The sequence below is a fragment of the Pinus tabuliformis genome, chromosome 9, assembly GCF_031772625.1.
Source record: "Pinus tabuliformis cultivar Carrire ecotype Pingquan chromosome 9, CPIR1, whole genome shotgun sequence".
NCBI classification, from domain to species: Eukaryota; Viridiplantae; Streptophyta; class Pinopsida; order Pinales; family Pinaceae; genus Pinus; species Pinus tabuliformis.
Window position 1 is genome coordinate 442,655,989 of NC_142307.1, and position 72,089 is coordinate 442,728,077.

Here is a 72,089-nt window from a genome sequence, read left to right on the forward strand (position 1 = left end):
GATGACCATTGACAGTAAAGGAGTGGCCTTCTCCATCAACAGTAATGAGCTTGACTGATCCATTTTCATAAACTTGAATGATTTCGTATGGGCCCATCCAATGTGTGGTAAAATTGGCTTTATGATCTCTGAGTTTAGAATCAAAGAGTAAAGCCGAGTCTCCTTCTTTGAACTGCTTCTTCTTGATATGTGCATCATGCCACTACTTCCTTTGTTTTTGCATGAGGAGTGTTGTCTCCTCTGCTTGCTGCCTCATTTCATCCAGCTGGTTCAATTGCTGAATTCTTTCTTGTTGTGCTTCATTAAGATCAATTCCCAAATCTACAACCATCTTAAAAGTATGTATTTGAAACTCAATAGGAATCATTACCTCTTTGCCATACACCAACTGATATGGTGTAAATCCTGTAGTATTCTTCAATGTGATTCTATAAGCCCAGAGTGCATCTTTGAGCTTCTCTTCCCAATTCTTTATGTTCATTGCCACAGTCTTAGTGATAATTCCTTCCAAAGTTTTATTTGTGGATTCCACCTGGCCATTGGCCTGTGGATGGTAAGGTGTACTTATTTTGTGCTTGATTTGATATTTTTCTGTGATTTCCTTAACTCTTTGAAGTAAACTGAGCACCTTTGTCAGTCACTATCTTCCTTGGTACTCGATACCTTACAAAAATCTCTTCAAAAAGGAAGTTTACCACTGTTTGTTCAGTTGCTCGAACTAGTGCTTTTGCTTCAACCCATTTTGTTACGTAATCAGTACATACTAAGATGTGCTTTTTACCTTTGGAAGTTGGATTAATGGGTCCTATGAAATCTAGAGCCCATTTTTCAAATGGCTCTAGGTGTACTTGGGGCTGAAGTGGCATCTCATCTATAGCTGTTGGCCTACCCATTCGTTGACAACTATCACAACTCTTCATGTACTTCTTGGAATCCTTAAAAATAGATGGCCAATAGTATCCAAGATTAAGAATCTTGAATGTTTTTCGTTTAGCTACAAAATTCCCACCACACGGTTCATCATGGCAAGATTTTAAAATATCAATTATCTCATCATTTCTTACACATCATCTAATAATCATATCATAACCAGTGTAAAATAAATTGCCATTAATCCATGAGTATTGAGCACTTTGTTTGACTAGCCTCTTCTTTTCCTTTGGAGTAAAGTATGGAGGTGTTCTTCCTGTAGACAAATAATTGGCCAAGTCAGCATACCAAGGATTGACTATTGAAATTGCAAATAGATTTTCATCCAAAAAAGAATCTTCAACCGGAACAACCCCACCTTGATTTTGCAGTCTAGAAAGAAAATCTGCCACCTGATTCTCCTTACCTGGTCTATCTAACATTGTGATGTTAAATTCCTGTAACAATAATAACCATCTGGTAACTCTGCCACTATTTACTGGTATATTCATTAAATGCTTAATGGTAGAATGATCAATATTTACAAAAACCTCATAACCAGTTATCTAATGTTGAAATTTATTCACAGCATGTATGATGGCAAGCATTTCTTTTTCTGTGACTGTGTAATTTAATTATGTAGGTGTTAGATTTTTGCTAATGAAATAGATGGCATAATGACAAGACTCCTCTTCCTCCCCTAATGAGGCACCTGCTGCAGTATCAGATGCATCTGTAAAGATGTGAAATGGTAGGTTCCAGTTAGATCCTTGTAAGACTGGTGTGGTTGACATCTTGTTTTTGAGTGTTTCAAATGCTTAATGACAATGCTCATTCCAGTTTAAAGGTGTATCTTTTGATAGAAGTCTAAACAGAGGTGAAGCTATTTTACTAAAATTTTCAATAGACCTTCTGTAATAGCTCGCATACCCAAGGAAACTTCTTACCTCTTTTTGAGACTTCGGAATTGGAAAATTGACAATGATCTGGATTTTCGATGGATCAACTTTACTGCCTTGAAAAGAAATATAGCGGCCTAATACTATCCCCTCATTTAACATCATAAAACACTTTTCATTGCTCAGGGACAGATTAGCTTCAATACATCTCTTCAAAACTTTTTCAGGATTCTCTAATGCATGCTCAAATGAATCACCATACACTGAAAAATCATCCATGTAAACTTCAACATAATCATGAACTAAATCAGCAAAAATAGCTAATATAGCTCTTTGAAATGTAGCTGGAGCATTAAAAATGTCCAAATGGAAAAAAATTATAATCATAAGTGCCCTAGGGACAAGTAAAAGTGGTTTTGTCCTGGTCCTCTAAGGCTATCCTGATCTGATTGTAGCCACTTAAACCATCAAGAAAAGAGAATGATGATTTTCGAGCTAGTGTGTCTAGCACTTGGTCAACAAATGGTAGTGGGAAATAATCTTTGAGCGATGCTTTGTTCAATTTTCGGTAATCAACACAAATCCGCCACTTATCATTTTTCTTGGGCACTACTACCAATGGGATACCCACTGACTGCCAGAGATAGGATAGATAAAATTGACCTTCAACCGTTTTTGTAATTCCTCCATAACAATATCCTGGAGCATGGGGTTCATTCGTCTTTGCAGTTGCCTCACTGGTTTGATACTACTATCGATATAAATATGGTGAGTCCATGTTTCAGGGTGAATCCCGTGCATATCGGTGTAGTCCCAAGCAAATGTTTTCTGGTATTTTCTCAATAATTGAGTCAATTTCTCTTCCTGAGATGAGTCTAGGTGAGTGCCAATATTCAAAGTTTTTCCTGGACTAATCTCTATGGTCTTACTCTGTGTGTTTGTGATAGATTGAATGGGAAAAATGTTGTGAAATGTTGTTTGCAAAGATTGAATGGTGCATGTTTCCTGAAAATTTTGTGCTAAAAGTTCATCTGCAGCATGATATTGTTCATTTCTCAAATTTTCGGAAACATCAGGCTCAGAAAGGAACAATTCTACGAAATCATCATTATTATGTTCTTGAAAATCATAGATTTGGTTGATGCTGAAAACATATTGAAATTCTTCTTTGTCATTGTAATTATCGGCAAGCCGTAAATTGTGTGCTACTGCTGGTGATTGTGCTGATGGGTAAAGAGTGAGTTATTTTCTTTCAATTCCTCGTGAAATGATCATATTACCCGATCGACATCCTATGAATGCATCAACAGTTTCTAACCATGGTCTACCAAGAATGATAGGGTGTCCTCCTAAATTGGATTTTGGTTGAAGAACTAAAAAGTCCATTGGATACTCCCAAGAGTCCAGTGAAACAATTATGTCCTCCAAAATCCCTTCAGGAATCACATTAGACCTATCAGCGAGTTCTAGAACAATTGTTGTGTGTTGCAAATTTGTGAGCTAGAGTGTTTTTATGGTTTCAAGAGTCATGAAATTTATTGCGGCCCCAAGATCAATTAAGGTGTTTGGAATATGTATGTTGTTAATGATTGTGGTGACTATGGGAATACCAGGATCAACATAATTTTCCATTGAGATGGTGTTTGTCATAAGGCCAGCTAAGTGTCCAATAACATGAATGGTTTGTGGATCAACTCTTTTCCTAGTGGGCTTCTTAAGGCACAGTTCTTTGATGGCTTTAGTATATATGGGAATGTCTTTTATGGCTTGTAGTAGTGGAATTTTTATATAGACATTCTTTAGCTCATCTAACACATCAAACTGTGGTATAGACATTGGAAGTTTTGTTTGGACCAATTGGTCTGGAAAAGGTGGTGGATGCAATGGTTGCATTTGTTTAATTTTGGTGTCATCGTTTTGTTTTCTTTGAATTGAAGTTTCATTTTCATTTTCTTCGTTTTCTTCTTGTTTATTCGTTGTTGGAGATTCTTTGTGAAGTACCTTACCAGACCTCAAATTGATATTTTGCAAGGGTAATGTGGGATATGAGGTTCCCTCATCTACATTATAGGCTGGTCTCTCTACTCTGTTATTTGGATTTGGTACAGGTTGAGCAGGGATTTGAGTAGGTCCGAGAGGTTCTGAGTTATATGCAAGTTGTAGTTGTGGTGGATTTATTGGTGGAGGAGCAGGCAATGCTTTTTGGGTGGGTTGAGGTTGATGTGGGTAAACAACTTTCTGTTGAGGATATTGTTGATATAATTGAGGATATGGCGAGTATGGCTGATGATATTGTTGATATGGTTGTGAATATGGTTGGTATGGTTGAGGATATGAATGATATTTTTGAGAGTATTGCTGAGATGGTCTCCATTGTTGTTGTGGGTAATTGTGGTGCTGCCATGGCATGGGTACATTCCATGAATTCTGAGCATACATCTAATCATGTACAGGAAATTGCAAATTCTGGTTTGGGAACATACCTTGAGGTGTTGGTTTTGGCTGCCATGGTCTCTTTGCGCCCATGTAATACACATTTTCCATATCTGCATTAACTGCCACATTACAATTCTTCAAAACCTTGACTTTAGAGAAATGAAATATATCATGATTTTCAGTACAAAAAGGACAAACTTGAATGTTTTCTAATGGGTAGTCTTTTAAGGCATGTTTCTTCCGACATTTTGGGCAAAAGATAGACATCATCTGACCTTCCTCTTCTTGTCTCTTCTTAGCTTTTAGAGTGTCTATTTGGGTTCCTGAGGTACTTAACAGATTTTTTTTGAATTCCTCTAACAGGTTCCCTATTTCAGCCCTTGTGACACTTGCTGAAGCAGATTTTGTGGCTTTGGAAGATATGGTTATTATTCCAATTTTGGCTTTGCTCCTAGAATACTTTTCACATAACTCAGCAGTTTCTTCAAAAGGTAAAGTAGAAATATCACCTTTGCCCATCAAATTAAGATCATCTAAGTATTCCTCTCGAATGGCTTTCAAGAATATTGTTTGAATCAAATCAAGGGGTATGGTTCGGTGTTTTGATTTTTGTAAATTGTAAACAAATCGCTCTAAGTAATACTCTAAATTTTCATCCTCTTGTTGGTTCATCCTAAATATATCATCTTTGGAATATTTCGATCTACAATAAGGTTGGTATTTCTTTAGTAATATTCTTCTCATGCCATCCCAATCAGTTATCACATGTTCACCAAGCCCCATGAACCATCTTAATGCTGATGCTTTTAATGTTGCTAGGAAGAGTCTAAGCCTATGGGCATCATCCGTGTAACCATATGTTCGACATACAATTTCAAACTCAAACAAGAATGAATCTATGTCTTCTGAGGCCATGCCATAAAAATTTGGTAGCACAGATGGAGGTATGTTTTTCATTTTTATTTCATCATCTTCTTGTGGTTCTTGAATAGGAAATTGAAAGGTTGACTCTTCCTTGTCTCTTCGACCTTGATTTGGTACTGATCCATCTCCTTCCTCAGCCATTTTGATAGGTTCCTCTGTTGATTTAATTTCTTGTTCAGTGTCACTTGTTTCAAAGAGAAGATTAAAGAAAGATTGTTGAGTTACTGTGGTGCTTTCTCCTTTTATATAGGATTCAGGGAAATGTTTCTTCTCTGATTCGTGTGCTAATAGAATTTGCCTCTCAATGAGTGTGATTCTTTTCCCTGATTTCTGTTTATCCTATAATTTTTGTATGGTGACTTCCTCAGCTGGTGTTGTGTGTTCAATGTTTCCTAAAGCGTCTGCTCCTGATGGTGGGTTAGTTTTTGGATGGGGGGTTCTTATGAATCTACCTTTATTATCTCCAGATCTAGGCATAAGTAAACATGACTTCTAAATCTATGTTTTTGCTTGTTTTTGTTTATTTTTTTTTTATATTTTAATTTTTTTCAAAATCCTCTAACTACGCCTCCCCAACAACGGCGCCAAAATGTAGTGGCCAATCTAGGGTGCTAGATTAGACTCGATTTATTATCAACCAAGGTCAGTAAACTTCGAGGCATGCGTCTACAGTCTATAGACATAAAGGATTCCTAATGAAGTGTTTATTGTGATGGGTCACAATAATTCTTTATAGAAGGCTAACATATGTTTCCTCTCACCTTAACACTCAGATCATCTAGCTTGTCTAACTGTCCTAAGGATACAATGTATCACTAGATAGAGGTTTTGATCCCCTTACAACGATGCTATGCACAAAAACTCTGTCTAGTTAACACTTGAGCATTCATGACAAATTAAAAGCACACTGAAATCAAAAGCACACTAAAATTTAAATGCATGGAAAACAGAGTCTATGGAGATGCTTCAAAATACATCAACAGATCAAATCTCTCATAAGATATGGTTCAATGATCTTAACGATGAAATCTTCAAGCTATCACCATAAATACCATTTGTGAGAATTTCAAATCAAATCGACAAAATCATAAGCATGAAAATAACATCAAACACTGTGCGTTCTATTCAAATTCACAAACTACTAAGGAAATGAAAATGACAGTATACAAGCTCCATGCAGGGCCCGTCCGCATTTCAATGGTACACTGAAGTAAACTCAAGCAACAAGAGATCTAACACATAAACAATTTTGGAGTAAAGTCATGACTATATTCAAGTGTTGTAGATTGCAATTACATGCCAATGTTCTCAAACAATATACAGAGATAGTAATCGTAATTGTAATGTTAATAGAATAATACACAGTCTTATCCGCCTGTCCCTATCGGGATCGAATGTACATTCATTGAGTAGTTGTTTCCACTTTTACAAAGGAATGATTTTTGATCATTTCTAATCTAAACCGATTTCCAAAACGAAACAAAACGAAACCAGTTTTGGGAAACTATGGCTTTTACTGCCTTTGTAACCAAAACGCCGAGGTTTGACCAGTGTGGACCGCGTAACTAGGAGCTTTTGATTTGCTGTAGAATCGATTTTTCACCATGCTTGTACATTCCAGTTTCGTCCCTATCCATTGCTTTGGCTTTCTTGTCATGTCACGTGTCAGATGATAAACCATTTACAAGATTTTGTGACTTCCTATAACCTTTTTATTGAAAATTCCTAATTTCTAACATAAAAACTCATAAATTAACTTTAATGCAAACTAAAAACTATAATGCTATTAATTAATCAGTTTCAAGCAATATAAAGGATCTATTGAGGAAAAAGGTAGACAAATGATGATGTTTTTAGAAGAAAAAGATGGTAAAAGGAATGGTACCAACAGTTTCCACATTGGAATCATCTATTTCTCCAGTTCTCTAGAAAGTCTTGGACAATCATTCCAAGGTATTTGAGACTCCAAAGGTCTCCCACTTATTCATGATCATGATCATGCTATTCATCTGATTCCAACAAGTGTTCCTCCAAACATTAGGCCGTACAGATATCCCTATGCCCAAAAGAGTGAAATTGAACGTATGGTTGCAAAAATGCTAGAGGCTAGTATAATTCAACCGAGTCAAAGTTCTTTCTCTACTCTAGTAGTATTAGTGCACAGGAAGGATGGATCATGGCACATGTGCCCGAATTATAGGGAGCTCAACAAGCTCACTATTAAAGATAAGTTTCTGATTCTATCATTGATGAATTACTAGAAGAATTGCATGGATCAATTTACTTCACCAAGTTGGATCTTTGTTCAGGATATCATCAAATCAGAATGAAGACTGAAGACACTCTGAAAACAACATTTAGAACTCATGAGGGTCATTATGAATTTTTGGTCATGCCTTTTGGCCTTACCAATGCACCTTCAACATTTCAAGGTTTGATGAATTCCATTTTCAAACCATTCTTTAGAAAATTTGTGTTAGTATTTTTTGATGATATACTAATCTACAGCAAGTCATGGAAGGATCATGTTGAACATGTTGACAAGGTGCTAAAACTACTAGAGGAGAAACAATTATGTGCAAAATTATCCAAATGTTTCTTTCGAGTACAAGAGGTGGAATATCTGGGCCATATTGTATCTCATGAAGGAGTTAAGGTAGACCCTAGCAAAATTAAAGACATTAAGGAATGGGAAATCGCCACATCCATAAAGCATCTGTGAGGATTTCTTGGGTTGACAGCGTATTATCACAAGTTTGTTAAGAATTATAGGAGAATAGTAGCACCTCTAACAACATTATTGAAGAAAGATGCATTTTCATGGATCGAGAAGCAACAAAGTGTTGGAAATAATACTGAGAGGGGGGGGGGGGTGAATCAGTATTATCAGATCAGATAAAAAAGATTTCAATTTAATACTCAGATTCATACGCACATCTTCAGTTAAGGATATCAGCGTATATACGCGACTTCGTCAAGGGCAACTAGCGTACATGCAGTAATCTTAAGATTTAGTTAGCTTATCTTCAGTAAATGCATCAGAACGTTATTAACCATATTAACAGTAAACAGGTGCAGTATAACAGAACAGATCATCACACATAAGGCACACACATGAACACCATGATATAAGGTGGAAACCCAATGTGGGTGAAAACCACCTGCTGCAATTTTGTTTCTATCTTCCCTTAATAAGAAACTTCTTTTACAATGTACTGGTGCAGTCCTTTACCAGCACGCAGGCTACAACCTGCAGAGGGCTACAACCCTCTTAGCTCTTGTACTAGCTGATCCATTTACTTGTACGTAGGTGCCTGCCTACAGAATGCTCCAACCTTTACTCATTCTCCAGCTGCTCCTGGAAGGGAGCTACAACCCCCTCGCTCTTATACTAGCTGATATGTTTACCAGTACGTAGGCACTAGCCTACTGAACTCTACGATCTTCCCGGGACCACGTTTCATACATTTTCATACTGGATCCATAAAACAACCTGCATCATCAATCTCTGAATCACCCAATACTGAATCACTGAAATCCTGTCAACAACATAGACAACATAACAGTAACCAGGTCCAACTTCATCTTCAAATATCATACATCACATTATATACGCTACTTGGACAAACCCAACCTACGTGTATACGCTCTTTTGCCAAAGACAACCTGCGTACAGATCTGCAAATCCTAACTTATAATTCCGTAGCAATACCAGACATCAAAACATACCCAGATCATAACAATAAACATGCGTCAATAGATCTAGTCTATACACAGTCAAACCATATGAAGATAATCATTCCAGGCCTTGAGATCCCGTTCCATAGTTCATCATCCTCCACATGAGTGAAACCATGGTTTAGATCACCAACCCATAACCAGCATTTGGATCTCACACTTCATCAGATATTCATTACACACTCACCCTTTGGCCTAATGATCTTCTCCTTATATAGGTTTAGGCCTTTCATAATACCACGGTCCAAAACCATAGTAAAACAATACCATCAAATCAATACTAGGGATCAACACGTCTGTCGAGATACTTTGGTCCAAAAACATAGGCTCAAGTACCGAGGACTAACTACCATGGACCAAAAGTAAGCTTTCCGACACATATGCTCTTTTCCATTCATGAACCTGCTTGTATACCCTACTTGGTATATAGCGAACCTGCGTATACGCGACTTGGTATATAGCGAACCTGAGTGTATACGCGACTTGGGCTTAATGAACCTGCATATATGAATTTTCTCTTCTTCTTATAGTCTGATCATCAATTCCTTGCTGCTGACCTTCTGCACTATGATTTGTCATCAGTGTGGTTTGCCATCAAGGACAACACTTGTCTCATAATGCCAACAATCTACCCCTTTGGACTTGATGGCAAAGCTAACTTGTCACACTTAGAACTTGATATTCTTGTTCCTTTGAGTTGTCCTACATCCCATGCATTTAGTCACATATGTAGATTGATCTAGTTATATGTAATTGAGATGTTCTTCTAATGAGAGGGTTGCCATCAAGTACAATGCATGCATCATAATGCCAACAATCTCCCCCTTTGGACTTGATGGCAACAACACCAAATCACTTTCACCCTTTGACATCAAGGGCAAAGAGTGGACCAAGGTATTTTCTTTCCTTGATAAACATTCTGCTGTCCATACTCCCCCTGAGTACCTGCTGAAATCTCCAAATGTGCTCCCCCTTTGTATATGCCAAAGTATACCAATCTTTCCACGCCAAGTCTCTGTACTGCTGAAGTGTGCTGTTCATGTTCTTCCTCACTGTAGGCAAGATGTGCAAAAGATGTTCTTCAAGAAGAACATGACTCTATACATCATAAAAGACCTTCCTATCACCAAAGACTCATACATACATCCATCTCTCAACTAAGTGAGGATATACAAAAAAATGACTCATCTACCCAACCAAGTGGGGATACATCAAAAGTTTACATATGACAACCAATCACATTGCATCAATCATCCCAGGCATAGTGGGGAAACCAAAATAGGCTGTTACATGACCTTGACACCATGAAAGAGATACCACAAAAGAGATATATGACATAGAGATGAAATATCAAGACTTATGACCAATAACTACTATCAGCAGCATCTGACAATCACTGTACATATCAGCAAACAAGAGATCCTTTTGTTCTCCTTTTGCCTTTGTTCCACCTGAAACCAACAACAAATGTGAACTAGAACCAAAAGCTTCTAAGATAATGCCAACAATGCATCATTGGAAGATTATTTTCTCCCCCTGAACCTGTGCCAGATGGTCTCTGTCAGACCCATATCAGACTCTCTGCAACCAACATCTGTCCCTATTGATTTCCTTCAAAACTCCATATACGCTTCTGCATCCACATAAACAAGCGTATATACGCGGATAGGCCTTATGAAACTTGCGTACAACCATTTCCATATCAGCAACCTGTAAATGTCCTACAACAAGGTATGTCTGGACATAGATGTCAACTCCTTCTTTTTAAACATCATCCTATCATCATATAGATAAGAACTCATCGCCATGTCTCCAACAAAGCAACTTTGAGTAGTCATCCATGTATCAGCATTATGTATCTTGAGCTCAAGCTCATTTGACAAAACTTCTTGATATCATCAACAACAACAATCCTTATCCACAAGAGTGCCTGCATAATAACTGTATGATCTTTATGCATATGACGACAGCAGCATATGAGTGACTCATCATCAAGTGAGGAAGATGTGTATTCAAGCTTTATACTTCTCCTTATCCTTATGAAGATCACCATGTAAGCACCATATATGCATCATCAAAGAATCAACCATAAATCTGATCTGAACATCAACTAAGAATCATACGAGATTTTATCATGGACAACTCATAACCTCATCATAGCAAGATATATCATTTAGCCATATAAGCATCATCACCAAGGACTAATAACCATAATGCCAACAATGAATTATTAAAGGCATATGCTCCCCCTCAACCTGTGCCATCTGTTTGCTGTTAGATCTGAACATGCATACATCAGTAGTAAGCATCAAGACATCATCATCATCAAGTTAGGATTAAAACACTTCTAGCATCTTACAAGTATCAAGTCATTTCTAGACATTCTCAGCAGACTGTAACTGTTAACCAATAGAGTAGATACTGGATTGAATCATATCAGACCCCTTTTCTGAGCCTGTCCCCACTGCTTTTCCACAGACTGACATATACGCGAATTTGCAATGTATAACTCGCGTATATACACGATTTCAATTTATGAAACTTGCGTATGAGTTTCAGGACACTGAAGTTTTACACCTTCAGCTCCCTCTGAGTTTATTATGTCTGTGTTGTGCTGAACCTGAGTATTTTGTGTTGTGCCACATCTTTTTGGCTGAACTTCCTTCTTCTTCCATATCTTCAAGTGTGATGATGTTTTCTCCTTTTGGTGTGATGTCCGTCCTTTGTTCCTGCATTCCTTTGCTATATGTCCAAGATTGTTACATGCATAACATCTTACATGTTTCATATTCCTCCTATAGCAATCAACAGCTTTGTGACCAAACTTATTGCAAGTAAAGCAATATCCATTAAAGTACCCTGAATGTGATGATCTTTCCGCATGATGGTCTTGAACTCTTCTTATTCCACATCTGGCTGCAACATGTCCAAGATTATGACATACATAACATTCAACATTATTCATAGGAGAAGTAAAAGATTTTCTTTGAAGAATCTCTTTCCTTGGTTGATGATGAGATGGATCTTTCATTTCTTCATTGATCACTTTAGATTTCTCTTTAGGGTTCCTTGCCTCACCTTGTGAACTAGATTCACCTTCAATAGATTCATGAAACCAAGACCAGTCTTTATAGTAGGAGATCTTTGACTACTAAGAATATCATCCAAGACCTTAGAGCTATCTTGAAATCGTAAAAGCTTATCCTTTTCTTCTATTTTACCTTTCAAGATATTTACCTCATCCTGAAGCTGTTCTTCTTTTTCAAGAGATTGCTTTTTCAAATCTTCTTTAGCTTTTCTTCCTTCTTCCATTTGTTCCCTTAGTTTTAGAATCTCCTTTTCTTGTTCTTCATTCAGATCCTGCTGCATTTGACGAACTTGAAAGGCACATTCCAGCTCGGATTTTAAGTTGATGACTTCATTGTCTTGTTTTTCAATTGCTTGATGTAGATCTTCATTCTGCTTCCTTGATTCTTCAAGATCTCCCTTTAGTGAGAGGATTGTAGCTTCAAGATTTTCATAGTAGCTAGATCTATCTTTGAGTTTCTTGATGGTTGTGCTTCTTTCGTCGACTTCTTTTCTTAATGATGTCACTTCATGTTGCATTTTTTGACATTGGGCTTCCTTGTCCTTGAGTAGTTTTCTTACCTTGTTTCCTTCTTCAAGTTGGGCCTTTAGTTTGGTAGCTTCTTCTTTGAAGTCACATTCCCTTTTGTTCAATAGATCTTGTTGATCTCTAATTTTTTCTATAAGCCTTCTAAATACTGCCTCTATCTGATATCTTTCTTGTTCACCCATAAGAGCAAGTTCAGTAGTTTCTCTATCACTTTCATCTCTTTCACAAGGAAATATAGCTGGAACATCAGAGGATAACACATTCATACCTGATAATGATTCTGAATCTGATTCTGAATCTGAAGAGCTTCTTATACCTAATCCCCAATCGATTCTCCCACTGTCATAGTCCTTCTGAGATTTTTTCTTCTTCTTATGAGCTTTCTTCTTAAGCTTCTTTCCCATTGTTCCACGGATCTCCTTCAAGCAATCAAGCTTCTATCAAAGGACCCGCTCTGATACCAATTGTTGGAAATAATACTGAGAGGGGGGGGGGTGAATCAGTATTATTAGATCAGATAAAACTTTTTCAATTTCATACTCAGATTCATACACGCAGCTTGAGTTAAGGATATCAGCGTATATATGCGACTTCGTCAAGGGCAACTAGCGTACATGCAGTAATCTTAAGATTCAGTTAGCTTATCTTCAGTAAATGCATCAGAACGTTATTAACCATATTAACAGTAAACAAGTGCAGTATAACAGAACAGATCATCACACATAAGGCAAACACATGAACGCCATGATATAAGGTGGAAACCCAATGTGGGTGAAAACCACCTGCTATAATTTTGTTTCTATCTTCCTTTAATAAGAAACTTCTTTTACAATGTACTGGTGCAGTCCTTTACCAGCACGCAGGCTACAACCTGCAGAGGGCTACAACCCTCTTAGCTCTTGTACTAGCCGATCCATTTACTTGTACGTAGGTGCCTGCCTACAGAATGCTCCAACCTTTACTCGTTCTCCAGCTGCTCCTGGAAGGGAGCTACAACCCCCTGGCTCTTATACTGGCTGATATGTTTACCAGTACGTAGGCACTAGCCTACTGAACTCTACGATCTTCCCGGGACCACGTTTCATACATTTTCATACTGGATCCATAAAACAACCTGCATCATCAATCTCTAAATCACCCAATACTGAATCACTGAAATCCTGTCAACAACATAGACAACATAACAGTAACCAGGTCCAACTTCATCTTCAAATATCATACATCACATTGTATATGCTACTTGGAAAAACCCAACCTGCGTGTATACGGTCTTTTGCCAAAGACAACCTGCGTACAGATCTGCAAATCCTAAATTATAATTCCGCAGCTATACCAGACATCAAAACATACCCAGATCATAACAATAAACATGCGTCAATAGATCTAGTCTATACACAGTCAAACCATATGAAGATAATCATTCCAAGCCTTGAGATCCCGTTCCATAGTTCATCATCCTCCACATGAGTGAAACCATGGTTTAGATCACCAACCCATAACCAGCATTTGGATCTCACACTTCATCAGATATTCATTACAGACTCACCCTTTGGCCTAATGATCTTCTCCTTATATAGGTTTAGGCCTTTCATAATACCACGGTCCAAAACCATAGTAAAACAATACCATCAACTCAATACTAGGGATCAACATGTCTGTCGAGATACTTTGGTCCAAAAAAATAGGCTCAAGTACCGAGGACTAACTACCATGGACCAAAAGTAAGCTTTCCGACACATACGCTCTTTTCCATTCATGAACCTGCTTGTATACCCTACTTGGTATATAGCGAACCTGCGTATACGCGACTTGGTATATAGCGAACCTGAGTGTATACCTGACTTGGGCTTAATGAACCTGCGTATATGAATTTTCTCTTCTTCTTATAGTCTGATCATCAATTCCTTGCTGCTGACCTTCTGCACTATGATTTGTCATCAGTGTGGTTTGCCATCAAGGACAACACTTGTGTCATAATGCCAACACAAAGGCCTTCGAACATCTTAAAGAGGAAATGTTCCAAGCACTGGTCTTAGCTACACCAGACTTCACAAAAACCTTTATTGTGGAATGTGATGCTTCAAGAAATGGAATTGGTGTTGTTTTAATGCAAGATGAAAGACCCATTACTTTTGAAAGTCGTCTAATCAAGGGAAAGTTTTTACACAAAGTTATTTATGAGAAGGAAATGTTGGCAATACTCCGTGCACTTAAGAAATGGCAACCCTACCTAATGGGAAGACACTTGAAGGTAAAAACAGATCATGATAGCCTTAAATACCTTTTAGAACAAAGATTATCCTCTGAAGAGCAACAAAAGTGGGTCACAAAGATGTTGGGTTATGACTTTGAAATCATCTACAAAAAAGGGAAGCAAAATGTGGTGGCAGATGCACTCTCAAGAAAGGATGAGGACGTGGAAGCATTGTTGCGTGCCATTTCTATTATCCAACCAAATTGGATAAACAAAGCAAGGGAGGAATGGAAGAATGATGAAGAAGTGTGGGCACTTATTCGGAATTTACAACAAGGTTCCCGTACATCTGATACATTTAGCTGGAAAAATGATTCTTTATGGTACAAATATCACTTATACCTCTGTAAGGATTCCCAACTAAAACAAAAGATTCTTATGGAATTGCACACTTCTCCCTTAAGAGGGCACTCAAAATTTTTAAAAACTTACCACAGGGTTAAGAAGGATTTTTTTTGGGATGGCCTTAAATCGAATATTCAAAAGTTTGTGGCAAAATTTTTGGTTTTCCAACAAAATAAAGTTGAAACAATTAAGACCCCGGGTCTATTACAATCTTTATCCATTCCAAGCCAACGTTGGGAGGAGGTTTCAATGGATTTTATCACAGGTTTACCCAAGTTTGAGGGAAAGAGTGTCATCATGGTGGTAATTGAAAGAATTACCAAGTATGCACACTTTTGTGCATTATCACATCCATTTAAAGTCAGTAAAATATCTACTGCATTTATGGAAACAGTTCAAAAGCTACATGGAAACCCAAAGATTATTGTAAGTGACGGAGATCCCATTTTCACTGGAAATTTTTTGACAAAATTATTTTCTTGTCTTCGAACTCAGTTAGCTCATAGCTCATCTTATCATCCTTAATCTGATGGGAAAACTGATATAGTAAACAAATGTTTGGAAGCATATCTTCGTTGTTTTGTATCTGATAAACAGACACAATGGGTCAAATTGTTGCCTCTAGCTGAATGATGGTATAACACTTCCTTCCATACAGCAACAAAAATGACCCCATTTATGGCACTTTATGGATATCAGCCACCATCCACATCATATTTAAGAAAAAAAATTAAGGTTCAAGCAGTGGAACATCACATCGAACATCAACAACAAGTCCTCCAACTCTTAAAGGATAACATCATGTTGGCACATAATAGAATGAAACAATAGGCAGATCAACATCACAGCGAAAGAAGTTTTGATGTAGGTGATTGAGTATTTCTACAGCTACAAACATATAAGCAAATGTCCCTCAAGCAAGCTAAGAAGGATAATAAATTATCACCAAAGTATTATGGTCTGTACAAGGTGTTGCAAAAGATTGGTACGATGGCATACAAATTGGAGCTTCATGCAGCTTCTCGATTGCACCAATTTTTCCATGTTTCATGTTTAAAGAAGGTTATAGGTGACAAGCTCCCAGTTCAAACAATATTGCTAGAACTTGACGAGGAAAGAAAAATTATATTGGAACCGGAAGCAGTCACAGAAACAAGAACTCGACAGCTATTAAATTGATCAATTTTGGAGTATCTTATGAAGTGGAAGAACTTATCCGCTGAAGATTCCACATGGGAGGATGAGAATTTTATACAGAAACATCTAGAACTACTCAAGGGTTGATGACAACACTTTTTTGAAGGAGAGGGGCATGTTAGGCCCCTATACTACTAGTGTAACCACTTATTATTATTAGCACAACCCACTTATTATATTGATGTACCCATGTAGTGCCCATATTGTTACTATTGTGCCACATAGAAGCCCACTATTGTTATTATTGTTCCCTTACATTATTATTGTTATGTCGGCTCTGATTATGTTATGACCCCTTAGACTCCTATATATAGAAAGGAGGTCTTTTCATTTGTATCATCCAAGAATTGTTCATTTATGTAATGTAAAGGAGGTTTCCCCTTCGAAGAGACTGAATTCTAATGTGTTGATCTATCTTTTCTATCTTTTCCTGAACTAGTTTCATAACACTTGTTGCACTTGGTCTCATAATTTTGATATATCATGTTGCATTTCTTCCTCTTCGTCATCAGTCATGCTAGAGCTTTCAGGTTGATTACTAGGTGTTTACATTTCATTTCCTCAGGGAATCAATTACCGATAATAATGCTTTACTATGCCCTTTGAATTCCTTCAAAGTAATTTTTCAAACCAACCTTATGCAAAAATTTAAAAAAAAACTCCACACCTTTTTTCACTTTGTAGGAGCTTGATATTGAATCTGATGTATCTTTGCAATTTCAGATCATCTAGTTCTGAAATTGTGACCTGTAGTGACCCTCTATATCCTCTTTCCAATGCCACTAGTCTGATCCAAATTGGATTCTCTAAGGAAGAGTTATGCACAATCTCCCAAGATGACCTGATTATAGACCTTTCGAGAAGAGTGAACTTGTATGAAGTGTCACGTATCACTGTTTCGACCTTTGGCTCTGAAAAAATATATACAAGAAACTACAGGCCATCCTCTCTCTGTAATTTCTTACAAAATTTCAATCTGATGCTTAGAGAGAAAGTTATGACGATTTTCCCCAGGTCACCTGTTTGGAATGTAATTTAGGAGACTGCAAAAAAACCAATTTCCTCAGATCATATCTTAGCAAATATATTGCGAAAAGCTCTGAAATTCGGACCGAAGCTTCAGTGGGATTTCCTCTCAAATGGGTTTTTTTCGCTTCTAAAACGTTGCAAAAACAAAAGTTATCGTTAAAATGTCATGATGACCTATTTGGAGCAGTGAAACCCTAGAATCTAAAGCTTTGATACCAAATGTTATGAAACCAGCTCACACAAAGATAGAAAAGATAGTCAAACACCTTAGAATTCATCCTCTTCAAAGGGATAACATCCTTTACACTACAAAAAAGAACAATTCTTCGATGATTCAAATCACAAAACCTCATTTCTATACATAGGAGTCTAAGGCGTCACAATATAACCAAGCCGACCTAACAATAATGATATAAAGTCATCAAAATAACAATAGAGGGATTCTGTGGGGCACAGTAATAACAATATGGGGATAATAGGGGCACAAAAATATTAATAAGGGATACAACTACAATATTAATAGGGGCATCACTAGTATTATAGGGACCTAACAAAAACCAAAGGACCCACTTACTATTCATGTCATGGGTAAATTATTAGATATCATGCTAGGGAAATCTATACCTATCAAATACAAGGATCCTAGGACCCTGATTCTGACACGTAGATTAATTGGGTGGATATCCCAAATGTATTGGTAGATTTGGGGGCCATGAGTAATGTTACAACCTCTGGAACTGTGGTTAGCTTAGGTATGTGAAACCTTAGACCAACTCCCACCTTCCTAGAATTGGTAGATCGGTCTACAATAAGACTGGTAGGTGAGCTAGAGGACATTACTATTTTGGTAGATTGATGGGAGTACCTTGTTGACCTTTTGGTCTTGCACACTCATTCCCTGGTCAATGGACATCCTTTTATTTTAGGAATACCCTAGCTTGCAAATGCAAATTTGAACATTGGATGTCAGTCTAGAAACATGGTAATATCAAGCGGGAATTACAGAGTATCTTATCCTTTACCCCCTTGTAGAAGCAAGTTCATCAGATAAACCCATATTTACCTTAATACAAAAGTCTCTACCTGCCAAAGAGGACAAATCTAAGAATGAAATAGTTACACCCATCCTTACCACCAGTGAGGCTCTCGGTTTTAAGGATGAAATGGAGGACGATGCGATTAGCACTTTCCTCAGCAGACCCAACTATGTTTCTTGTTCAACCCATCCATTGTTAGAAAATGTCATGAGTTGCAATGTTCATAAAAATATTCAACTAGAAACAAAAGTAGAAAACATGCATGAAATTGTACCTCATAATATTGTTCCATTTGAAATTGAACGAGGGATAGCATTGAATATTAATCTTGACCTTTCAATCTCCCAATCCGAACAACTACTGAAAGTCCTTCGGGAACATAAAGAAGCCTTTTCTCAAGAGTATACAAATATGAAAGCAATCGCTGTTGATTTATGTACCCATCACATATACATTAAACATGAATGTTGACCTATTAGGTAGCCTCAAAGAAGAATGAATGATGCCTTCAAAAACATTGTCAAAGATGAATTACAGAAGCTATTAGATGTGGGTGTTATTTATTCGATATCAGATAGTCAATGGATTTCCCCACTGTTCATTGTTCCTAAAAAGAATGGAAAGTTGTGGATTTGTGTCGATTAGAAGGAACTGAACAAAGCAACTCAAAAACATCATTTTTCCATACCCTTTATTGATGAAGTTCTTGATACATTAGCGTGGAAGGAGTTTTTCTCCTTTTTGTTAGGGTTTAGAGGATATAATCAAATACAAATAGTTCGTGAGGATTAGGATAAATCTACCTCCACATGCCCTTGGGGAACCTTTTCCTACCGAGTCCTTCCATTTTGCCTCTGTAACGCATGTTCTACCTTTCAAAGGAAAATATTAGGAATTTTCTCAGATCTACTTAATGATAGTGTCGAAATTTACATGGATGACTTTACCCCATACTTGGATTCCTTTACAGAAGCTTTCGAAAACCTGGAGAAGGTACTTGAAAGATGCAAAAAAACACATGTTTCTCTTAGCATAGTCAAATGTCATATGATGATGACATAAGGGATAGTGCTGGGACACTTTCTTTCAGCTGCAAGAATTCGGGTTGATCCTGCAAAGGTAGAGCTAATATTAAAATTTCCTACACCTAAGGAATTGACACAAGTAGAAAAAATTATCGGTTATGTCAACTATTTTAGGTGTTTCATAGAAATGTTTTCTAAAATAGCATTCCCATTTTTTCAATTACTACTTAAGGATGGATAATTTGTGTGGATAGGTGAATGTGTAGCAGATTTTGTAGAAATCAGACAACTAGTCTGCAAGGCTTTGATATTATGCTATCCTTACTGGAATATCTCGTTTCACATCTCTACTGATGCTTCTCAAATAATAGTAGGGGAATTTTCGGGGCAACAGTGGGACAAGAAATTTTACGCAATTTACTATGTCAGCAAGAATTTTACCTGTGCTAAATTAAACTATATGGTAACTGAAAAGGAGTTCTTGGCTTTCCTTTATGTTGTTAATAAATTTTAGCACTATATCACAGGGTATCCTACTTTTGTAAACACTGATCATACAATTATCAGGTATTTGATGAAAAAAAAATAACCCTTGGTTGTGTTAGAAGATGGTTGTTGTTAATTCAAGAATATGATATTTCCATTGTAGACAAATCAGGGAAAGATAACGTAGCTGCAGATTTCCTATCTAGGTTGGATACTCATGATGAAGGTACACCTATAGAGGATAGTTCAAGATGGACATTTTTCTTAAATTTCTATTCACACTCTATGGTATGTAGATATTGCTAACTTTCTTGCTACAGGAAAGGTGCCTCAACACGTGTCTTACAGAGAACAATGAAGGATTATCCATCACAATTCTTGTTATTCATGGATTTAGGGATATCTCTTTTACATGCGATTTGATGAGAAAATATGGCACTACATAAGTGGTGTTGACACCTATGATGTCCTGAAAGTTTCTCATGATGGTCACTGTGGGGGACATTTTGTGGGTAAACGTAAAGGTCATGAGGTGTTGTAAATGGGTTATTATTGGCCTTCTATTTTTCGTGATGCGAGGAAATATGTTAGAGGGTGCAATAGTTCCCAGCGGATGGGTTAGCCTAGTCAGACATATGATATTTCGTTACAGCCCCAACTAGCTCTTGATCCCTTTGAAAAATGGCTATCAATTTCATTGGGTCATTTAATCTACCTTTGTGACATAAATTTCACATTCTAGTTTAAAACAAAGCAAGTTCTCTCAGACTTTTTATTTGAACAAATTCTTGCATGGTACAAAGCTCCTACAGATATAGTTTCAGATGGAGGGGCACAATTTAGATCACCTCTCATTGTAGGACTTATGAAAAAATATGGAAACAAGAATAGGGTAACATCTCCATATTATCGTCAGGTGGATGGTTAACTCAAAAGCACAAACAAGGTACTAGAGAATATTCTTACAAATATTATAGTGAACTATCACCGGAATTGGGTTGAAAAGCTTTGTGAGTCACTATGGGCGTATATAACAACATGGAGGAACAAAATAAGGTTTTCACCATATGATATTGTCTATGGGAAATCCCCTTTTTTCTAGTGGAATTTGAAATTAAGATTCTGAAGACAACCCTTGAAGTAGGCTTAGATCTTTCAGAATCCCAGAAACACTAACTGGAACAGTTGAATGAGTTGGATGAATTTTATTTCGTAGTTGTCCAAAAAATAGTTGCAATCCAATAGAAGAAAACTAAATGACACGATAAATTTATTAATAAAAAGGTGTTTCAAAGAGGGGATTGGACATTACTCAATGATTCTCGATTCAAGGAATTTAAGGTTAAATTCTTCTCCATGTGGATGGGACCATATGAAGTTGAGATAGTGATCGATATTTGGCCCATTAGACTTACAACAATTGATGAGGCACATAGTCCCTTGATCATGAATGGACATCACCTCAGATTATATCACCGTCCAGCTTAAAGAGACTCCTTTATTAAGTATCTCTCTCATAACTGTCATTTTGAAGTTATTAGTGCAAGGAATCCCTCCTCCGCACCCCTAATATAAAAGAAAAGTAATAATATATATCTATGCATTTAATATAATAAAATGGTGTTACTGCTCTATCATTATTTTTCCTACACGTATCTCACTCGTGATGTTACCACTGAGATGTTGTTACTCTCATGGAAATTTTGTCTAAGTACTTGACTGTTGTTGTTACTCCTCTGTTGTTGTTAATCCATTGCGAGTTTGATTAAGTGTTCAAATGGTGTTCTTACTTCTCAGATGTGGTTACTCCTCTGTTGTTGTTACTCCATCGCGAGTTCAACTAAGTGTTCAAATGGTGTTATTACTCCTCGGATGTGGTTACTCCCTCGACATTCTTACACCTCAGGTGTTTTAACTCGCTCTGATGCTACTACTCCTCCAATTTTGTTACTCCGTCAAGTTAAGTTGCCAAGTACATCCCCGATCGACTTTTGTGGATTTTATTGATAATTCAAGTGACATGAATTGACATGCCTCTAGACGACGATCCCTTAGCTGGCGGGATGTACTATAATAAATGAAAATATGCCATAATTAAATTACAATAATCATTAGTTATCATCATTATCAAACCTTTTGCTAAGTGTGTACACTCCACAATTTCCACCATACCTCGCATGGTTACCCATACCCATCGAGATTTGAAGTTAGTATTATTATATTAATGAACAATCCTTTCTATTGTTGCAAATTAATTACCATTATTATCATCCATTATTACCATTATCTACCTTGATTTTTCCATATTTCATCGTTACCCTTCTAGATTTCAATCTCACTGCACCCAATCACTATCACAATTTTTTCACTGCAAATCTACCTGCCGACACTCCTCCTAAATTGTTTGCTGTCACTCCCAGTGTTATTACAGATACATTACATAATGGGTGGGAAGGTTGTAAGACACAAACCTGAAGGTGCAAAGTAGGTTTGATGCAATGCAAATGTTTGTCGTGTCTTCTTGGATGTAGGATGACATGTATATTTGGAGAAGCTACAAGGATTTGACGAAGCTATTACAACTAAATTTGCATTAAACTTGGATGGAAACCATTCTAGAGTTCTTGGGCTAGATGTTTCAATCATTGAGGAAATTGTCTCAATTGTCAGTGGGTTGCAATGAGGAGGTCGTAAATGGTTCTCTCATAAGTCTCCTCTCGCAGAGTTTCCAGATTTTTTTTTTTCACACTAGGGAGACAAGGGTCTAGAAAGGGTGAGGGTATGATCATAAACATATTCCATAAACATCAAGTGAGGTGGTGTATTATGTTATGATTTATGTTACCTGTGAAGGTTGTTTCTGTATGTTGTTTAAATATAATTTAAAACTCCTTGCATGCTTTCGGTTTTGGCATGTGCAGGTTCATTCTTTAGACATGCCATACTTCCTATGGAGCAACCTTCACTTGATGGCACAATCTTCTCGCCGGTCTTGACAAGAATTAGAGGTTCTCACAAATCATCAGTTGTCTAGATTATTGGTGGTCCATGCTCTATCTCAAACCTCCATGGCTTGGCCACAATTCATTTAGATAGCGAAGGAAGAACTTGCAAGTATGTTGCCTACAAGGGAGTGTTAGTGTCAATCTTTTCGGCCTTCCTACATTGATCAAACATGCTCTTTCAAAGTGATTTTAAGGTGTCAAGGTCAAATTTTGTTGTTTCAGTGAGTTTTCAAGCAAAATTTGGTCACTAGGTATTAGGTCTAGGGTTTGTTTTCACTCTTTTCAAGGTTGTCCAAATGTTAGTCCATGTCACCATTCAGCTGAGTGTACCATCACTTAGAGGGTTTTCATCATCATTTCAGGTTCCAATGGGTCATTTTACTGCTTGTTCATGCTTTAGTTGCGTCTGGGTAGAGTTCATTTCCCTCTCCTAGGGTTTTGAAGGTAATTTCTCTTGGATGGTCAATTCATTAGAAACACTTCTATACTGATGTTCATACACATTCCACTATCCTTAATGTACCTTATTAGACACTTCCCATCATTGAGATCCCCCAAACTCCTCATTTTCGCACAAACCCTAGTTTCTTGCTACAACTTGGCAATTTTCTAGGCTAGGCCTGTGTTTTTCCCTTTTGGACCCCTTCACCTCACTCAATTTCAGAGATTCCACTTTCCCCTACTTCCTAACATCCCTCCCTACTTCCAAACTTTTTTTCAAGAATTTAGAAGCCCCTTATCCTCTTCATTTCACTTCATTTCGACAAATCCCCTGTTCGACACATCGGGATAGGTTTTACTCAAATGATGTTTCTGAGCAAGAAAATATGAATTTTGGAAAACTGAGAGATTTTTTTGTCCACAACATGCCAAGGAAGAAAAACCTCCTTCATTTTTTACACAGGTGTCATGGTTTTAGCGAAATGTCAAAAATACAGTTGCCTTGGGAGAATTGATGCACCTTTGAAGTGACCTTGGTAAAATCACATTTTCGCGTAGGTTGGTTGGTCAAATGACTTTCTTGATGAGTCAAATGATAACTAGACAGAAGGGGATTTCCAATGAGCTATCATGAGGTCAATTTGTAGTTGAGGAAGGCATTCAAAAGTTGACTACAACAACACTCTGCCTTTAGGTAGCCTCATTTGGCACATTTTGACCAGTCTTGGGAGATTTGATCTTTTACAAGGCAAATGAACTCCAAATTGAAAAATTCTAGTTGGGTTGGAAAGTAGACTCAAGGAAATTTCCAACGAGATATCCTTTACCCAATTTTAACACCTGGAAGGCCTCCAAAAGTCTCCTGGAAAAGGCACTACGGATAGGGAAGGCGCGACACATTGGACAACAATTTCCAATGTAAATTTTCACTGGTGCGACACATAGGGAAGGTGCGGTGCATTGGGCTAAAAAGCCTGATTTCTCTCAAAAACTCCCTCAAATTTCCAAAATCACTCATCTCTTCTAGTGTGAAAGTAATTGAAGCCCTCTTCCTTGCTAGTGAAGGAGTTTTTCATACAATTTATGGTGGTTGTGTAAAAGAAAATTCAAACCCTAATACCTTGCAATTTGTGCTCACAAACAAGTGCTTAGGGTTTGTATTTGGTGTTTCTGTTTCCGAATTCCATTCCCTCACTTCGACACTCTTTGTTTCCCACATTGATTTTTTAGTTTCATCCCCACATCCCTAATTCCTATATCCCTAAATTCACTAACCCTATATTCCTAACTCCCACTATCCCAAACCCTAGCTACACACTCCTAAACCCTAATTGTTAACCACAAGTCTAAAAATTATCCCTAAAGCCCTTCTATTCCAAAAATTCTAGTCAGCAACATTTGTAAAGCCCATCTTACCCTCTCTCTCCACAGTCCCTTATACATTCTTACCCTTGGAGGCAGAAAACTAAAATCACCATAAATCTCATCAAGAAACCTCACACATTAGCAAGCATCGGGAGTCTTGTCTCTAGAGAGTCAACATCCACTTGGAGAAACTGTTGGACAATGCCGATAAAGACAAAACATTGCTGAGAGACGTGGCCTTCCACTACATGGAACGGAACAAGGTTTGTAAGGCACGAATAAGGAATCTAAAGGCAAAATTAAAGAAGGCAATAAGGAAGAAAAAGAGGCGAAAGGAGATTGATCGTCTTTAGATATTGGCCGAAGCCACTTTATCCTAGCATGAAACTTGATAGAGAAGGTCCAGCCCAAATTTCAAGAAATTTGGAGCAATTTTTGACATTTTGAAATTTTTTGCACTAAAAAACAGGTTTTCCTCTCTATGCGCTGCGCCACGTGGTGCTCGCTTTTTCTAGAGGGCTCCAAATCACAAAAAAAAAGCGTTTTTGGATTTTTTTATGAAAAATTGTGGCTGCTTGATCATGGACAAGAAATTTGGGTAGGTTTTGAGCCCTCAAAAGGTCCAAAAACACTAAAACAATGACCTTACTGCCCCTATTTTGACACACAGGAAGCAGTCTTGGGCGATAGAAGTTTTTGAGGGGAAAATGACATCCAAATTCATAAATTCCACTTGGTTTGGAAAGTAGACAAGCATACCTTTCCAACAAGCACACTTGGGCTCAATTTGGACTTCAGGAAGTCCCTCAAATTCAGGTCCAAAGTGGCGCGACGCATAGAGGATATTTGCCTATTTTTCACTGTTCAGCTTAGAAATTCACCCAGTTTTGACCAGTTTTGCTTTTTGATGTCACTCTTAATATTTCATGATGTAATTTGATAACTATGATGTAATTTTGGTACATATTTACTTGTTCTAGAGGATTCATTTACTAAAAGGTGAAAGTTAAATGAATGAATCAATTTCCTAGCATATAGGGGTAAGTTGTTTGACTACCTAGATTTCAATTCCTTGTTTAGAATTGTGTCATGCGAAAAGAGTCAATTTTACAGAAAAAACCGACCTCCCTAGAAGCTAAGGCTTTCTAGTGACAAACAAGACAAGTAAACACTACCTTTCTCTAAATATGCATTCAGAATACAAGTAATCAGGTGTTTATAACATACCTTTAGTCCAACGCTTTGTAGTAGTCCAGCCTCGCCGATCCGGATGAGCTCCACCTTCTCTTCGAAACCTGCATTCACTAACAAGCCAAAAGATTACATAGCACCTGAATAACTTATAAAATAACACATATTGATCATGCAGACCAAGGAGTATATGAAACAAATCATGTATAACAACTTGTTGAGAAAAATGAGCTTAATTGCATTAAGTGGAAACAAAAGAAACCATTACAACCTAAGCCTTGGTGTTGTGCAGGTCCCTCCCAGGGTCCAGCAAGAGTTTTCCTTTACTTTGATCAGCTCGCCCACTTCCAAATGAAGCTAAGAAAGGATGGTAATCTCTCCTCTCAAGCTCTATAAGGGAGTCCTAATCTCAGTAGCATCTACCCTTAGGAATGTTCAGCTTTCAACCTCTCCTCCCTCTAGCCCAATGCCTGTATTTATAGTGCTTTGGAGGAAGCTAATTAGGTCCACCATGAATGGGATAAGCCCCTCTTTCAATGGGATAGCTCCCCTCTTCATGGGATAAGTTCCTCTTACATAGGGATGCATGAACCACCTGTAGGCGCTCAATCCACGTCAAACCATCTTCTAGAATGCTCTAGAAATGACCACAGGTAACTTTTTTGAAGTGAAACTTGCGCCTTTTGACCTTTACAGGAGTACGCACCCATCCCTTTACATACAGAGCGTACAAGTACGCAAGTTTTATGAACTGGAGGTGCGTACACGCAGGTAAGGCTAAGAGAAACTGCGTAACAAGAGTTAATTGACTTTTAAAGGACTTTCTCTCTTTCTTGGGGTTTGGCATGAGGAGCAGAGGTATGAGACTTGCCAAGGAGGATAGTATGACAGTTGATAGAGCCATACTAACTGTATATAGTCATGGTGACAAATTTTAGTGTAATAGATTGCCCCCTAAAGTGCGAAGCCTGTAGTAGATTTAGGGTTTCATATTATCTAGGAAGGGTGAAGTACTTTATCATTTCAAGGATTATCTTGTGGAGAGCCTGGTTGGAACCTGCAAGTATTCAACAAAAAATACATGTATGAGATCATATCATCGCTGAGGTAGGAATTCCCATACTCAGATCAAAACTTTAACTAGCAAACTAACTACTGCTCTGATACAGGAATGATTTCGCAGTACATCATAATCATAGACTCATGTAGACACAATATAGACGCAACCATCTGTTTATAGTTAGTCTACTATATGATGAATACAAAACTCCTCGCAGCCTGGATGGTGGAAACTAGATCCAAGGTATTCATTTTTACTTCCCGAAATAGTACGATTTTATCCATGCGAATAAATGAGTTGATGTCGAGCATGGTAGAAACCACTTGATTACTAGTCAATGATGTAAACTGTTAACAAGTGTGCGAGAGACCACTAGTGATGTCAATGGTTCTCAAAGTACCCAGTAAAATCCATGAGATGTGAATGAATGTGCTGATGTCGAACATGTCACGGAATCCTTCGATCGAAAGTCGATGATGTAAACTGTCTTCGAAGGTGAGAAATCTGCCATTGATGCATGCAGATTTGAAGGTACTGACGATTTCTAGATCATCTTTCTAGATAATGTGTTGATGTCGATAGAAAGCCATCCGTCGTAGGCAAGCCCACAACGCGAAATCATAAATCAAGTTGAAGAAATGTAGCTGTAAGGACTGACTCAGGGATGTTCAAGATGGATGTCAGGTATTTTGCAGATGAATGGCTTATTTTTAGCGACCTCTTGAACACATAACGACACAACAGATGGCTTGGTGACATTTGACCCAAAGTTAATACCCGGCTGAAGACTTTCAATGTGGTTCAATCAACTGTGAGGCAAAGGATTTCCCAACCCAGGTGAATGAAAAGTGTCGTGTTCAAGAGTGGTGATAAGGTTTCTTCTGAGACGAAGGATAACAAATAGGTTAATTTTTCTCTCTTTTCCCCCACCATTTCTGGCAAGTACCTCTTTATTTTTTACAAGCTTGAGCAGGATAACATATGCTTGATTATAAGCTCATCCTTCGGATGAGTCCAACTTAGTTTAGATTCGAACCCTAAGAAGGAGTGGTCCGTTCCTGTTTGTAATCGAACAGGTCCTTTACTGTGAAATTTTAACGAGTCCAGTATAGGAGAAACTCGGCATTTTTCAATTTTAGAGTGTCTGAAAAACTTAAGAAGACTCCAGGGTCGAACTTTTTCGTAAATTTGTGTCTCCCAAGCCCGAAAAAGTATAAAATAATACTTGAGAGAACCGCTTGGTTTTTTACGACCAAGGAGTACTTTCATAGTTAGTGTCTTTGACCTGAAAAGTAAAAAGCGATCAAGGACACGTCGTTTTATTTCCAATATCGAGTTTGAAACGACAAAAACCTGGCAGTCTTTTCCTGTTTTTATGGTCAGAAAAGGGCTATAAGGGGACCGTCTTTTAATTCCGTTTTAACGAGTGTAAAAGAAACACTCGGAAATATTTTCATGTTTTAGGAGTTAGAAAAGGGCTTAAAAGATGACTCTGATGTTTTTGTTTGTGAAAAATGACAATTTCCCTGAAAATCTTTTATCCTGCACAAAAGCCAACACATTACTCATACCTGTTTAATATAGATAAAAATACTTTGAAAAATACCTTTTCATGGTGGAAAATAAACAAATTTAACATTAATTTACTCAAAAAACCTATAAAAAGGGGTTTTACCATTTCATTTTTACCATTTTACTGTTGAGGAGAGAAAAATAGCTTTTGGCAAGAAACTTCCCGTGGTCATTGCGGAGAATCCGACCATCGAAACCGAACGTCATCTCATCAGGTATTCTACAACATCGTCTCTTGCATTTTCATCCGTTTAGAATTTGTTTTTAAGCTTTAGTTTCATTTTTTGGAGGCCTTGGGGTTTCAAGGGCCGCTTTTCGAGGTACACAGGTGCTCCACTGGTGACCTGCGTACCCCGACATTTTCTCAGTTGGGAAAATGTCGGGCATATGCAGCTTGCCTTAAGAGAACCTGCGTACACACACTCTGTCTCTAAAGGCGGGCTGCGTACACCGCGGAGTGGGTTTTCAAACTCCCATTTCTCCAAAATGAACCAAAATCTTTCAATTTTATGGACTCTAACAGATGTTTTATGGTGTGTAGATTGCCCACCATGCTTGATTGGTGAGAAAGAGAACATGAAGATGTTGATTTGGCTGCCATTAATCACCAACCTTCCATTGATGCTTTGAAGGCATGCGGTCTTTACAAATACTGGGCCATACCTGGCATGAGGGCCCAGGTAAGATTTCTAGAGTGGCTGGTTGAAAGGTGGAATGTCCAGGATCAGTGCTTTTACATTGGAGGGCACTAGCTCGAGATAGAGCCCTCAGATATTTACTTTCTCACTGGTTTGCCCAAGAGGGGCGAACAATTGACTCTGTCTGGGACTAGGCCGGGTGGCCAGTCCATCGCTAGTCTCCGTCTAGAGTGGTGCAATACTCAGAACCAGGAGAGGGGGATAGAAATTAAAAAGATATCCCGACCTGAACTTATGGTAATTTCCTTTACAGTTACCAGACTTTGCGGCGCTGTCGCTTTGCACATTGCCACCGGGTCCCAAATGCGGATGGCGATTGACTGCTATCAGGGCACCATTTTCAACTGGTGTGATGCTATGTTGGCCAATTTAAAGGGCCAACTGACTAGGGAAAAAAACGGGCAACTGAAGACTTTTGGTTATGGGCCTTTAGTTGTGAGTTTTTCTCTAGAGAGGGTTCCGATGCTGATCCCGCAGCAGCTCACTGTTGAGGCTGGGCTTCCCCGAGAGCCTAAGTTGATACGATGGGTTGCGGTGATGGCACGTCATCCTGACGAGGCCACGGAGGTTGTCCGATTTAGACCGGTGTACTTTCACTGGTTAGACGACTAGGTCTTCTCGATACAAGATTTTCCTTATGCCGGAGTCGATTTTCGTGGCGATCCAGACATGATTCTTCCACAGGGAGAACAGTGGGATGACACAGGTAATTCATTTTTCACAAGTTTTTAAATTATCTATTTTTTTTTTTTTTTATATCGTCTCAAAACTGGCAGTGACAATTTTCAAAATGCAGATGTAGGCCCACGGCGTCCAGCCAATCTCCGGCCTTTCGAGAGGAGACAACCAATTGCACCGGTACCGGTCCCACAGAACGAGGCTACAAAGACCTTAGCTGAGTTGGAACAAGACCTAGAGCGTCTGACGGCAGATATACCAGAGACTACTATAGATGATATTCCTATCAGGCTTCAGCTCTATGTAGTCGAAGTCCCAGGACCTTTTAGGAGGTTCTTGTGTAGGGTAGCCCGTGCAGTGGTGTCATATAGAGATCATCACCAGTGATTGGATGATCGTTTTTGTAGACACATGTGACATTTTGGTTTTTTGTACTTATCATTTTTGCCGATCATAAGGTGTTTTGCAACCTATGATTGAAGACGATGTATTTTTGACACACTCCTATCTATATATATCATTATTACCGGCTTATCTTGTTAAACATGTGTGATTAAATGTTTTTAAATTTACATGTATGATTACCGCAAATGTCTGTCTAACATTTGAGAAGCAATTGCATCTGCTAATGTATTTAAAGACCTTGGAATATGTTGATATTCAATGTAATCAAACTCATGTTCCAAGAGACGCACTCTCAAAAATAACCTTAATAACACTGAATTTCTAATGGCATATACTCTATTAAGCTGTAATACAACGAGTTCGGAATCTAACCTCACTATCAAACTCCGAATCCCAAATGAAATAGATTCAGATAATAACTCAATCACTGCACTGTATTCTGCAATGTTGTTTGTTGTTTGACCGAGGCTCACCCCATGCATAGAAACTAACTCGTCAGAGGGCGAATAAATAACCCAAGCTGCGGAAGAGATATTCCATGTACTACGACAAGCACCATCAGCAAATCCAATGTATGTTTGGAGAGGCATCGACATCTGCAAACATCAAGGGTAAAACCAAGATAAGCAGAATAACGACGAAAAACACACTTTCTAAGCTAAGCACACTATCTAAACTAACAAACACACCAGCTAGAAAGAAAAATTAACCTAACTAACCTAACTAAAATCTCCACGCCCATCATTTAAGCATAATACCTCTTTAGGTAAAGTCCATTTCTGGGTTTACCCAAAGAGTCCCCGTCAAAGTCCACCAGCTCATAGGCTCCTTTTGCTAGCTTTCGCTTAACAATGTAGGGCCCATGCCACATAGGAACGAATTTTCCAGCACCTAATTTATTGTTAGCTTGATCATACAACAGCACTAGGTCTCCTTCCGAAAAATTTCGGGGGGTCACATTTCGATCATACTGAGCTTTCATACGTTTTGCATGAGTCTCGATTGCCAATGCAGCGTCACGTCGAGTCTCATCTAATTGAGCCAAGTATAATAAATGCTTCTCCTCTTCGGAAGTAGCTGGAAGTAATTCGATAGCCATTTCAAGTGATGGGATTTCGCATTCAATTGGTAGCACAGCTTCCAAACCATAAACTAGTTGGAAAGGAGTGAACCCTGTTGATGTTTTCACTGAGGTTCGGTATGCCCAAAGCGCGGAAAATAACATGTTGTGCCAATTCGACCGATGAATACCAATGATTCGTCGGATCATGATAACTAAAACTTTGTTGATGGACTCAACCAGACCGTTGGCTTGTGGATAATAAGGAGTTGAGCTATCGTGACGCAATCCAAGCTGGCCTGTAAGTTCTGTCATCATAATGTTTCGAAAATGGCGCCAATGGTCAGTAATTATCACTTGTGGGACACCAAACCTAGCAATAATGTGATTGAATACGAAAATCGCAGCTGTCTTGTCATCTACCTCGAATGTAGGCATCGCCTCGGCCCACTTAGTAAAATAATCAACCGCAAGGATGATATACGCATGCCCCCCGGCCGAGTGAGGGTTACATGTAATAAAATCGATACCCCATTTGGCAAAAGGACCAACGACAATTATAGGGTGGAGAGGAGCAGGTGGTGCACGCATCTTGCGATCAAACACTTGACAGTTGTGGCATTTCTGGACCGCAGTAATACAATCTTTAAACATGGACGGCCAGAAGTAGCCAGCGCGCAACACTTTTTGGGTTGTGGCATACCCAGACATATGACCGCCACACGCTCCGGAGTGACAGTAATTTAAAACCCTTTCCGCCTCTTCGTGAGTTAAGCAACATCGGAAAACCAAGTCTGCCCCACGGCGATAAAGAGTATCTCCAATAATTTTGTACTGTTGGGACCGGAATCGAATTTTCTGACGTTCCGACTTTGAGGCTTCAGGCCGAAAGGATTGGGTTTGGAGATAGATGATTATATCCCCATACCATGGATCTAAAGTGCTGATGAGAAACAAATATTCGTCCGCAATGGGTTCCTCTCCCACAGTTTCCGTGTCAGCACGCAGGAAATCACACATCAACTCTGCAGAAACTAAATATTTCTTAGACTTAGATTTTTCAAATTCCAAGTTGAACTCTTGCAGGATAACGATCCATTTAGAGTACTTGCCCCCTAGCAATTGTTTAGTCAAAATGTAGATCATAGGGTTGCAATCCGAAATGACTGTAGTTTTACGGAGAAGAATGTAGTGACAAAAACGTTGGACAGCTTGAACAACTGCCAATGCCAATTTCTCCACATGCGAATATTTTAGCTCAGTGGGATTTAGCGTCCTACTAAGATAATATATCACATGTTCCATTCCGAATTCATCTTCCAGAACTAACACCATTCCAATAGTGGAATGGGAGGCGACGAGGTACAAAAAGTAATCTTGGTTGTAGTTGGGAGGATGCAACAACAGTGCATGGGTCAACGCGTGTTTAAGTGCATCGAAAGATTTCTAAGCTATCTCATCCCAAGAGAATTGAGCGTTCTGTTTCAAAAACCGTGTAAAACCTTTTGTAACCTCGGCGTAGTTAGGAATGAATCAGCGTAAAAAGTTTGCTTTCCCCTGCAAACTTTGGAGTTGGTGAAGACTCGAAGGAGGAGGCAATTTGGTGATAGCTTCTACCTTTGAGGGATCGATGTGAATGCCGGCTTTTGAAACTACAAATCCCAGCAATCGTCCCACTTCTATACAGAAGACACATTTGTGTGGGTTCAACCGTATACGATAATGCCTACACCTCATGAAGATTGCTCGTAAATCGACAAGGTGATCAGCTCGATGTAATGAATGAGCGGGAAAATCATCGAGATATGGTTGCACAATGTGTTTGATGTCATGAAATGCATAAGACATCACCCTTTGAAAAGTGGCTCCGACATTCTTAAGCCCAAAAGGCAATTTGCAATAAGAAAATGTCCCCCATGGAGAAATGAAAGCCGTTTTTGGTTGATCGGCAGGTAGAATATTGATTTGATTATAACCGGAAAAACCGTCCATAAAGGAAAATATTTCACTGCCGGCACAATCATCAATTATTTGATCGACATAGGGCGTTGGATAGTTGTCTTTGGTACAAGCACGATTGATATCCCTATAGTCGATACATATTCTTATTGTTCCTTGTTTTTTGTTAACCGAAACAATATTCGATACCCAATCCGTTAACGGGATCGGATAAATGAAACCTGCTTTCAACAGCTTCTCAACTTCTGCTTTAATTGCAACCGCTTTTCGTGGGTGAATCTAACGCAAACATTTCCGGACGAGTTTAGCATCCACGTAAGTTTTGATCTCATGGACAACAATTGCGGGATCAATTCCTGGCATTTCCTCATACGACCAGGCAAACACGTCGCATAATTCTTGAAATAGGGCCTTGTATATCTGAATTTCGTCGTCTGAACACGAGGAACCTATATGAATGTGCTCAACAATTCCGAGCTTGACTGAAATGTCAATGGGAACAGTGCGAGAAATGTTTCCCAAATTCAGCTCTGAATCAGGATGTTTCATTGGACTCTGAGCTTCTTTGACATATTCAGCTGTAAAAACTGATGAGAAATCGTTTTCAAAACGATCATCCTCAGGTAAAAACGAAGATCTATGATGGAGATCTTCCCATGGTAAATCGTCTACACACAGGACTTCACAAAGTTTCTCGTCAGATGACACAACTTCGGGAAACGCTATTAACTCCAAGGTTGAAGTGAAAAGTGGTTCCTCATGGACCACATTCATTTGGTCGATTTTGGTTGAACGCGGGTCGGTAAAAGACTGCACGACTTCATAAGCAATTTCATACGGACTTAAAGGCATAGCATTGCCAAATGAGTCTATTTCAGATTCGGAAAGAATGATCCAAGGATCATCGTAAACAATGGTATCTGATGTAATCATATGAATGGATGCAAACGAAGACACGGCGTTGATTGGAGGAAAAGGAAAAGTTCCCAGTAAACCGGCATCTTTAACTAATCCTACGCCAACATCCTTATAAGGGATAGTCGTTTTACCGACATGCTGGATACTCTCTGAAGAGGCTGGGTCGGATGAAAAGTAAGCCAGGTGGTCTATGGTTACGATCTTGCCATTATGTGGAAACTTTATTACTCTGAAGACCGATGAAACGACCACTGTCATAGCGTAAGACCAACTTCGACCCAAGAGAAGGTTGTAGTCTAGAGGGGCATCAACCACCTCCACATCTAGACTAACGGTCTTTCCTTCAACCCCTATAGGCAAATCCTGTAGAATGCCAAACGGATGGAACCCACGGCCATCAAAGGCCTTAAGAATTGTCAGGGATTGATTTAGTGAAGGAGAACCAAGTGATCTCCAGCACTGTATCGACATAATACACGTGGAAGCTCCCTCATCAATTACAGTCCGATGAATAGGCCTGTTCTTGACTATCACTGGAATTTGGAAAGCCATCTGATGAGGTAAACGCGGTGTACTATTTTCTAGATCAAAGATTATTACGTTCGGGTCCTGAACATCAACAGCTCCTATAGCCGACAAAAGTAATTTTCGTTGTGTTGGGCATGATTGCAGCACTTCTAAAGCCGACATTGCTGAGGGTGAAACAGCTAAATCCTCAACAATGTTGTAATTCTGGGCCGCTCTCGCATGTGGATTGAAAGTAGACCTTCGAAGTACACCCTTGGCGGGCGGTTTGATTACTAAGTCAGGGTTAGGTTTCTCGATCTGTAGTGGATCGGAACCGGGAGCTGAGGTTGATGGATTTGACTGAGAAGATTCTGCTTCTTTCGATCCATCAACAGGACTTTTACTACCATAATCGTGTGACCGAGTCACAATCCTTACATGAGACATCATCAATATGGGTTCTTCAGTGGCACTCGAGGAAGAACCTATCATTTTTCTATCTTTCGGAAATGGGTCCTTCAAGACAGCAGGAATTTGGGAACCCTTGACGATTTTCGCAACCTCAGCCCGATGAGGGCAATCTCTTGTAAAATGATCTTCTTCAGAAATAAGACAAGGATAACGAGGCTTGCGCTTTTCGTCATTGGTTTCCGGCTTTTCTGTTTTCTCCTTTAGAGTTTTGTCTGCTTTACTCTTCTTCTTGCCTTTCTTCTTCCCACCATTTTCTGATTTGGCCGTAGATGACTCTACAACGTGAATATCAGCGGAAACTTCAGCAGAATATTCTCCTGTCGGGGAGTCTGGTAAGGTTATAATGGGCGAAGAATTCTTTGAAGACTTCTTCTTGCTTTTAGTATTCACCGTACCAATCATGCCATCAGCAGCATGAGATGCTGAAGGAGCAGTAGCGATTTGATTTGACTTTGGAAGATCTGGGATCTTTTTGTGTAACGTACCCGACTTAGTATAAACTAAGTCAAGGTACTGTGCTTGAGCAATCACTTGCTCCTCAGTAACTACTCCGGCCTTAGCTACGTCTTCAGTAATCTTCGGTAATAATGATTTAACAAACCATTCAGCTAAGATTTGGTACGGGATAAAAACTTTCAGTAATCGCCTTCGACGTCTCCATTCATGAATATGATCGGAAATATAAGTGGATGTTGACTGTTTTAATGAAGTTAATAACTCGATGCCATTATCATATCTGACCGGCAACTGAAAATGAGTTAAGAACGAGGTAGCTAATTGACTAAAATTATAAAAAGAGGCCTGTGGTAACTCAATTTACCACTTGGCCGCGAGACCAATGAGTGTACGCTGAAAAAGATGTAAACGGATCGAATCATCCGAGATGGAATTTGAAGCACACCAGAGGTGGTAAGTCATCATATGATTTGACGGATCCTCTCCAGACTTACCTTCAAACTTGGGTATGTCACTGGGCAACTTATTTGGCATTGGCGGCCAGAACGGAAGATAATTTATTGGATCGTTCGTTAGGCGCGTCAAGTCTGGTAAATCCAAAGTTGCGATAAACAGCAATTGCCGATTAGGATCCCTAAAACTCTGGGTCACAAGACTAGTCCCAGGAGGAGGATATCCAGAATAACTTGGAATAGGAATCGCATTCGGGATATTGTATCTTCCCAGAAAACCAGGATTAACCGGACCGTACTGGGGTTGCTGTGGTTGTTGATAAGTGTACCGAGGATACGGTTGATACTGGTAAACCGGTTGTTGGACAGCAGGCCCGTATTGGTACTGTCCCTGGTACGGTTGATAAACGAATTGTGGTTGACTAGTGACAACCGTACTTAAACCAGGCTGTCCTACAGGCATATGAACCGTAGTTTGAACCGTGGATCCAGACAATGGTAAAGATGTCTGAGGAGTAGTGGCAGAGACAGTAGAAACCGGAGCTGTTGATACTCCAGAAGTAAGTGTGGTGGAAGGAACAGATGTTGCGGTAGTTGCAGCAGTCGTTTGAGATGGAGTACTAGGTGCAATGGGCGACTGAGTAACTATCGAAGGTACAGAAGTTTGAACATTAGACTGGACTGGTTGCTGGGTTGGACCAGAAACTATAGGTTGTCCAGTTTGAGATGACAACTGTACACTTGGCTGCAACACCTGTTGAACTTGTGATGGATCCCACACTATGTTCATTCCGGGGTATTGACCCATGACAGGTTGAGGATATTGAGATCCATAACTGGATTGAGGTTAGGATTGATAATTGAAAGGTACATTTCCCGTACCTTGAACATAAGATTGACCTTGGGGTGGTTGATAACCTTGACTCGAGTACTGACCTTGGGTAGATACGCTTGAGGTAAGTACTGATACTGGGGTTGACCTTGAGGCATAAATTGATATTGAGGTTGACCCTGGGGTACATATTGAGGCTGGGGTTGACCTTGAGGAATGTATTGTACCATGGGTACATACTGTCCTTGAGGTTTCCCCCCAGACGCAAGTTGTGTACCTTGAGGTTGCCCCCCAGGCGTTAATTGAGGCTGCCCCCCAGGCGGTAACTGGCCACCTTGAGGTTGAGAACTGGGAATTGAACTTGACATCATGTAAATGTCTCCTACGCCCAACGGTTTATTACCATTGTTTCCAGTTACTGACCCATGTCCAAAGGGTTGAGGAGATGCTCTTGCAAAAGTACCAGAAAGTGACTCATACCCAGCAGGAACAGAAGGACCACCGTACAAGAAAGATTCAGGAGATTGAGTAAACATGGACGACTGACTAAACATATTTACAGGAGTATAAATACCTCTGGGTGGATAAGGAGTACGAGGTGGAGAAAAACTTGTCCCTGAGTTGTCCAAGTAATTAGTTAACGAAGGATACCAAGTAGTACTTTTAGGTGGACTGTAAAAAATGGATTCACGCTCCCTTAGATCAATAGTAGGTTGATCTCCAGGGATAGGGATGCCTATTTCTTCTTCTGGAGCAAGTTCTTCAATAGCTATCAAACCAGACGGAAGATTTTCGGTGATGACTCTTTCTACCCTAGGTGAATCAGGAACACTAGAGGTTGGAGTAACAGGTTCAGATATTTCAGGTTCTTCGCCTATATCACTAGTAGATGAAAAACTACCAGCAAGCTCAGAAACTGCAACAACTTCAGGATTATAACCTGTTTCTAGACTTTGGTAATCGGGATGGACTACCAAGGAAGACTCTCCTTCTTTAGGTGAACCTACTTTACTGCCACTAGGAGTTACAAGGTCTTTCAATCCTTCGTAATGACCTGGGACGTCTTCAGGAGGTTCGCCCTGAAGTCTAGGAGACTTCCTCAACAAATCAGCCACGGTAACAATCTCAAGAGACTTTCCCCGAAGTCTACGGGACTGTCTCGGTAATTCAGCCACAGTTAAAAACTTTTAACTACTGCACACACAAACAAAGTAAAATCTCAAAGCAAACCGCCTAAAGTCTCTAAAGAACCAAACAAATTCGAATCACACGCCTAAAGAATCTAGGGCATCAAACCAAACACAAACAGTAACCCTCTGGACCGAAAACACTAGTTGGTGATGAAGCCCAACATCGCCGAATTCAGTACAGAAGTGGTGGGTGGAACAGTTACCCTGGCAACCTGCTTAATGAATAGACCGGCACAAGTTCCTCCACTTTAACCGTCTCGAGTGAAGTGAACCCCCCGGAAAATCCTAGTGAGTCTAGCCGACGTCTGCTCCAGGTATAGTGGGATCTTCCCTCAGCCGTCACCTCGGGTAGAATCCTAAAGATAATGGTCACTAAGGTTACCAATAGCAACAAATATACCTCGGGGAACAGTCTACGACCCGATAGCACGCAAGGGCAGAGTAACAAGCTCAATACCCTTGCCGGCTCCTTGACAATAATCCAAGGTTTACCGACAAGTGACCCCAGGCTCCTCGACAATAATCCGAGGTTTACCGTTTGTAGTACGTGCGTATCTGGCATCTTTCCCAATGAAGGAGGATTGATCCCCTCACTGGTTCGGACATGGTCTCGTTTTTCTCCTTTAAGAGGAGCTTTCCGAGAGTACAAAGGAAACAGTTGGATTTATCCTACCACAAGATAAGCTACTTGTTTGGTTTTACTGTCTTGGAGAGTTAATTACTCTCCTACTCCAAGACACTAGCCTGATTTATATTGGTGTTTCAGAGCCCTAGTAAATAAAAAGTTACTAAGTTGATTTTACTTTAAGCGTTAACTTTTATGGCTTTTATTTATGACAAAAGGTAGCGGAGATGAAACTGATGGTGTGTAGACTTGACTCAAATCCACTAAAAATATGCACTTAGGATGATTTATACTAATTTTCTTTTTCAATGAATTCCCTAGCTAAGAGAGTTGGAGAATGCAAAATTGCTATAAAGACAACTTTCTTGGCAATGAAAATCAAAGAAAAAATCTCTTTATCTTTTCCAAAGCATACAACACATGAGCACTAATTATGTCGTGAAAATTCCTTTTCTTTTCAAAGACTCAAATGCCACTAAGCAAAATTTTTCTTCAAAAGAGATTTTTGGATTTTTTCCTACTTAACAAAGCATTTAAAAATCAAAAATCAAATCTTTAAATAATCTATGACAATCAAATCAATTCTACTTAAAAGCAAATCAAAAAGAAATTCACCTAATAAGCAAATCTAATGAGGCCAAAACCTACAAAGTATGATCCCAGGATGTTTTACTCAGTCATGATTTAACTAAGGACTAGTCAATGCAGAATCAAAAACTAGCCAAAAACAAACATCAAAATCTTTTGTTCTTTTTCTTAAAATGAAATTCACAGTTCAATGAACAAACTTTTTCGAGATTCGGCAAAGAGACAAAACAAAGGTAGGTGTCTCACACAGGTAGATTTTATGAAAGGTCTGACTCCTAAGAAGACTGCAAAGACCAGGGATATCCAAGGTTTTATGACTTCTAAAGCCAAAGTCACTACAGGACCAATGCAAAAATCAAACCCTAAGGCTAGAACCTCTACGAATTTCACTAAAACTCTTGACACTGATGAAACAAGCTTAGATGAAGATTTGTGGCAGGTAACCAGTGGATCTAGGTAGTAAAAACAACCTATAAACAAAATCTAAGAGGCAAAAAGGAGAAAATTGAAATTTTCTCAATTTTGACAGGGTACGCAGGCAACCTGTTTGCAGAGGTGCGTGTATGCTCTGTGCAAAAAGCTGCAGTGTGTACAGGTACGCACTGTGCTTAACGCAGAGGCTGCATACTTCTAGCAAAACCAAGAAAAACTAAAATCTAATTTAACCCTAAGCTAATCCACCCAAATACACAGTCAGACAGCCAAAAACCAGAAAGAAAACTACTTATCTCAAATCAAAGTTTCACACAAAGGAAAAATCATTCACATCAATGGAGGTCCCCAGTGGAGTCGCCATTTTGTCATGCGGAAAGAGTCAATTTTGCAGACAAAACCGACCTCCCTAGAAGCTAAGGATTTCTAGTGACAGACAAGACAAGTAAACACTACCTTTCTCTAAATATGCATTTAGAATGCAAGTAATCAGGTGTTTATAACATACCTTTAGTCCAACGCTTTGTAGTAGTCTAGCCTCGCCGATCCGGATGAGCTCCTCCTTCTCTTCGAAACCTGCATTCACTAACAAGCAAAAAGATTACATAGCACCTGAATAACTTATAAAATAACACATATTCGTCATACAGACCAAGGAGTATATGAAACAAATCATGTATAACAACTTGTTGAGAAAAATGAGCTTAATTGCATTAAGTGGAAACAAAAGAAACCATTACAACTTGAGCCTTGGTGTTGTGCAGGTCCCTCCCACGGTCCAGCAAGAGTTTTCCTTTACTTTGATCAGCTCACCCACTTCCAAATGAAGCTAAGAAAGGATGGGAATCTCTCCTCTCAAGCTCTATAAGGGAGTCCTAATCTCAGCAGCATCTACCGTTAGGAATGTTTAGCTTTCAACCTCTCCTCCCTCTGGCCCAATGCCTGTATTTATAGTGCTTTGGAGGAAGTTAATCAGGTCCACCATGAATGGGATAAGCCCCTCTTTCAATGGGATAGCTCCCCTCTTCATGGGATAAGTTCCTCTTACATAGGGATGCATGAACCATCTGGAGGCGCTCAATCCACGTCAAACCATCTTCTAGAATGCTCTAGAAATGACCACAAGTAACTTTTTTGAAGTGAAACTTGCGCCTTTTGACCTTTATAGGAGTACGCACCCAGCCCTTTACATACAGAGCGTACAAGTATGCAGGTTTTATGAACTGGAGGTGCGTACATGCAGGTAAGGCTAAGAGAAACTGCGTAACTAGAGTTAATTGACTTTTAAAGGACTTTCTCTCTTTCTTGGGGTTTGACATGAGGAGCAGAGGTATGAGACTTGCCAAGGAGGATAGTATGACAGTTGATAGAGCCATACTAACTGTAGATAGTCATGGTGACAAATTTTAGTGTAACAAATTGGTTGAAACAGCTCCTAGAATGATGAGCTCGACCCCTAGAGGCAAGGGAATGGGTTTGGCTTGTCTATATTATGTAATTTCTAAGTCATTTTCATGGTTGGACACTTGGGATTTCTTGGCACTCTATTGTACATTTCATTTCTGGAATTTTGGCAAAGGAAAGACCAGGATTTTGCAGCACTTGTTGGGATCCATGTGGCTCTATGTTTTGATGGTGTGTTTCTCTATGTATTTGTAAGTTCATTGATGTTTATGTGTATCATTTTCCCTTCTCTTCTCTTCTGCAATTAAACAAATGAGTGATTAAGGGAGAATTCATTGGACTGCTATGCTCTACCTGGATATCTTGTTTAATTCTTCATGTTTTCATCTGTATGAGGAGGACTCTTGAGACCTTCTTGCTCTCCTTGGCTCCTCACCAGTCTAATCCACCCATTCATTCAATCCAAAGCATCAAAACTACTGCCTATCTTGCCCCTACCTGAACTCTGCAAAAATTTGGCCTCATCCCCGGACCCAAAATTTTCCTTTCCATTTTTTTCAACAAAACCCCCAAAAACTCAAATTAAATCCCTGCACGTCATACCTAGCCTAATATTATTTTATATTTCAGTCATCTCAAGCACCATATATCATCATTCGCTGAGATTGACCCGAAGAGAACTCTCTCCTGTCCTCGTAGGGCTAGCTACGAGGCTGAGCGTGGTTTGATGTGGACCTAGAACCTTGTCTTTTCAGCTTGAGGAAAATATAGGCTCTAACAGGGAGGAGGAATAAGACTTAACAGTAGAAGAAGAGGCCATAGATGACGTTGTTCTAGTGCCACCTGATGGCCCAATAGAGATAGATGCAATGGAGATAGAAGAGAGTGTAGTCGACGTTGCTCCATAAGAACCAGTGTCAACTGCCAATTTAAGAAGGAAATTACCACCCTCGGATGCAGTTATAGGTGGTGCTGACACAAAAGAACCAACATCACTTGTCTAAACAATTGAATAGAATTTGTTTGAAAATGTAGGTGGTGCTGACACACAAGAACCAACATCACTTGTTCAAACAATTGAAGAAGCTTTTATTGAAAGTGTAGGTGGTGTTGGCAAACAAGAACCAACACCACCTATCCAAGTAGTTGAATAATCTCTATATGAAAATGATGGTGGTTCTACCACAGAACAACCGAGACCACCTCCTCAAATGGATTTGGAAACTTTGGAGGAAACATATGTCACAATCGGCACTACATCACAAAAACTAGTGTCACTTGCTAGGTAGAAGGGCAATTTCGAAGACGCAGAGGAAGAAAGAGAAAAAGGGAGCATAGAATAATCGATGCACATAGAAGAAGAAGGAGGGCCTGCATCAATAATCATTGAGAGAATGAAAAATTATGAAATTATTACTCTCTCTCTCCTTTTCTTTGATCTTTTCCAAAAGGGGCAAGGAAATATCGTTCCTCTATATGCACAAAGAAAGAAGAATCTTCTCTCCCGATCCTAATTTTTCTTGGGAAAGCTAATGGCACCTTTATCGACACTGTTACTAAAAAACCAGTGTTGATTGGTGAAACAACTAAGTAAATTTAAGGCTTGGTGGTCGACAGTGTCGCACAAGAACCGTTGCTGACAGAAGGAAAAAAATGAGGAATTTATGGTTGCTACTACTTTTACAAAGACCGTTCCTAAGCAAATGGAGGAGGATGTTGCTAATAAAACTAACCTGCAAGGGTTAGAATTCATTCTCGAGCAGACGGAGGAGGACACTATTGATGAGACTAAGCTGGAATGGATAGAGACAGTTCCCGAGTAGAGGGAGGAGGATGTTGTTGATTAAACTAACCCACAAGGGTTAGGAACCATTCCTGAATAGATGGAAGAGGATGGTCAGGTAGCAGAGAAATTGCAAGAAGAGGGTGTCAAGGAAACTAGTCCACAAGACCCTGTAGCAAGTATAGAGCCAAAGAGGAAGGATGTAGAGACTCTGACACATGAAGAGGGAGATGGTGGGTTTGTTTCCTGCGTTGAGGAACAAATAGAATAAATTAGAGTAAAGCAAGAACTAGTCGAAAACTTTAGTGATGCCCACCTGTGAAACCTTGAACTGTGTGTGAGACCTATGGAAGAAGTTGTTATAAAACAAGAGTTCATTGAGAAATTCTTGAAAAGGAGACCCAATATTAAGGAAAGATATGAGTAACAATTAAGAGAGAAAATGCAGTTGAAAATAGAAATCATGAAACTGAGGAAACAAATGCAATGCTTACAAAGAATATTGAGGAAGCATAAGAAAAACATTGTGAAGCCCCAGCCTGAAACTGTTTAAGTAGAAACATACACTAAAGATAAGCCAATGACTTCAGTAGCTACACAGACATAATCATTTTTGCATTTGATCGAAGCATGGAAGTTTTTTATGACTGCAGAAGTTTAAAACTGGCAAGCTATGACAACCTTCCTTCAACGGGGGACTATTCCTTTAGAAGCTCACCGTGAATAAATAAGGGACATTTGTGAGGTTATGAGAATAGTCTCCAGCTACATAGAATAGATAGAGAAGGGAAAGAGGAAGTATGATCAACAACATAAGTGAATTCAGGACCTCAAAGAACACGTAAAGTTATTCAAGGTCGATAAGGAAAAAATGTTTACTTTCGCATAGCATGTAATGGCTTTCCAACTCCCTTCTCATAGCTACACTATATTCATCCATGAGTTGTATCTATTCTTTTGTTTAGATAGTATCCATGAGGATATTAGTCATGAGATGAAAAACTCAATGCAGTTTATGCGCATCTTGAGATGACACAATATTCTTGATCAACACTTGATGGGAAAATTTTACATGCATGATTACTTTATGGCCAACGATCAATCATTTAAGTGAGTGCCATATGTAGGAGACATTAAAATAAGAACCTTTACCTCCTAGATAGTTAATCAAGTTAAATGGACAAAGATCTTTGACACATTTGAAGAAAATCATAAAAATAGGCAACTTGTCCTTCGAATGGAGGGCCACTTGTCCTTCGAATGGAGAGTTGTGATTTTTTAAATGATTATAATAGGCACAAGACCCTCTTAGAAATCGAGCGATGGAAAGAGAATATGTTGGGAACCCAAAAATGGTGCATCGACATATGCACAAAACAAATCTTCACTTGTCGGGAGGAGACCCGGGACAACTGTCAGAAACGATGGATGTTATCATCATCAACTTTGAGAATGCGTGAGCCTTTCAGGGCCCCCAACTTTGTTCAGGATCTAAATAGGGTACCTTGGTATATTTGATGCATGTGGATTTGTGGGGTCCCATGGATGGGTTTTGGGGTTTGATTTCCCATTATCTAGCTGCGAGCCGACCAGTACACTCCATCTTATGAGCTAGATGAGGATTGGTGGAAATAGATCACTCAGATAGATGTAAGCCTTTGGGAACAGAAATGGCACAAAATATGATCTTTCATCGAATCATGTTGATCATCAAAACTACAACCCATATTTGTGCACGTGATGAATTGCATGAGGACATGTAGTAGGGAAATTTGGGGGGAGATGTTGGTGGCTAGATTTGAATACTTTTACTCACCTATTTATCCTCTCCTTTTTATCCATTTCATGTTAATAGTCATTAATCGATATCTTAAAATTCACATCTATACCTATTTTCATGTCCTTATGGATTATTGGTTAATGAAGCATAGTCATAGGGGATTATTACCTAACTGGCTTTCTAATTCAACTATTTCTGCAAATTTGAAGGGACAATGACTAGGACCATTTTTCACTCGATGACATCATCAAGACTAGCAACGTTATCGTCAGATACTAGATGCAATGGTGAATCAATATTTTGATTGACACATGGTTATATTTTACATTGTGTTTGATTCTGAAAACCACCACGTAATTAAAGACAAACACTATCATGATTCTAGGAGTTGTATTATTGACAAATTGTATAAAGTAGAGTGTCGTGAAAGCTATCATTGTTAAGAGTCGTTAAGGTTACATGAGAAATACTCTAACTGAAAGTCTGTAATGACATACTTGTAATATTTCTTTGATTAATGACTGTTTGATCCTCTGAGCATATTGTGATTCATTGATCTTGCCATAACCCTGATCAAGAAGTTGGGCCCACTCTCCTAACGAGCTGTTGTTGGATTAGATGTGTATTTAGGTTTATTTATGTGATTTTATTGTTTTTTTGAATTATCAGTGTGTTGATGTGATTCCTAATAGTTGTGACTCTTATTTACTATTACAATTGTTAGTGATCCTACTCTTACTTACAGTTGTAGTATTTCTTATTGTTACATATTTAGGAATTTATAGCTAATGTTCAATTATAGGTAGGGAAACTGTGGCCTACACATATAGTGCTTGATAGCCTTGAAATATCTCGTAGAACATCGGGTTGACAATTAAATGTGGATTGAGGGAATTGCATGATTCATACTTGGACACCAAAAAATAACATGTGAAAAACCATACATTCTCACAAACATCAAGCTCGAGACAAATTTTTTTCTTACTACTATGATTAGAGAATCCCTTGATGTATAATGCAAAGTGGAAACATCAAGGACTAAAAACATGTGAAGTATATGAGTTTTAAAAAACTATTAATAGACAAGTCAGTCATGTACTAGTAGTGATAGTGCTAATATTGTAATTGTTTGAAGTTGATAAAAATTTTAAATATTCTAAGAATAACCCTATTAATAACTATGAATAGCATTGAATGGAAAATTATTTCAAGGAAGAAATAAAATTCATAAAAGTTATAAGCTTACTCACAAGAATAAAAACGATAATTTTCACAAACCTGTAGCCTGAAACAAGAAATTGTATTTAGCACCATGCTTAAAAAGGCCTTCCATACATAATGCAAAGGGGAAACATCAAGGGCTAAAACCTTGTGAAGTACATGAGTTGAAAAAACTTTTAATAGACATATAGTTTACCATTCATGTAATAGATGTGATAGTGCTAATATGATAAATGTTTGAACTTATTAAAAAAATGTTAAACATTCTCAAAATATCCTTATTAATACTCCTACAAATGATTTAACATAAAATTGTTTTATGAAATAAATAAAATTCCTAAATTTTATAAGAGAAATGAGAAAAAAAATTCTTAAAGATTAGTAGCACTTGTCAAGCTGAGAAATGAGACAAAGTGTGTCTATTTCAACTTTTCTTAATCACATTACTCAATTGACACAATAAGTGAAAATGAGTTGATGATGTATCAAGGTAGAGTCCAGATGCCTTTTCCCTTTTATACATTTGATGAGAGCCTTTAGCAAATTACAATCTTTTTATGGAAACTTGTTGCGGACAAGCACACATATAGGAACAAATCTATAATGGTCATGAACGATATCCAACATAACCAATGGTGGATTTTTTGCACCATGACATCCACTCAGATGTCAAAGATGAATGAATCCATGACAAATTAGTTTACCTTTAAGGTAGAATGGAGCATATAGAAGGGCATGTCCATTAGGCTTTCCATTGTCCTCTTCCTCGATTGAATGAGCATGGTGGGCCAATTCCGGCTCTCCATCTTGAACATTGATGAATATGGATTGTTTTGAGATATTTGGGATTTTTTGGTTATATTGGGTTATCAGAATATGGATTTCTAGTGTCATTATCTTATTTGTAATGTAGTTTTGTTTCAATATTTGGTCCATCAACTCTAACAAGAATTAGGCCTTTAGGTTTGTTTTATGGAGCCTATCATGATGTAACATGAATGTGAATTAATTGAAAATTTTTATTTATGGAAAATAAGGGTGAGGGAAAGTAAATCCAACATACCTGTCAATGTATTTCAGTTGTTCGTAAGAATAATGTTCCCTTCTTATATAAACATTACATTTCTATATTAATCTTGTATCCACACTAGTTTCATGGACAACTTGAATGAAGGTGGAGATTCTAAGGAGCTTGAACAAACCTTAAAGTGTGAGAGCTCTAGGATGAGTAGGGTTAAGCATGTCTATGTCCATAGAAATTGCATTCAACCTTGAATTAAGGGTTAATTGGTGGAAAAATACCTCACGCTCGGCCTCTAATAGCAATAGGCTCATAATCATAAAATCTATATTGTTGTTAGAGAATGTAAGAGTCTTCACTAAAGAAAGTTTTCTATTAAAGAATTTTATTGCTTACATAATTGTTAGGATTACAAAATTATAGAATTTATGGTGTGCAAAGACACAATTGGCTCGGATCTCAATGGTCGCTAAACAAATTTATTTGGATTTTTGGTCCCAATCATTCATAAACCATATATTTTTTTCCTGAGCTTTCATACTAGTTATTAGGGACCCAAAAACACTATGAGAAGTGGTGGTGTCTAAAGACACCCATGATTGGGATCCCAATGAAGGATACATTTATCCATAGTTTTTTTGCATTAAAATAGTGACTTCAACATGAATATCATGGGAAAAAGCATACATTCTCATAAACCTTCAGTCCAAACACCAAAAAAAAATTAACTACCATGATAAATGAAGCCCTTGATGTATAATGAAAAGTGGAAAGATCAAGGACTAAAAACTTGTGAAGTACATGAGCTTCAAAAAACTATTAGTAGGCAGGTCTGTTGGAAATACTAAGAGTAGCGGTGAATCAGTATGTTGGGTCCCTATTGTTATAGAAATTTTTGGGCCCTACAACCCCAAGCATGAAATTTCCATAAACCAAGGCCTCCTAAGTCCCTAAAAGTGTTGTTATAACCCCTAAAGGAACAAGCTAAACAAATTACAGCTTCCCTCAGAAGTTCTCCATGAAAAACTACTCAGAATTGGTCAAAACAGGATCATTTCAGCTGCTCCACTGGCTAAGTGAATTGCACCTCAACTAAATACACTGTGTGGGTGCATTTCATTTCAAAAACACCTTCTGTGGGGTGCGATGGGTGAGAAATGACAAATGGCAGTGTAATTCCGTGAGGTGGAGAGGCAATGGAAGCTTCCAGAAACTTCTCCTGTGACACTTGCCTCACTGAATTCGACCAAGGATGAGTAAGAGACCATCAATCTCCAAGTTGAAGCAAGAACTATCAGAGGGAAGACACTAATCAAATCACAAGCTGACTCATCCCCCTTACAGATATCTATATATGGATCCCTCATCCCAAAGATCCAGAGGCTGGAATTTTGCATATTGTAAGGAATTGTTGTTGGTTTCTTGAGACAAACACCAGATTGCTGGGTGATCTAAGCTTTGCTTGAGGTGAAGAGGGGCTTCTTTGTTGGGAGGTTGATGCTGGGTCAGAACAACTGGTTGTAACTCCTCTTGGCTCTTTCTTATTTTATCAATAAAAGCTATTCAAGTTTTCCTCCATGCTCTTGTATCATCGATGCTTGCTATATTTGTATGGTCAATTTACATTTGATCCTAGATTGTTTATGATTATAGATCCATTTCTTTGTATAGTGCTATGCTTCTGTGATCTTATAGGTACTTTGTGAAGCTGGGCGTGTGGGGGGGCAAGTGGCTAAAGACTATCAAAGAAGAGGGGAATCAAATCAGGAGATTAGCACAAGACAGAGGTTGGTCTTTCTGTTCCTCTCTATCTATAATTCATAAAGGAAAAACAAAAATTGCTTTTCTCTGTTTGTTTCTAAGGTAGCTGTCACACCTTAGTGGGATAGAGCAGTTCTATATAGACACTTTTCCCTGTAACAAAATGGCGACTCCACTGGGGAGATAATTAGTTTGTTTGTTTATCATTCTTTGTTGTCTATTTCATAAACTTACACGTAGCATTTGAACTGAATTTTCCATAGCAAATGCAAAGTAGATAACTGCTACTTCAATCCATCTATTGGATTTGTTTATGATTTAAACAATTGATTCACAAACTATCTGATTGCCCTTGTGATAGCTCTTATATCCTCCTTAGATCTACCCCTAATTGTTGCATTACTGATTGCTTTTTTGCTCGGCCAAAACCCAAGAACTAAACTGCAAAGTGTGACCCGGAACCCAAACAGAGTCTCGTTTCTAGCCCAACGCAGGTGCTGTTCAGAGAATCTGAACTTCAGTGCACTTCCCGAGTGGACAAGCTACGCTACATTTCAAATTCTCTATGTTACAGGTGCGCTGATCAGACTAGGCTCTGTGCAGTTTTGGTTTCTGTTATTCATTCTTTCCAATTCTATTCCTGAATTTTGCTACCTGTGATCAGTATATGTCTGTTTGAAACCCCTTTTCCTTGCTGTTATTCCGCCTCCTTTGTACAAAAGAACTGTAGATGTTTTTGTGTGTTTGTTGAGTCATTTTCAGTTCTCCTTTGCAAAAGTAGCATAATCGTACTGTCGTCCTTTGATTTGAAACTGTCGCAAGTGTCGATTTCAATCATAGGAAAGAGTTTGATTGTTGTTGATGGTTGATTATCCTGTTACTAGTGCTTTTGGTCTGAATTTGTAATTTTCTAGTTTCGAGAACAAGTATTTAGTTCAAAATCGTAAAGTGTTGTGATCGTCTCCATTTTTTGATTTCGAAAAGAAACTTGTTGATATTTGTCGCTTGAAAAGAAATTCAGATTTGTGCATCAACTTTCTCTTTAGCATTCATATACTAAGAAAGTCGAAAACAAATACATGCATGCGCATTTGCATATAGACACTCTGATTGGCTTGATTTAGGAAAGTGCATTTAGAGTGTGCTCTTTGCTATTTGTGAAAAGATTCTGTCTTTCTTTTCCTTAGTAGCTAGTATTTTCATTGCACAAAGAAGATAAAAAGTTTGTTTATCATCTTAGATTGCATTTCAGGAATTACATCTACATCTCGCGGTGAACCTGAAAGGAAAACTTCATAAACAAGATCAACTAAAAATAAATTCAATGAATCTAACAACGCTTTGGAACTTAATGCACAACATTTAGAAGTCTAGGCTAGAGACGTATTTCGGCATCGTAAAGCCTGGTAACTGTTATTCTCACTGATGGTATGGTGATTCCTCCACTTTGAGACGATAAGTGCCAGTACGGACTTGTTCTCCCACGTACCGTCGAGTACATTTTGGGAGACCCCAATAGGCTTAATCCTTTATCCATAGGAAGTCTTGTCTGTCGCCCTATCAATCGCAATGCACTGAGCATAGCATTCGGGAAGATTGACTGTCGTACCGTAAAAAGTATTCTGTAGTTTTGCGATTGGTTTGGTAATCCCTCTACCTAGATTTCCAGAGCAGTCCCTTTCATTCCTTTTCAGACTCCTTAACAGAAAAGGTCCATCTGAGCACTTGTCACTTTAGGCTCATTAAAAATTGAAGGAGACTAGAGTCATCTCTTGTTTTCTCTCGACTCTTAAAAATTGAAAAAACAAGTTGTGTCAAAGCATCTAAAATTTATTTTAAAAGGAATATTCATTACCCTTTCCTACGTTGATCTTGGGTTGACAAAAATGGAATCCACCAACCAAGGAATTCCCCTTGGAGGAAATCCTAGTCCCTTCTCCTCTTGCGGAGATGTTGGTGCACCCCATATGGCCAAATTGTCACTTCCAGGACTGACAATTGGTTTGCCTGTATGGCTCTTCTCAACCTCTGTCGTTCAGAACACCACAATTTCTGAACATCCAAATCAGCGACTAGACGGGTCCATAGTTACCCACCAACCTTCTACTTCCTCTAATTCCTCCTCCCCTCCTTCCTCTTCGCTTAATGGGGCTCGTAAAGCCAAAAGTCAAGTACCTGAGAAGAAGAAGGAAAAGAAGAAGAAAGAGAAGAAGAAGGAGGAGCCAAAAGCGAATGGGGTCAAACGAGTGTCGTCTAGCGAAAATCCACACACTGCACCGACCAGGCCTAAATCGCCATGTGTCATTTCGAAAGGAGACCACTATCACAGATATTGTCCTTGCATCCCTCAGATCTTAAGGGACTAGTCTCCTCGTTTGCACAACCCAGTGTCGTCAACGTCTGATGGTCATGTTGAAAAAACACCGTCAACTAGTGAAAGTGAAGCCCCAGGACAAAAACGAAAATATAGATTTCCTTGTAAACTGTGCGAAGGCGATCATACCATCCACCGTTGTCCCTTCTTAAACGAAGCTAAAAGATTTTTGGACGATTGTCTGGTTTCACCGTTACGACTTCCTCCTGGATATAAAAAGATCTTGCCGAGTTCGTCACTAGTTGAAAATCCGGCTGACCTGCTTAGGTGGTCGGCTGAAGCATCTATCATTGAAGATAAACCATCTGAACCCATACCAGACGAAAGTCAAAAGGTAGAGGCGGCAGTTGACCCGGTCTTGCCTTCAGAGGTTCCATCTTCAGATGATACAGTCACTGAAGAGAACAAGGATGACACTGTAAAAATTCTTTTCATAAGCTGAGACTCCAACGAACATGGGGGCAATTTACCCATTCCTTTACCGCAGGAAGGAATTTCGTCGGAGTCATACCCGACCATCTATTCGGTCCCACCTCCAAGAAACCTAGTTGTCTCCTTCGACTGGAATCAACTAGGTAGACCCCATTTACCAGCTAGTGTACCATTCTGAATCATTGTTCAAATATATAGAATGGTTATGGTTGGTACCATCATAGATGAGGGGGCTTCTGTGAGTATCCTTTCCTCAGCTGCTTGGAAAGCGCTTGGTTCGCCATTGCTTTTGCCTGAGATGAGAAATCTAATAGGTTTTTATAAAGGAATCAGTCGACCGTTAGGGATCCTTCCCGATTTGCCCTTAACATTGAGAGGGAAAACCGTTCACATGAACGTAATGGTAGTCCAAGGACCCCCGGATTACAATCTATTCCTTGGACAAGACTATATTTATTACATGGGAGCAATTGTCTCCTCACTCTTTACAGTAATGTGTTTTCCGCACGAAGAAAGAGTGGTCAAGCTCGTAGACCAGCTTTCATTTCCCGAATCATACAGGGCAAATAGTCATATACCATCCCTGAATGGTCTTTTCACGCAAGAAATGTCTCAATCTCCAGTCCGTCCACCTGATGAGCACGAGTGATTTGGGGGGACATGACTGAAACCCAGGGGGCATGCACCCTGGTCTACTTCGGCAGGAAAACTTCGGGTATAGGGTAGGTTTCTGCGAGAGAATATGACTACTCTGTACTCCCGTCCGTGATTGGAAGAGGGGGTTATTCTAGAACAAGATTCTCTTGTCAAAGTTATGTGAGTGGAGTAGCCTCCTTCACTCACCTTTGTCTATTTCGGTAGACATCGCCGAAGAATTGTTTTGCTTGCGCTGTGAATAGAATGATCTTTGGGTAACCTATAAGAGGTAGGCCTCTCTCGGTAAAACAAATGTTTTAACGGACTAAAGAAGGGGTAACCTTGAAACTCTGTTTTATGCCTGGGGGTATGCAAACCTTTTGGCTTGCAAGCGAAGAGTGACTGTTTATTTTTTAAATTTGTAGGTCCTGTAACCCTTTAAACTCGTAGGATTGGTCATTTCCTAACTTGCATAAAGAAAGGATGTGGGGCAAAACTCTAAACATTGTCGTTTTATATGAGACATTCTTATCACATGACTGGATTAATCGAGCAGTTTTAGCACATAGTTCAAGATCGTTAAAAAATAAACATAAGCCATGAGTAAACGTTTTCCCCCGCGTTTAAGCTCGTTAAAAAATGAACTATTCACCGGTAAAAAACCATTGTGAATGTAGTACTTCAGCCATTAAAGCCTTGGTCGTGTTTGCACCGTCACCTCCACTTTTGCATTGGCCGATCATTCACCCCCATTTGATTGTTTACCCATTTTAAGGAACAGCTACGAATAGTGATCTCACTAGCCATCCTTGTAACACTGCCGTGATTAGAAAATTCCAAACCTTACCTGGAATCAGTTGCTACCCATTTTATCACTCGTTCCTCAAAAGACGAGTCTCCTTTAAGCTCTTTTCAACTGACTCATAAAATATGAAAATATTGTCGAGCCATTGGCCTCTCCAGCTCGTTAAAGGGACCAGAAGTGCTATCTCTCCTCTAGATTTTAATCTTTTTGGACTTGAGAGATTATTACACAAAAATATCGAGCGCTTGTTTTATTCGGCTCGTTAAAAGTATTGAAAATTCATCCCTTCTATATTATTTTATACTTTTTCGGACTTAAGGGATTAGATGATGAAAAAGGAATTTTGGAATTACCTTTACGTTCCTTTTCAGTCTCTCTAAAATTGAAAAGGACCGAGGTATCTTTGTCATTAAACTCGTTAAAAGTATAATAGCGACAAACATGTCTATAGACGAGAATGAGTTTCACTATCGCTAGGCTCGTTAAAACATAGCGATGGGTTTGCCTGAAGGGCAAAATATAGAACAAGCATATGTTATCCTCCTCAAGCTTAACAAAAATAAAGAGGTACTGGTCAGCAATGACTGGGGAAAATTGGGAAGAAAACTTGAAGAAACTTTGTTGATAGCAAGTCGCTCTTGAACATGACACTTCCACTCCATGTCCGAGTCAAGTTGGGTTGTTTCATTCACCGGTCACATCGCCATGGTCTCATAATACCATCCACATTTGGGGTTAATGCTACCAATCCATCACATTAGTGTCGCTGATGTGTTCAAGAGAAGTCATTCAGAGAATTCACCTGTGTCTCACCCACTACCATACATTTATACTCCATTCTTTCATGACCGCCACCCTGAACCTTATATCACCATATCGTTTTCACCTCCATTAAAATCATTTGCTCCGTTCCGTGTCATTGATGTGGGACTCATTAAGGCACTCATGTGACGGATCACTTCTTGTCGACATCAACTCATTATCCAAGAAGTTGATCTAGGAACACCCGATTCAGTACTTTGAAGTTTGCATGCCTCAATGGCAAGCTTCTCACTTCCGGTGACAGGTTTACATCAATGGCCTTGGACCGAAAGATTTTGCGTAGTGTTCGATGCAAAGTCCTTTATTCACACCACGTAAATTGTACTGCAGTACCTTGAGGATCATTATCATTATCGGTGACTCCTCTCACGCCTGTTAACAACTTACATCATTGGCTGGTAATCAGGCGATGTCTTTCCATGTTCGACTCCAGAACAACTTTCACATGGATTTACTTGTACTTCGAGTGAAGATTGAATGAGATTGAAGACCCCGGATCTAGTTTCATCCATCGGGGCTGTAATATATATTCAGGGAAATAAAGACATAAAATGTACATCATTGTTACACAGATAATCATCCAATCAAAAGGATGATGGCTCTATCAGAATCATCAGTCTACACTCAGACGATTGTCTGTCCTATGTACATGAAAATGAATTTATAAAGCTGAGCATGCGAATTCCCACCTCAGCTAGATCATGAAAATATTATGAAGATAATGTATTTTATTGTATCTTATTACAGGTCTCCTCCCAGCATTGAAAGAACTTCGGATCCTCATAATAAAGCATTTCACCCGACATCAAAAGATTAACGACCTCATGCTTTAGGGGGCAACTGTTATAGACATTTTTGGGCCCTACAACCCCAAGAATTAAATGTCCATAAACCAAGGGCTCCTAAGTCCCTAAAAGTGTTGTTATAACCCCTAAAGGAACAAGGTCAACAGATTACAACTTCTCCCAGAAGTTCTCCATGAAAAACTGCTCAGAATTGGTCAAAACAGGACCATTTCAGTTGCTCCACTGGCTAAGTGTGTTGCATCACACCTAAATACACTGTGTGGGTGCGTTGCATTTCAAAAATCCCTTATGTGAGGTGCGATGGGCGAGAAATGACAAATGGCAGTGTCATTCCGCGAGGTGGAGAGGCAATGGAAGCTTCCAGAAACTTCTCCTCTAACACTTGCCTCACTGAATTTGACCAAGGATGAGTAAGAGACCATCAATATCCAAGTGGAAGAAGAACTATCAGAGGGAAGACACTAATCAAATCACAAGCTTGCTCATCCCCCTTACAGATATCTATATATGGATCCCTCATCCCAGAGATCCAGAGGCTGGAATTTTGCATATTGTGAGGAATTGTTGTTGGTTTCTTGAGACAAACATCAGATTGTTCGGTGATCTAAGCTTTGTTTGAGGTGAAGAGGGGCTTCTTTGCTGGGAGGTTGATGCTGGGTCAGAACAACTGGTTGTAACTCCTCTTGGCTCTTTCTTGTTTTATCAATAAAAGCTATTCAAGTTTTCCTCCATGCTCTTGTATCATTGATGCTTGCTATATTTGTATGGTCAATTTACATCTGATCCTAGATTTTTTATGATTTTAGATCCATGTCTTTGTACAGCACTATGCTTCTGTGATCTTACAGGTACTTTGTGAAGCTGGGCGTGAAAGGGAGCAGGTGGCTAAAGATTATCAAAGAAGAGGGGAATCAAATCAGGAGATTAGCGCAAGACAAAGGTTGGTCTTTCTGTTCCTCTCTATCTATAATTCATAAAGGAAAAATGAAAATAGCTTTTCTCTGTTTGTTTCTAAGGTAGTTGTCACACCTTAATGGGATAGAGGAGTTCTATATAGACACTTTTCCCTGTAACACCTATAGTACTAGTGATTACCCCATTACTATTGTAGTTATACCCATTATTTATATTGTTGTGCCGCTATTACCCCCATGTTGTTATTTATGTGCCCCATAGAATCCCTCTATTGTTATTTTTGTAGCTTTATATTATTATTGTTAGGTCGGCTGGATTATATTGTGACTGCTTAGACTCTTATATATAGAAAGGAGGTTTTGTCATTTGTATCATCAAAGAATTGTTCATTTATGTAATGTAAAGGAGGTTTCCCCCTCGAAGAAGCTGAATTCTAAGGCGTTGATCTATCTTTTCTATCTTTTCTTGAGCTAGCTTCATAACATTTGTTATGAGAGCTTTGGATTCTAGGGTTTCGTTGCTCCAAACAGGTCATCGTGGCATTTTCACTATAACTTTTGTTTTGTGACGTTTCAGAAGTCGCAAAATAAACCCATTTGAGAATAAGTCACACTAAACCTTTGGTCCAAATTTCAGAGCTTTTCGCGGGATATTTGGGGAGATATGATCTGAGGAAGTTGGTATTTTTGCAGACTCCTAAATTACATTCAAAACAGGTGACCTGGGGCAAATCGTCATAGCTTTCTCTCTAAGGATTGGATTGAAATTTAGTAAGAAGGTACAGAAAGAGGACGGACTGTAGTTCCTTTTAAGTGTGTTTTACATTCAAAGGTTGAAACAGTGACTCATGGAATGTCGTACAAGTTCTCTCTACTGAACTAGTCTAAACGCAAGTCACTGTGGGAGATTTCACATAACTCTTCCTTGGAGAATCCATTTTGGGTCAGAATTGTGGCATTGGAAGGAGGACGCAGAAGGCTACTACAGGTCTCAATTTCAGAACTGGATGATCCGAAATTACATAGATACATCAGATTCAATATCAAGCTTTTATAAAGTGAAAAACGTTGTGTAGTTTTTTTTTTAATTTTTGTGTAAGCTTGGTTTAACGAAATTCAAAGGGCATAGTAAAGCATTATTATCGGTAAGTGATGCCCCGAGGAAAGAAAATGCAAACACCTAGTAAGGAATTTGAAATCTCTAGCATGACTCATGAAGAAGAGGAAGAAATGCTACATGATATATCAAAATTACAAGAACAAGGGCAACAAATGTCACGCTCACAAAAGCTAACAGAAGCTAAGATAAGGGGCATGGAATCTAAGATAAATGGCATGGAATCTAAGATAAATGGTGTGGAATCTACGATAAAGGGCATGGAAGCTAAGATGGATGATTCGAAGACAGATTTGAAGAGAGACATGGCAGATTTGAAGATAGATTTGAAGACAGACATGGCAGATTTGAAGACAGATTTGACAAATTTTATACAAGAAATACTTACTAATGGTGAAAAGGTTGTAGAGGAAACTCATGATGTGAACAAAAGTAATTTTAATCATGATTCCATAGATGCTAATGCTGGACTGAAGACCCACCATATTCCATAAATCGATATGAGGAAGTTTGACGGCAAGGATCCTGCCACATGGATATTACAGATGGAGCAGTTCTTTGATCTGAATAATGTGCAAAACAAACAAAAGGTACGTATGGAAACTGTATATTTGGAACCAAATCAGTTTGTATGGTATCAATGGCTTTTCTCTCGTAAAAAATTTATCACTTGGACAATTTTTACGGAAGAATTGATAGCACATTATGAAGATACAAAAAGCAACACCTTTTTTAGCCAATTGATAAGTCTCAAACAAAAGGATTCCGTAATAGAGCACATTGAGGAGTTCCAAAAATTGAACACAAGGGTAAAAGATATTCCAGAGGATCATAGGATTGATGTGTTCATAGGGTCCTTAAAGGATAATATCCAACATGATGTTCGCCTTTGGGAACCTGATTCATTAGAGAAGGCATTCAGATTAGCAAGAAAAATGGAAAGCAAAATTATGGCAACCAGGAAGCATACCACTCACAACTATAAAGACGGAAGTGTTGTTGCCCCTAGTATTCCACAACCTATAAGGTTGACACCACAACAATTGGAAGAAAAAACAGCAAAAGGGCTTTGTTACAGTTGTGATAGCAAATACACTAAAGGTCATAAGTGTGCTGAGAAGAAATTATTCTACATAGATTGTGAAGAGGAAGAAGAAAAGGAGCAAGAAAGGTCAAAAGAAGAAGATATACTCCAGGAACAAAGCCTAGATGATGAACAAATAAATCCGACCATATCTTGTAATGCATTGGCGGGAATTACCACTCCTCAAACCATCAAGATAGAAGGACAAATCAAGAAGAAAAAGGTAATAGTGTTGATTGATTCAGGAAGCACCCACAATTTTATTCATTGTAGGGTAGCAAAAGAATTGAATTGCTTCCTATATTCAGCACCAGAGTGTCAAGTGATGATTGCAAATGGAGGAACAATAAATTGCTCTGGAAGGTGCCATAATATCAAGCTATCCATGGGAGAATATGTATTGACTAGCCCAATGCTTTCCATTCCAATGGGAGGTGCTGATGTTGTACTAGGAGTCCAATGGCTACAATCCTTAGGTACAATAGCTTTTAATTTTCAAGAACTTTTCATCAAATTTTCTACGGAAGGAAAGGAAGTTGAATTAAGGGGTATTGTAGGGAAACCAGGAAATATAATCAGCTCTAATGGTATGACAAAGCTTCTAAAAAAGGAGCAAAGAGGTGTAATTGCACAATTATGTTCGCTAGATGTTTCCACATCGGAATCATCTATTTCTCCAAATCTCCAAAAAGTCATGGACAACCATTCCAAGGTATTTGAGACTCCCAATGGTCTCCCACCTATGCGTGGTCATGATCATGCTATTCATCTGATTCCAGGAAGTGTTCCTCCAAACATCAGACCGTAAATATATCCATATGTCCAAAAAAGTGAAATTGAATGTATGGTTGCAGAAATGCTAGAGGTTGGTATAATTCAACCAAGTCAAAGTTCTTTCTCTACTCCAGTAGTATTGGTGCGCAAGAAGAATGGATCATGGCGCATGTGTCCAGATTATAGGGAGCTCAACAAGCTCACTATTAAAGATAAGTTACCCATTCCTGTCATTGATGAATTACTGGATAAATTGCATGGATCAATTTACTTCACCAAGTTGGATCTTCGTTCGGGATATCATCAAATCAGAATGAAGATTGAAGACATTCTGAAAATGACATTTAGAACTCATGAGGGTCATTATGAATTTTTGGTCATGCCTTTTGGCCTTACTAATGCACCTTCAACATTTCAAGGTTTAATGAATTCAATTTTCAAACCATTCCTTAGAAAATTTGTGTTAGTATTTTTTGATGATATACTAATCTACAGCAAGTCTTGGAAGGATCATGTTGACCATGTTGATAGGGTGTTACAACTATTGGAGGAGAAACAATTATATGCAAAAAGATCCAAATGTTTCTTTGGAATCCAGGAGGTGGAATATTTGGGTCATATTGTATCTCATGAAGGAGTTAAGGTAGACCCTAGCAAAATTAAAGCCATTAAGGAATGGAAAATCCCCACATCCATAAAGCATCTGGGAGGATTTCTTGGGTTGACAGGGTATTATCGCAAGCTTGTTAAGGATTATGGGAGAATAGTAGCACCTCTAACAACATTATTGAAGAAAGATGCATTTTCATGGACTTTGGAAGCAACAAAGGCCTTTGAACATCTTAAAGAGGAAATGTGCCAAGCACCGGTCTTAGCTACACCGGACTTCACAAAAACATTTATTGTGGAATGTGATGCTTCAGGAAATGGAATTGGTGCTGTTCTAATGGAAGATGAAAGACGCATTGCTTTTGAAAGTCGTCCAATCAAGGGAAAGTTTTTAAGCAAAGCTATTTATGAGAAGGAAATGTTGGCAATACTCCATGCACTTAAGAAATGGCGACCCTACCTAATGGGAAGACACTTCAAGGTAAAAACAGACCATGATAGCCTTAAATACTTTTTAGAACAAAGATTATCCTCTGAAGAGCAACAAAAGTGGGTCGTAGAGATGTTGGGTTATGACTTTGAAACCATCTACAAAAAAGGGAAGCAAAATGTGGTGGCAGATGCATTCTCAAGAAAGGATGAGGATGTGGAAGCATTGTTGTGTGCCATTTCTATTACCCAACCAGATTGGATAAACGAAGCAAGGGAGGAATGGAAGAATGATGAAGAAGTGTGGGAACTTATTAGAAAGTTACAAAAAGATTCCAGTACATCTGATACATTTAGCTGGAAAAATGTGGTACAAAGATCGCTTATACCTCTGTAAGAATTCTCAGCTAAAACAAAATATTCTTATGGAATTGCACAATTCTTCCTTAGGAGGGCACTCAGGATTTTTAAAAACTTACCACAAGGTTAAAAAGGAATTTTTTGGGATGGCCTTAAATCAGATATTAAAAAGTTTGTGGCGGAATGTTTGGTTTGCCAACAAAATAAAGTTGAAACAATTAAGACATCGGGTCTATTACAACCTTTATCGATTCCAAACCAACATTGGGAGGAGGTTTCAATGGATTTTATCATAGGTTTACCCAAGTCTGAGGGAAAGAGTGTCATCATGGTGGTAGTTGATAGACTTACAAAGTATGCACATTTTTGTGCATTATCACATCCATTTAAAGCCAGTACAGTTTCTATTACATTTATGGAAACAATTCAAAAGCTACATGGAAACCCAAAGATTATTGTAAGTGACAGATATCCCATTTTCACTGGAAATTTTTGGACATAATTATTTTCTTGTCTTGGTACTCAGTTAGCTCATAGCTCATATTATCATCCTCAATATCATGGGAAAATTGAGATAGTAAACAAATGCTTGGAAGGATATCTTCGTTGCTTTGTATCTGATAAGTAGACACAATGGGTCAAATGGTTTCCCTTGGCTGAATGGTGGTATAACATTTCCTTCCATACAGCAACAAAAATGACCCCATTTATGGCACTTTATGGGTATCAACCACCATCCATCACATCATATTTAAGAGAAAATTCTAAGGTTTAGGCAGTGGAACATCACATCGAACATCAAAAACAAGTCCTCCAACTCTTAAAGGATAATCTCGTGTTGGCACAAAATAGAATGAGACAATAGGCAGATCAACATTGTAGTGAAAGAAGTTTTGATGTAGGTGATTGGGTATTCCTACGGCTACAACCATATAAGAAAATGTCCCTAAAGAAAGCTAAGAAGGATAATATATTATCACCAAAGTATTATGGTGCATACAAGGTGTTGCAAAAGATTGGTACTATGGCATACAAATTGGAGCTTCCTACAGCTTATCGATTGCACCCATTTTTCCATGTTTCATGTTTAAAGAAGGTTATAGGTGACAAGCTCCCAGTGCAAACAATATTTCGAGAACTTGATGAGGAAGAAAAAATTATATTGGAAACGGAAGCAATCACAGAAACAAGAACTCGATAGCTATGAAATCGATCAATTTCAGAGTATCTTATCAAGTGGAAGAACTTATCCACTGAAGATTCCACATGGGAGGATGAGAATTTTATGCAAAAGTATCGAGAACTACTCAAGCGTTGAGGACAACACTTTTTTGAAGGAGAGGGGCATGTTGGGTCACTATAATACTAGTGATTACCCCATTACTATTGTAGTTATACCCCTTATTTATATTGTTGTGCCCGTATTACCCCCATGTTGTTATTTTTGTGCCCCATAGAATCCCTCTATTGTTATTTTTGTGGCTTTATATTATTATTATTAGGTCGGCTCGATTATATTGTGACTCCTTAGACTCCTATATATATAAAGGAGGTTTTGTCATTTGTATCATCAAAGAATTGTTCATTTATGTAATGTAAAGGAGGTTGCCCACTCAAAGAGGCTGAATTCTAAGGCGTTGATCTATCTTTTCTATCTTTTCTTGAGTTGGTTTCATAACACAGTATTCCTTAGAAATTAGCACTTTTAAATATTCTAAGAGCATTATTTAATCTTCAATTATTATTAATGTTTATGCAGTTATAACAGTAAATAAAATAACACAGTATGAACAATAATTTTATGTGGAAAACCATCTGTGGGTCAAAAACCACTAAAATGTTTTCTAATAAATTCTTTAATCTTCAACCCCAACTGGAATGGAAGTAACAACTTCCTATAATTCTAGGAAAAAAATATTCTTGAGCTCTGACTCGAAGGACGCCCCAATGAACTAGTTTCTTTAACAATCAACTGAATGGATGCCCCAACACCCTAGTGAGACCGAACTCACCCTAGCACCACCCTACCACCCCAAAGTGTTCATGGGCCCCAACCTGTAGGAGACTTCAGACACGTGCCTAGCACTGCCCTCCCACCCTATAATGACTGAAATAAGACAAGACTATGGATTCCCAATCCACAGACAACAGTCCACAATACTTTAATATGTACAATAATTTTCGTGTACTAGAGAAAATACCCAATCACTCTATGACCTGAAACTCAACCATTATATTATCCCAATAGTGACTCCTATACCTCCCAACACTGCTTCTTCAACTCTAGGAAAAATGATTATTTTACAAATGACTCTTTTATAATCTTTACAGTGATGACTCTTTTACAAATGACTCTTTTACAACTTTACAATGATGACTCTTTTACAAGGGACTCTTGGCCTTCATACTTCTTCAAAATATGCATATCGATGTCATGTCTTCAAAGGATGTCGCATTGACTCTTTGCCTTGATACTTCTTCACAATATGTGGATGGTTGTCATGCCTTCAAAGGATTTCCTGCTACAATGCTTCCTTTCATTTGATACTTCAGCTCTTGAATGATTTCTTGATGATGTGCTTGAATCTATGAAAAAATTTCCCAGCAAAACCAAACCCAAAACAATACAAAATACCCTTCAACTTACCTCTGCTTGCAAAACACATGTAAGTGCATAATAATGAATAAATAAAAATTAAAATTACAATGTGTACATGGAGTGTGCTTGTCACTTTTGTTGTTTACATGTTGCAGTAGTAGACAACCACTCCCACAGTTGATATATCATAGGACTCTATGCAAGACTATATCCAAAACTCACCTAAAGTTATATACAATAGAAATTGATGACAGGCCCTAGACTTGTGATGAACCAAGTTCTAAGTACAACAAAAGAGACCATTCTATCAACTATGACAAGACAAGTAAGATGAACTTACAACATCATATAGATTTAGCATACTTGGTGTAGTATCAAATGTGTAGTATCAATAATAAGGCTTCCGAAATGTTGTATCAAAAGTAACTATGACATATACAGACATAGAGATATAACCGAGACCCTATATATACTTCCATTGTCCTGCAAAAACGTATGTTAGAGATGATACTCAAAATTCAAATGTAAATACTAATCATACATAACTTGTTGTAGGAGACTTACCCTTGACTGTTGATGTGTGGTCCTTACTGCAGTGATCCATGAATGCATGTTTTTTCTTGCATTCTAGGAGATCAATATTGAACCTGTTATATCTATGTAATTTCAGATCTATAGGTCTAAAATTTCATCCTATGGTAGCCTTGAGAGTCCTTCTAACCACACATGTCTCATCAATATTGGACTCTTCAATGAAGAGTTATCCGAATTTCTCATGATGACCTAAATATAGACTTGTTGAGTAGAGAGAACTTGTACGAAGGGCCACATGTCACTATTTTGACCTTCGGTCCTAAAAGAAATACCCAACAAACTACATTCCTTCCTATTTCTATCACTATTTACAAAAATTTGAATGCAATGATAAGAGATAAATTTATGATGATTTTAGCAACGTCAACTATTTTACATGGAATTCAGTAGTGTGCAAAAATCTTAACCTCCTCAGATCATATCTCTGGAAATATAACGAACCAAGATCTTAAATTCGATCACGAGATTCATCATGATTTCGGCTCAAATAGGTTTTAATTTTAGCTTCTGAAGCTTCCCATAAAAAAGGTTATAGAAAAAATTCCACGATGACCTCTTTGAAGCCACAAAATCCCTACCGGAGGAGGATATGAGGGTCCTTATTTATAAGAATGTATTCAATTCAGAGGGCCCTCAACAAGGAAATGCTGGAGGGATTTTAGAAGAAAAAAAAACATTATTAATTATTTACTATCCAATTACCAAAACCAATAATGAGTGCCATCACACAACCTCATAGGGTTTTAGCCCACTAACGAGGGTTACTAACTTCAAACATGAATATATATCAAACTGTGAAGAATTACTTGCCATGAAATATATCAATAGAAAGATATCAACAAGTATAATCCTTCTAAAATATCATTTGCTCATAATAGAGTAAGATGTGAGGTCAAAATTCCCATGCAAAATCAGGGTAGTGTGTGGTGCTTCTTTGGTTGACATCAACGATAACCACTCACCAAAAATGTCAATCATGTATTACTAGAGATAGTGCTAAAATGGTAAATGTTTGAATTTATTAAAAAAGTTAAATATTCTTAGAATATCCTTATTAATATTTATGAATATGATTTAATGGAAAAATATTTCAAGAAAGAAATAAAATTCCTAAAAGTTAAAAGATCACTCACCAAAAGAAAAAATATAAATTCACACAAACCTAGAAGTCTAAAACCCCAAATTTTGTTCAACACCATGGTTAAAGAGGCCTCTCATGCATAATGAAATGTGGTTCCACTCTAAGCCACAAATACCATAATGATGCAGCCTAAGCCACATATAGCAACAATACAAAAACACAATTGCATGTCACACTACTTGTCCCAAGAATTCCACTTTCCCAATCATAGGGAAAATCCTATTAAATCAAGGTTTAAGACTCCTTAATTAAATTCAATGTGGAAACATTCATTTAACTATCCCACAGGTTTTGAATTTGGGATATTTTCACCTCTGGTGCTTATCAACCATACCCTGGTCTTTAGAGTTTGGTTAAAACTCAACCTAACCCATAATACATTAATCCCGCTTATTTCTATTATAATTCCCATATAATAGAAATATTTCATAACCCACACTTAAAACTTTACCTTTCTACCATTCAAAGCTTTATACATATATCGATGCTCTCCTTAGCGCATTAAATCTCTGCCGTCAATCTCATTCATCAATCCAATAGTTATCACATCGCGTGATCGCCAACTAGCTTGGCTGAACTCTATCGTTGACCTATCTCATCCAATCCAACAGCTATCGCATCGATCGCTCACCAACTAGCCCGTACAATCTCCGCCATTGATCAATCCCGCTTGATCGAATGGCTATTGCGCAATCTTGCATGACCGATATTAGATCGAGTGCGTCTGAGAAAAGTGGTTTCATCTTTCCACTATGTGCTACGTGTCGCTTGATAAAGGTAATCACGTAGAATTTAGAAAGACTACTTACCAATTTTAGGGCGCGCGATAAACTACTTACCCCTTGCGAAGACTACTCCATCCTTCTACTAAAACATGGTGTTAATCTCCACCATTCATCTTCTTTACTTTATTTGTGAAAATTAATCTTAGCTATCTATCACACACGACCTCATCCATCGATCTAACTGATCCAATGGTTAGTGTGTGATGTTATGTTGTTTTGGTTCTTACTGTGTAATAGCCAATTTTCCTTTCTCCCTGAGTATTTGTTCTCGACTTACGGTTTTCACTTGTTCGAATGTCGATCTCCACTCTTTTACTTGACTTCTTTGTGCATTTATCCTTCCTACATCAATCCTTAGGTTTTAGGAAACCTTACAATTATACCTTCGCTGTGACATTGAAGGTTTTCTCCAATACTCTCTGTGTGTTAAACCATGAAACTCTTCTCTGCACTTGTTTTCTGATTCTGCACACCTACAACCTATGTTACACTAAATTACTCTAGTTCACACACAATTTACAATTCACACCACATAAACTTAGAAGTCGAGTTATCTGTATTAATAAACAACATTTGCACAAGCCTGATTTGCAATACCAGTGGCCTTTCCTTTCATGTTCGTAGGCTTAACTGTCTGACTCTCATTGACTCACTCACTCACTCTCACTCTATGACTTTTAGGCTTACATTTATACAAAAGGTTATCTTAAATGATTCTGGTTCAGATCCTTAATCCGCTGAACTAAATCCTGAATATTCTCTAAGTCCAATTTTGACTCCACTACTCCCTAAGAATCCTCTCTAGTTCCATGAATCACGAAACCACTTTCTAGTCTAAGATTTACAATTGATTTCCAAATCTCTCATCATCAGTTGTTATCACTCATGCTCTCCTACATTCGAGAGCATTAAAAAATATCCACACAATAGCTAATTAATTCCTATTCCAATCACTTAAAACATTAATAATTACATACATAGGAATCCAACTTCCTTCAAAGCACACTACCCCCTAAGTTAGCTAGAATAAAATGAAATTGCTAAGTTGGATGCCCCTACATTAGACTTCCAAGGTTAAAATAATCATGATCTCCTCATCATGTGCTTCCATCCTTTATCTTCATTGATCCCATACTTTTTCCTGTAATTTGTCTTTAGTTGTTGCTATTGTTTGTTGATGTTCTCCGGGTTTCCACACCTTATGTTGCTTTGCCCCACTAGCTTTTCTTTCACAGTGTGTTGTTGTCTTTCTCTTTCTACTACTTGACCTTCTTACTATTGTTTTCTTCTGAGGCACCTTCATCATCAATCTTATTATTCTTTAAATCTTTATGTCCAATTTATCTTCTGACTAATAATTACTTCTCCATTTGTTGTTGTACTTTGTCCACTCATCTTCAAACTATTGTTTACTGTCTTCTCTTTGAAGTTGTTGGATTCTTACTGCCACCCTTTCATCCTTACCCTCTTGTTGCTTTCCAAACAACCTCTGTTCAATATCTGTAACTTTTCTTTCAAAAATAAATTGTCCTCCAATTTCCTTTGTACTTGATTCCTCTCAAATACATCACTATGTTGTTCATCGATTCCAACATATTTTCTTTCCTCTTCTTTAACAACCCTCAGTAATTGTCCTTCACTTCCTTGACTGATTCTGACAATCAGCTTAACTTCTTCAAGCATGGTATCTTCATGCTTTTCATCTTCCTCGTCAGTATGTCTGACCTGGAAAATTCCAGTCTTCTTCAGTTCTAAAAGTGTCTCTTCAACTTGAAACATGTCTATCTCATTTTCATCAAAACCTGTAATCATAAAACAATTATCAAAATTAAAAATATAAGGCATCATTGCCTTTTCCTTCCCTGGAAACACCTCAGTATACTAATCTAGGTTTTCCTTCAATTCCTTTCTCAACACATCAGTATGTTGATTTAAACTCTCGTCCATATCATTTGTTTCAATTATATACTTCTGTTTTAGTTCATAGTAATGAACTACTTTTGTAATTTCAATTTGCTGAACTTTTATTAACATTCCATTTTCCTTATGATTGTCATTCATGACAATTTCTTTGTCTTCCTTTTTCAACAATTTATCGTGAGTATATATCCTCTTCTTTTCCAACTCCCTTCTTTGAAAGTCTAATTTTCTATATAACTGAATAGTTTCAATTGGAGTATAATTTTGAAATTTCACACCATTTTCCATACTTTGCTCTGTTATTGACCAATCATCACATGTATTTTCGCCTTTTTCTAAATATTTTGCATAGAATTATTCTTTCTTCAATTCAGTGATTGTCTCTTATTTTCCTTGAGACAAATCTACCTCCCCTTCTTCTTCAATACACTTTTCCTTGGTGTCTCTCTGTAAACCTTCCTCAAGAGCTATCCTTGCCCCATCATCTGCATTAATATTCTCTTGCATTTGTTTTTCATCAATAACATTAATCAAATTCATTAGGTTACCTCTCTGAGACAATATTCCTTCGTTCTTCATCAGAATAAGATCTTGATCTTCCATCTGTATGACAGCTTTAAATGACTGTCTTGTCTCATTTAGTAAGTCATCCATAGACTCTTTCTGCTGTAACTAGTCAAATTCTTCCTCTTCTGAGAAATTTTCTTTATCACCTTTTACTTCAAGATCTTCATCCATCCTGAAGACATCTTCACAAAGATTCTTTTCTCCTGCAATACCTGCAATCATACATAAATTCTCAGTTTTAAAAACATAAGACCTTGTGGTCTCACTTGATGCTTCAGTCATCATATCTCCTTGTTGTCTTGAATTCTCACAATAATTCATAAGATCTTCCACAGATCTCCAATCTTCATCTTCACCGAGAACTTCACCCTGTTCTGCTTCACAAATGGAAACTTCCATTTCCAACTCAGCTTCTCTGAGTTCTTCCACCAACCACTTCACTTGGTTTTGTTGTAGCCTTCTTTGTAACTTAGACCACTTCACTTCCTTTTTCCTCAAGACCCAACCTTGTATTTGGTTTTCCTCTAGTAACATCCTTAATACATTGAGTTGCTCTTTTAACTCCACAATCTCCTTGTCATGCTCCTCTTCACTCATTCTCTTGCCATTTGCCTTGGCATCCTTCTTCTTCACTTTTCTTTTGCTGTGGTCTTCCTCATAACCTCTATTATCTCTATTATGACTATTAGTATTCAGCTTATTCTCTATATTCATGAGTTCCTCACTCACTTACTATGAGCTCCATTAAAGCCTCTATAAGAGCAAGTCCTCCCTGCTACCACTTACCTCACCAAGCTCTCCTCTGTACTTGATATTTTGGAAAGCACTTGGTTCCCTTTCTCTCAAACATCTTTGAGCACTTCTCTCTCCTCCTTCTAGGCTTCAACTCATCTACACCTTTTCAAAACACAACTCTCTCATTGTATTTCAAACACAATGAAATACTAGGTTCTCAACACCTCTTCCTTCACTCACAAATTCTTACCAACTTTTCTTCATCCTTTAGAAATTCTACCCACATCCTCTCTGAAATTTCCTTTATGATATTTCTGTGAGCTGCAACAAAACCTCTCTAGTAACAAGTCTCCTTCTTGCTACACATGCCTCACTAAGATTCTCTCCTCTCAGTTCAGTCTTTCGGCATCTCTCTTGATCTCTCCTCTGGAACCAATTAAGCACTCCTTTCTCTAGGTTGCTGCAATCTCGTCACCTTCCTATGTCGCTACCTTGAATACCTCTGCATGATCTTGTTCTACCATTCACCTACACTTTGAATTGATTGTTCTCTGTTTCCTTTTGCATTTGCAAATTCTGGTACACTTTATCTCTGTGTGCCTATTGCTTGTGAGATTAAAATATGATCTCCTCTTGCCTACATACATACCTTCAAAACATAACTCTCTTCTAAGGTTTCTCAAAGAATTCTTACATAGATAATTACCTTGTTTTGCTTTGATACCAAATGGTGCTAGCCTAAGATGCAAATACCATTATGATGCAGACTAAGCTGCATATACCCAAAGTATGCAAATACAATTGCATGTCACACTATGTGTCCCCGGAATTCCACTTTCCCAATCGTAGTGAAATTTATCTTAAATCAAGGTTTGAGGCTCCTTAATTAAATTCTATGCTGAAACATTCATTTAACTATCCCATAGGTTTTTACTTTGGGATATTTTCACTTCCAATGCTTATCAACCATACCGTGGTCTTTAGACTTTGGATAAAACTCAACTTAACCCATAATACATTAATCATGCTTATTTCTATTATAATTCCCATATAATAGAAATATTTCATAACCCACACTTAAAACCTTACCTTTCCTCCATTCTTCAAACCTTTGTGCATATATTGATGCTCTCCTTAGCGTATTAAATATCCACCGTCGATCTCATTTCTCAATTCGATGGTTATCGCGTTGCCCAATCCCCAACTAGCTTGGCCGAACTCCACCGTTGATCTATCTCATACGATCCAATGGCTATCGTGTCGTCCACTCGCCAACTAGCTCGGACAATCTCCACCGCTGATCAATTCGGCTCGATCCAATGGGTGTCACGTAATCTCGTGTGAAATCATGCATGACTGATATCAAATCGAGAGCACGTGAGAAAAGTGGTTTTCTATTTCCATCCTGTGCAACGTGTTGGCCACTAAAGGTAATTGCGTAGAACTTAGAAAGAGTGCTTACCACCTTTAGGGCATGCGAGAAACTACTTACCCCTTGCGAAGACCGCTCCATCCTTCTCCTAACACGTGGTGTTAATCTCTACCATTCATCTTCTTGAATTTATTTGCACGACTTAATCTTAGCTTTCTATCGCACACAACCTCATCCATTGATCTCACTCATCCAATGGTTCATGTGCGATGTTACATTATTTTAGGTCTTATTGTGTAATAGCCCACTTACCTTTCTCCCTGAATATTTGTTGTCGCCTTACTGTCTTCACTTGTTCTCATCTCGATCTCCACTCTATTACTTCACTTCTTCAGTCCTTTATGCTTCCTTCATTAATTCTTAGGTTTTAGGAAACCATATAGTTATACATTCACTATAACATTGATGGTTTTCTCCAATATTGTCTCTGTGTCAAACCGTGACACTCTTCTTTGCAATTCTTCTCTCATTCTGCACACCTACAACCTATGTTACGCAGAATTACTCTAGTTCACACACAATTTATAATTCACACCACACAAAGTGACAAGTTGAGTTATGTGTATTAATAAACAAGATTTATAGAGGCCTCATTTTAAATATTAGTGGCCTTTCCTTTCATGCCCGTAGGTCTAACTCAATGACTTAGTGAATGACTCTTAGTGACTCATTGATTATGACTAACTCACTCACTCTCACTCTCTGCCTTTTAGGGTTACATTTATACAAAAGGTTGTGTTAAACCAATTCTATTTAACATCCTTCATGTGTTGAGCTAAATCGTGAATTTCCTCTAAGTCCACTTTTGACTCCACTAATCCCTAAGAATCCTCTCTAGTTCCATGAATCATGAAAGCACTTTCTAGTCTAAGGTTTACACTTGATTTCCAAATCTCTGATCATCACTCATTATCACTCAGGTTCTCCTACATTTTAGAGCATTTACAAATATCCTCACAATACCTAAATAATTTCTATTCCAATTACTTAAGACATTCATAATTACATACATAGGAATCCGACTTCCGTGAAAGCACAAGACCCCCTAAGCTAACTAGAATAAAACGAAATTGCTCAGGTGGATGCTCCTACATCAACATGAGTTGAAAAAATTGTTAATAAGTGTTAGAGGCGATAGTGCTTATATGAGAAATGTTTGAAGTTATTAAAAAGGAGTTAAACATTCTCAGAATATGATTATTAACAGTCCTATATTTCATTTAACACAAATTTAAGTCAAGCAATAAATAAAATTCCTTAGTATTATAAGACCATTCAACCAAAAAAATATAAAATGCTTAAAGATTAGTACACTATTAAAGCCCATAAATGAGACAAGGCGTGTCCATTTCAAATTTTCTTAATCACGCTACTGAATTGACACGCTCAATGACAATGACTCACCCTGATGTATCTAGTTAGAGTATAGTTGTCCTTTCCCTTTCATACATAGAATGAGAGCATTTAGCAAATTACAATTTTTTAGAGCAACTAGCTTCGCACAAGAACAAGTATATGAATGAAGTTATAAGGTTCATGAACCATATCAAATAGAACCAATGGTGGATTTTGTGCATGATGGCATCCACTGAGAGGTAAAAAACAAATCCATGACACATTACTAAACCTTGGAGTTAGAAGGAACATATAGAAGGTCATGTCCATGAGGCGTTTCATGATCCTCTTCCTCGAGTTAATGAGCAAGGTGGGCCATTTCTTACTCTCCATCTTGAACAATGATGAAAGTGGATTGTTTTGAGCTACTTGGGATTTTTTGGTTATATTGGACTATCATAATATGGCTTTCTACTGTCATTAGCTTGTTTGTAATGTGGTTTTGTTTACATGTTTGGGCCATGTCTAATAAGAATTACGCCTTTGGGTTTATTTTATGAAGCCTATATCCATGTATCATGAATTTGAATTAATAGAAAATTTTGGTTTATAGAAAGGAAAGTAAATCCGACATATTTGTCAATGTATATAGGTTTTTCCTAAGAATAATGTTCTCTTCTTATATCAAACATTGAAGTTCTATATTGATCTCGTAGCCACACAAGTTTCATGGAAAACTTGAATGAAGGTGGAGATTCTTAGGAGCTTGAACAAACCCGAACAAACCCTAAAGGGTGTCTAGTATGAGCAGGTTTAAGCATGTTGGTGTCCATGGAAACTGCACTCCTCCTTGAATTGAGGGTTAATTGGTGGAACAATGCCTAGCAATTGGCCTCTAATAGTAATAGGCTCCTAAACATAAAATATATATTGTTGTTGGAGAATTTAAGAGTCTTCACCAAAGAAAGTTTTCTATTCAAGAATTTTCTTGGTTACATAATTGTTATGATTACAAAATGATAGAAGTGATAGTGTTGAAAGACAAAGTT